A 72,089-nucleotide genomic window follows, 5' to 3' on the forward strand; every position below is an offset into this window, starting at 1 on the left:
TATTTCCAGTATCCTATGTCTATGCTGTACTCTTCTCACAATTGCTGGTTAGAAGCATTTACTGTACGTTTGCCTTTGTATGCATGAATGAGCTTTTCCGTTCATAATTTCTGTGTTTTTAGTTGTGGCCTTTTCTTTTCCATCTAGAGCAGTTCCTGTAGCATTTGTTGCAAAGTTGGTCTGAAAGTGAAAAAAGATGTTAGTTGCTCAATCGTGTCTGACGCTGTGACCAAATGGACTGTAGCCCACCAGTGTCCTCTGTTCATGGAATTCTCCAGGCAAGAACACTGAAGTGGGTAGCCATCCTTTCTCCAAGATATCTTCCTGACCCTGGGTCTCCTGTATTGCAGGCAGATTCTTTACCGTCTGAGCCACCAAGAATTCCCTGGTGGTTCAGATAGTAATGCTTTTCAGTCTCTGATGAAATGCTTTTCATTTCTCTGTAGAATCTGCATGAGAGCCTTGCTGGATATTCTCAGTTGTAAGTCCTTCCCTTTCATCACTTTAAATATATCATGTCACTCCCCTCTGACTTGCACAATTTCTGCTGAGAAACCAGCTAACTTTATGGGGATTCCTTTGCACATTATTTATTGCCTTTTCCCTTAATATTTTTAATATTTCAATATTCCCTTTAATATTTTTTCTTTAATTTTTGTCAATTTGAGTACTGTGCCTCTCAGTGTGTTCCTATCTGGGTTTATCCTGCCTAGGGCTCTCTGAACCTTCTGACAACTCTTAATTTTAGGTTAGCTTGAAGTAACCATAGTGATTCTCACCAGGGCTCAATGCTCCAGCTCATTCAGATGCTGAGAAAATAATAGCCATGATGGAGACATTTATATATATATAAGGAAGGTGGGAATAACACTGACATAAGTGTCCTAATTCCTCAAAGAACCTGATAACTTTATAAGGACTAGATCATGGAACGTAGGTAAAGTTTTCTACAGCAACAGAAAACAGATACTGGCCTAATGACATCCTATTCTTGTACATATTATGTGTACATGCACAGAAACATCAAAAAGGCTGGCTGATGCATGCTGAGGCTGAGACAGCCAGCAACTTTAACTTTATTGCTTATTCTTCCTGGATTGTTTGAAAACATTTAGATCAGCATATATTTAATAATCAGATGAGGGAAATAAAGATCATAAAGGTGAGAAAGAAATCATTAAAAAGTATATTCTAAGTACCTGAAAGGAGTGTAGTAGCCAGAAATCCTATAACTGGTATGAATACATTTTTGAAGTAGTGTAGTATAAAAATACAATTTAGTCAATTTTTCTATGTCCTGGATCTCTCCTCCTCATTTAGAATTAGCAAGCAGACCTTTAGGTATGTTTAGTTTTAGAATTTTATTTTAAAGAGATTCCTATGCCATAATATAATGTCTGTGTTTCTCTTACTGAGAATTATGCCCAATGGTCAAATTCTAACAACTTTTGCAATACATTTTTATTAAATTTAATTAAAAATAGAGTTTACATGATATACCATTTTGAATTTCATTATATTCTTACAAATAATTTACTGTAAAATGTTAGTTTCAAAGAAAATTTATGGGAAATTATAAAGCGACTATCAGCTCAGTTCAGTCACTTAGTTTTGTCCAACTGTTTGCGACCCGTGAACTGCAGCATGCAGGGCTTCCCTGTCCATCACTAACTTCCAGAGCTTGCTCAGACTCATGTCTATTGAGTTGGTGATGCCATCCAACCATCTCATCCTCTGTAGTTCCCTTCTTCTTCTGCCTTCAATCTTTCCCAGCATCAGGGTCTTTTCAAATGAGTCAGCTCTTCGCATCAGGAGGCCAAAGTATTGGAGTTTCAGCTTCAGCATCAGTCCTTCCAATGAATATTCAGGACTGATTTCCTTTAGGATGGACTGATTGGATCTCCTTGCAGTCCTTCTCCGATACCACAGTTCAGAAGCATCAATTCTTTGGCGCTCAGCTTTCTTTATAGTCCAACTCTCACATCCATACATGGCTACTGGAAAAACCATAGCTTTGACTAGACAGACCTTTGTTGGCAAAGTAATGTCTTTGCTTTTTTGTATGCTGTTTAGGTTTGTCATAACTTTTCTTCCAAGGAGCAAACGTCTTTTAATTTCATGGCTGCAGTCACCATCTGCAGTGATTTTGGAGCTCGAGAAAATAAAGACTGTCACTGTTTCCACTGTTTCCCCATCTGTTTGCCATGAAGTGATGGGACTGGATGCCATGATCCTAGTTCTTTGAATGTTGAGTTTTAAGCCAGTTTTTTCACTCTCCTCTTTCATTTTCATCAAGAGGCTCTTTAATTCCTATTCACTTTCTGCCATAAGGGTGGTGTCATCTGCATATCTGAGGTTATTGATGTCTCCCGACAATCTTGATTCTAGCTTGTGCTTCATCCAGCCTGGCATTTTATTATAGTAAGTGTGAAAAGGCAGAAAGCGACTATAAAACCCATGATAAGGATATCATTTGATAAATTGAAAATTTATCAAAAGGATTATAAATATATTTTGGTATTCTGATGGTTTCAAGGGCACTTTAAAAGTTTTGTAGTTAAATTTTTACAAATGTGACATATTTGTTGAAACCCAATCTGTAAGTCTTACACCAATGATCATTTCTTCTTGCTAAAACATAGAAATAATTTATCTGAAATCCATGAGTGCTATAAAGAGTTTGATTTCTTCATAGAGATTCTTCTATAAGTTGGGCTAATCTCTGAAAGGCCTAAAATAAGACAGAGAGGAGGATTACTGAAATTAACATGCTTTTTGGGCCTCCTTTGTGGCTTAGCTGGTAAAGAATCCACCTGCAACGCAGGAGACCTGGGTTCTACTCATGCATTGGAAAGATTCCCTGGAGAAGGAAAAGGCTACCCACTCCAGTATTCTGGCCTGGAGAATTCCATGGACTACATAGTTCATGGGGTCACAAAGAGTTGGACATGACTGAGCAACTTTCACTTTCAAGAGGCTTTAGGAGAATTCTGCCATAACATTAAAAATTTTAAAAAGGAGTCTTATCTTATGTTGAGATCAGATAATGAAAGCTCAGGGTTAACCTCAGGTTTATCTGGGTTGTATGCCATCATGTCCACTAGTATATGGAAACATGTCAGAATCCCAGACATTAAAAAGACATTTTTTTACCCTCAAGTTCATCATTTTCTCCCAGAACACCAATTACTTTATTTTTTCAAATATTCTTTCATCTGCATATGCCTTATATGTAGTTTCAGTTGTCCAACTCTACTCATATATAACTTATGAAGAGCATATTTAATGATGTGAGAAAGCAAGTAAATCAAGAACACACCCAGAAACACCCCATCTCCAAGGATAAGTATTACAATCTTCTTGCAGTTACTGGATTTCAGTGTATGGCTCTTCTGTGAGTTCCTGACATGGTAGTAGTTAGCAACTTGCTTCTTTTCTTCATATTATCTTGATTAAAGCTGGACTTTTTGATTAATCAATAAGTTAATTCTAATCATCAATATTAGTCTATTTGACCCTTGTTGATATTCTTCCTTCAGAGAAAGAGTCCGATGGCTTCGTGAATTTGTACTCTGACTCATGTTAATTTTATGCAGGAGGGAAAGAGGTTCTCTTTATAACATGTTGATGATCTGTCAACACTGTTGAGTTAGGTCTGAAATCTATTCACAGAATCAATAAAATTCAACTCCAAGTTGGTCTCATTACCTTTCCATAGAAGTCTGGCAACTTCTTTGAGTTATACTTCACGACTTTCCAACTATTCCCATTTTTCAGAAACCAAAGGAGACATCAAATAATGTTGTAACTCACAAAATGAACACAAAAAATAAATTGACAACTCACCATGTCCATCTGTTCTGGAGAAGCTGAAGAGAAGGATGCTCTGAAGTAGGGGCAAGGAGCTGAACTATCAATGTAGAAACCATATCCTGGAAGCATGAATATCTGAGAGAGTTTTGGAAAATAGGTAATTAAAAGAAAAATAAAAATAGAGGTAAATCTAATCTCAGAGTGTCAGAGGACTTTCTGAGTTTAAAAGCAATGAAAGAAATTTGAAGAGAAAAAACAACTTACAGAAGAATTCCGCATGTCATACAATAAACAAAACTAAAAGCACAGAAACAGGAAAAGTATTTAGGATAAATATGACAGTCCTATCTCTTCTCTGTATACTAAAATAAAAAAGCACAGAAACAGAAGAAAAACACTAAATTTTAGCTTTAATGGACAAAGGACAGATCCTACAGGCAACAGAAATTGTAATAAACATAATAACCATTTAATGTAACTAGAAAAGTAAAATAAATTCTAACAATGAAACATTCTTTATGAGATATCAAGTTTGGAAGTGACCTTTAAGTTGGGACTTCAAAGATAAGTAGGTATTGACCAAACAAAATGTAAGGAAAGAGTCCTTTGGGGAGAAGATACAGAGTGTAGAGGCCTGAAAATGCAAAGAAAATGGGTCACTCAAAGAGGTGGAAACAATACTTAGACTGGAGGAATAAAATGGCGAGTAATTCTGTCAGAACTCTGGGACACCGTCTCCTTCGGTGACTTCTGTGGCTGCCAGCTTGCTGCCCCCACACAAGTGTCCTCTGCTTCCTAGGCATGCAAACACACTGTTTCCAGCCTCTTTCTAGATGCTCATGGCCAAGTGATTGAATCCCAACTAGGGAGGGGAAGTCTTGGTGTTACTTCCTGGCCTGGCCTGTGAACATCTCCCCATGTGACCCGCCATACCCTCTGCATGCTGTTTTCATTGTGGCCCATGAATTGAAATGCCGTGCAAGACGGTGGCAGGAGCCCAGGTCTCTGACTCAAGGAGGGAGCAGAAGAGCCTGTAGACCATGCCTCTGAAAATTGTGCCAGAGAAAGAAAGAAACTTGCCTTGTGTTAAGTCTTTGAAATTGTTGTCTAGTAAAATCATGATATTCAAACTTCAAGTAACCATTGTTATTACTTGTTGTAAATCTGGACTCTGGTCACTGAAGTTTGATGAACTGGGAATGAAATGATTTGGGGAACTCAGGGAAGAAGATTTCAAGGTGGAAGAAGTGTTTTTTGTCCTCATTAACAATGAAAATGTCATTTCTCCCAATATCGTGGAATAGTTTTGGGATGTGCCAGAAGCAAGTTTCTGTAGAGAAGGAGGAAGTGGTAATAATCTCCTTGAATGATGACACAAATCTGGTCTAAGGCAGAAGTGATAAAGTTGCAGATTATTTAGAAAAGTTAAAGTACATGCCACAGGGTATATGGAATAAGTGAAGGGGACTGGAAAAAACTACTATAAAATAGGAAGTATCTATCCTTAGGTCTTAGTTCAGGGAGCTGTTTCCTTACACACAAATAGCCACTTATCAAATATTCTGGATAATGACATTGATAAGAAAGCAAACAAAATGTAATAAAATTGACTTATTATAAGTTCAATTGCTCAGTCGTGTCCGACTTTTTGCAACCTCATGGACTGCAGCACACAGGGCTTCCCTGTCCATCACCAGCTCCCACAGCTCGCTCAAACTCATGTCCATTGAGTCGGTGATGCTATCCAACCATCTCATCCTCTGTCATCTCTTTTTCTCCTCCCACCTTCAATCTTTCCCAACATCAGGGTCTTTTCCATTCAGTCAGTTCTCCACATCAGGTGCCCAAAGTATTGGACCTTCAGCTTCAGCATCAGTCCTTCCAAAGAATATTCAAGACTGATTGCTTGAGGATTGACTGGTTCGGTCTCCTTGCAGTCCAAGGGACTCTCAAGAGTCTTCCCAAACACCACAGTTCAAAAGCATCAATTCTTTGGTGCTCAGCTTTCTTCACAGTCCAACTCTCACATCCATACATGATCACTGAAAAAACCATAACCTTGACTAGACGGACTTTTGTTGGCAAAGTAATGTCTCTTCTTTTTAATATGCTGTCTAGGTTGGTCATAACTTTCCTTCCAAGGAGTAAGCATCTTTTAATTTCATGGCTGCAATCACCATCTGCAGTGATTTGGGAGCCCCAAAAATAAAATCTGACACTGTTTCCACTGTTTCTCCATCTATTTCCCATGAAGTGATGGGACCAGATGCCATGATCTTCGTTTCTGAATGTTGAGCTTTAAGCCAACTTTTTCACTCTCCTCTTTCACTTTCATCAAGAGGCTCTTTAGTTTTTCACTTTCTGCCATAAGGTGGTGTCATCTGCATATCTGAGCTTACTGATATTTCTCCCAGCAATCTTGATTCCAGCTTGTGCTTCATCCAGCCCAGCATTTTGCATGATGTACTCTACATATAAGTTAAATGAGGAGGGTGACAATATACAGCCTGATGTACTCCTTTCCCAATTTGGAACTAGTCTGTTGTTCCATGTCCTGTTCTAACTGTTGCTTCTTCACCTGCATACGGATTTCTCAGGAGACAGGTAAGGTGGTCTGGTATTCCCATTTCTTTAAGAATTTTCCACAGTTTGCTGTGATCCACACAGTCAAAGGCTTTTGCGTAGTCAATAAAGCAGAAGTAGATGCTTTTCTGGAACTCTGTTGCTTTTTCAATGATCCAATGGATGTTGGCAATTTGATTTCTGGTTCCTCTGCCTTTTCTAAATCCAGCTTGAACATCTGGAAGTTCACGGTTCACATACTGTTGAAGCCTGGCTTGGAGAATTTTGAGCATTACTTTGCTAGCATGTGAGATGAGTGCAATTGTACAATAGTTTGAACATTCTTTGGCATTGCCTTTCTTTGGGATTGGAATGAAAACTGACATTTTCCGGTCCTGTGGCCACTGCTGAGTTTTCCCAATTTGCTGGCATATTGAGTGCAACACTTTCACAGCATCACCTTTAGGGTTTGAAGTAGCTCAACTGGAATTCCATCACCTCCACTAGCTTTGTTTGTAGTGATGCTTCCTAAGGCCCACTTTACTTTGCATTCCAGGATGTCTGGCTCTAGGTGAGTGATCACACATCGTGGTTATCTGGGTCATGAAGATTGTTTTGTATAGTTTTTCTGTGTATTCTTGCCACCTCTTCTTAATATCTTCTGCTTCTGTTAGGTTCAAACCAATTTTTTTCCTTTATTGTGCCCATCTTTGCATGAAATGTCCCTTTGGTATCTCTAATTTTCTTGAAGAGAGTCTTTCGCATTCTATTGTTTTCCTCTATTTCTTTGCATTGATCACCGAGGAAGGCTTTCTTATCTCTCCTTGCTATCTTTCCTTTTCTCCTTTGCCTTTAGCTTCTCTTCTTTTCTCAGCTATTTGTAAGGCCTCCTCAGACAGTCATTTTGCCTTTTTGGATTTGTTTTTCTTGGGATGCTCTTGATCACTGCCTCTTGTACAATGTCATGAACCTCTGCCCATAGTTCTTCAAGCACTCTGTCTGTCAGATCTAATCCCTTGAATATATATGTCACTTCTACTGTATAATTGTAAGGGATTTGATTTAGGTTATACCTGAGTGGTCTAGTGATTTTCCCTACTGTCTTCAGTTTGATACAATGAGATGGTGGAGTAGAAGGACATGCACTCATCTTCTCCTGTGAGAGCTCCAAAATGACTTATTAAACTAAAATGCAATTCTTTAAGTCATGTAAGTATTTATTAAACAATTACTATGTGCTATCATTAGCATTATAAGAATTGATAAAGCATGAGCCCTGAACTCAAGGATGATGGTTAGAGAGGGTGAATGACTTTCTCAGGAGAGTGCATTTGCTCTTGCTTCCAGACAGCCATTTTCCTGCTCTGACTGCTAACCTGCCTTGTCTCTTATGTTCTAGCACAGGACTTTGCTAGCATCAACATGGTTTTTCTTTTGTACTTAGTACCTCAAGACAAACATGATACTAGAAACAGATCTTAGTGTTTACATAAGACTGATGAATATGTTAAAAAAATTAATGTTGAAAGGATGATTTATTTGATAAGTTCGGAAGCTGCACAAAAAATTATTTAGATTTTTTAGCTTTATCAATGCCCCTAAATTAAATCTCAATAGACTTATGGTTTAAGCACAAAATGTGCAGACATCCTTGTAGATTAATTAAGTGAAAAAAGGTGGATGTAATTTTATGTAAAATTACATGTAAATTTCCATGTAATTTTAATCATGTAAAATAAATGTATAGCTATATCAAACAAATTAAAAGTCCTGTTAAAAAACAGCAGAAGACCCAAATAGCCATTTTCCAAAGAAGATATGCAGATTGCCAATAGGCACATGAAAAGATGCTGAACATCATTAGTCATCCAGGAAAGGCAAATCAAAGCACAATGAAATATCATATCATACCTCTCAGAATGGCTCTCATCAAAAAGACCACAAACAAAAAATGTTGTTGAGGATGTGGAGAAAAGGAAACTGTCATATACTATTGGTAGGAATTTCAACTGGAGTAGCCATTTTGGAAACCTGTATGAGATTTCTCAAAAAACTAAAATAGAACTATACTATGATCCTGAAATTCTATTCCTGTGTATACATAAAATAATTTAAATATTAATTTAAAAGATACATGCACCCCTATATTTATAGCATTATTTACAATTGCCAAGATATGAAAGCAACATAAATATCCATTTGCAGATGAATGGATAAAGAATTTGTAGTATGTGCCTATGATGGACTACTACTCAGCCATACAAGGGAATTAAACCCTGCCATTTGTGACAACATGGACAGATTTGGAGAGTATTATGCTTAGTGAAATGAGTCAGGGATAGAAAAATGCCATATGCTATTGCTTCTATGCAGAACCTATGAATAAATGAATAAATATAACAAAAAGAAATAAGCTCATAGGTATAGAAAACAAACTTGTGGTTACTGGTGGTGAGAGGGATGGGAGGAGGGGCCGGATAGGAGTAGAGGATTAATAGGTACAAACTATTATGTATAAAATAAATAACACGTAAGGATATATTATACAGTGTAGGGAATATAGCTAGTGTTTTATATTAACTTTATGAAGAGTATAATTTTAGAAGTATTGAGTCACCGTGTTGTATACCTGAAACTAATGTAATATTGTCAATGAACTATACTTTAGTAAAAAAAAAAAAAATTTCATTTCATTAAAAAAAATTAGATACATACAAGCTCTTCAAGAAAATGTAGCATGAATGGTCAAAAAACCTGGGTGGTAAAATTATGGGCTATTTAAAAAAATTCAGAAGTAATACAGAACACGGTGGAGTAAAAGGACTTGAGTTTACTTCCTCTCGTGAAAACACGAAAGTCACAACTAACTGCTAAACAACCGTCAACAAAACGGACTGGAACCCACGAAGAAAGACAGTTCCATATTCAAAGAAGAAACCACAACACGATGCTGGGAGGGGTGCATTTGTGAGATTAGCAAATCTCAAACCTGCCAGGTGGGTGACCCACAAGCTGGAAAATAATTACAGCTCAACGGTTCTCCCACAGGAGTGAGAGTTCTGAGACCCCCACCAGGTTCTCCTCGGCATCAGGGGGAGGAGCTCCACTAGAGCATTTTGTCTTTGAAGGCCAGCAGGGCATGATTGCGGGAGTTTCACAGGTTTGAAGGAGAGAGAAACTCCACCCTTGAGTGGCACAAAGGAGGTTTCATGCGCACTAGCACCCAGGGGGTAAAAGCAGTGACTTCACAGGAGCCTGGAATGCACCTATCTGTGTGTCTTTGTGGGTCTACTGGGTGGGAGGTGTGGTGAGTGGGAGGCAGAAGTGGCTTAATGTGGGGGCAAAGACACTGGTGGCAGTGGTACTGGGGAGTCCTCATTGGCATGGTCTGTCCTGGAGGTTGTCACCCTGACACCAAGACCTGGCCCCACCCAACAGTGGCTGCAGTGCTGGGACACCTCAGGTCACAGAACCAATAGGATGGAGACACAGCCCCACCCATCAGCAGACAGACTGCCTAAAATCTTGCTGAGCTCACAACTACCTCTGAACACACCCCTTTACATGGCCCTGTCTGCTAGTGGGCAGGAAACATCCCCTCCCACCAGGAAGCCTGGATAAGTATCTTATACCTGCCTCATCTGCCAGAGGGCTAACACCAGAAGCAAAGAAGCACTATAACCCTGCAACCCGCTGAATGAAAACTGCAAACACAGAAAGTTAGAAAAAATGAGATGGCGGAGGAATATGTTCCAGATGAAGGAACAAGATGAAATCTCAGAACAACCAAGTGAGGTGGGGATAGGCAATCTACCCCACTAAAATTCACAGGAATGATACTAAAGATGATTCTAGATCTCAGAAAAGGAATAGAGGCACAGAACAAGAAGATACGAAAACGTTTAACAAAGATCTAGAAGACATAAAGAAGTGAGTTAAACAATACAATAACTGAAAAGAAAAATACACTAGAAGGAATCAATAGCAGAATAAATGAGGCAGAAGAATGAATAAGTGAGCTAGGAGAGAGGATAGTGAAAACCACTGTCACACAACAGATTAAAGAAAAAAAATGAAAAGACGTGAGGACAATTTGACACCTCTGGGACAACTTTAAATGCACCAGCATTAGCGTTATAGGGGTCCCAGAAGGAGAAGAGAGAGAGCAAGGGCCTGAGAAAGTATTTGAAGAGAAAATAGCAGAAAATTTCCCTAATGTGGGAAAGAAAACATTTACCCAAGTCCAGAAAGTGCAGAGTCCCATACAGGATAAACCTAAGGAGGAACACACTGAGATACATAGTAATCAAATTGAAGACAAAGAAATGAATCCTAATTGGAGAGGAAAAAGTAAAACTAAAATTGTTTGCAGATGACATGGTACTATATATAGAAAATCCTAAAGATGCTACTAGAAAACTACTAGAGTTCATCAATGAATTTGGTATAGTTGTAGGGTAAAAATTAATGCATAGAAATCTGTTAACTTCTATAACACTGAAAGATCAGAAAGAGAAATTAAGGATTAATCACATTTACCATCTCATCAAAAAGAATAAAATACATAGGAATATAACTAACCACGGGAAGAGGGAATGGCAAATCACTCCAGTATTTTTGCCTAGAGAATTCCCATGAACAGTGGAGCCTGGCGGGCTGTAGTCCATGAGGTTGCAAAGAGTCAGATATGACTGGGTGACTAAGCACAGCATAGCACATACCTAACCAAGGCCTCAAAAGACCTGAATTCTAAAAGTATGAGATGCTAATGAAAGAAATCAAAGATGACACAAACAAATGAAAAGATACACCACCATGTTCTTGGACTATAAGAATCAATATTGTTGAAATGACTCTACTACCGAAGACAATCTACAAGTTTAATGTAATACCTATCAAATTGCCAATGGCATTTTTTTTTTTTTTTTGCAGACATAGAGTAAATAAATCTTAAGATATATATGGGAACACAAAAGACCCCAAATAGCCAAAGCAATCCTGAGAAAGAAAAAGGGAGGTCAAGGACTTGGGGTCCCTGACTTCAGACTATAATGCAAAGCTACAGTAATTAAGACAGTGTGGTACTGGTGAAAAAAAAACAAAAACAAAAACAGAAATATAGATGAATGGAACAGTATGGAAAGCCCTGAAATAAACTCATGCACCTATGATCCATTAATCTATGACAAAAGGGGCAAGACTGTAAAATGGAGAGAAGACAGTCTCCTCAATAAATAATACTGGGAAAGCCAGAGAGATACATATAAAGAAACAAAATCAGGACATTCTGTAACACTATACACAATCATAAACTCAAAATTTATTAAAGACCTAAATGTAAGACCTGAAATTATAAAACTCTGAGAGGAAAACATAGGTAGAACACTCTCTGACATAAATTTCAATAATATCTTTTTGGATTCACCTCTTACAGTAAGGGAAATAAAAGCAAAATAAACAAATAGAAGCTAATTAAACTTAAAAGGTATTCAGCAAAGGAAACCATTAACAAAATAAAAGGTCAGTCTATGGGATGAAAGAAAATATTTTCAAACAATGTGACTGACAGGGGGTTAATCTCCAAAATATATAAACAACACATGAGCTCATTATCAGAAGGATCAAACAACCCAATAAAAAAATGGACCAAAGATCTAAATAGACATTTCTCCAAAGAATACATACAAATGGCCAAAAAGTACATGTAGAGATGCTTAACATCACTAATTAATAGAGAAATGAAAAATGAGAACTACAATAAGGAATGACCTCACACAGGTCAGAACGGCCATCATCAAAAATTTTACTAACAATAGATGGTGGAGAGGGTGTGGAGAAAAAGGAACACTCCTACACAGTTGGTGGGAAAGTAAATTGGTATAGTCACTATGGAGGACAGTATTGAGATTCCTTAAAAAACTGAAAATAGAGCTACTGTATGATTCAGGAGTCCCACTTCAGGGAAAATGTCTGGAGAAAACCAAAATTCAAAAAGTTATATGTGCCTCACTGTTCACTGAAGCACTTTAGACAGTAGTCAAGATGTGGGAGCAACCTAGATATCCATCAACAGAGGCATGGATAAAGAAGATGTGGTACTATTGAGTTCAGTTCAGTTCAGTTGCTCAGTCATGTCCGACTCTTCACGACCCCATGAATCAGAGCACGCCAGGCCTCCCTGTCCAGCACCAACTCCCAGAGTTCACTCAGACTCACGTCCATCAAGTCAGTGATGCCATCCAGCCATCTCATCCTCTGTCGTCCCCTTCTCCTCCTGCCCCCAAACCCTCCCAGCATCAGAGTCTTTTCCAATGAGTCAACTCTTCGCATGAGGTGGCCAAAGTACTGGAGTTTCAGCTTTAGCATCATTCCTTCCAAAGAAATCCCAGGACTGATTTCCTTCAGAATGGACTGGTTGGATCTCCTTGCAGTCCAAGGGACTCTCAAGAGTCTTCTCCAACACCACAGTTCAAAAGCATCAATTCTTCGGGGCTTAGCCTTGTTCACAGTCCAACTCTCACATCCATACATGACCACAGGAAAAACCATAGCCTTGACTAGACAGACCTTTGTTGGCAAGGTAATGTCTCTGCTTTTGAATATGCTATCTAGGTTGGTCATAACTTTCCTTCCAAGGAGTAAGCATCTTTTAATTTCATGGCTGCAGTCACCATCTGCAGTGATTTTGGAGTCCCCCAAAATAAAGTCTGACACTGTTTCCACTGTTTCCCCATCTATTTCCCATTAAGTGATGGGACCGGATGCCATGATCTTCGTTTTCTGAATGTTGAGCTTTGAGCCAACTTTTTTGCTCTCCACTTTCACTTTCATCAAGAGGCTTTTGAGTTCCTCTTCACTTTCTGCCATAAGGGTAGTGTCATCTGCATATCTGAGCTTATTGATATTTCTTCCAACAGTCTTGATTCCAGCTTGTGCTTCTTCCAGTCCAGCGTTTCTCATGATGTACTCTGCATATAAGTTAAATAAGCAGGGTGACAATATATAGTCTTGACGTACTCTTTTCCCATTTGGAACCAGTCTGTTGTTCCATGTCCAGTTCTAACTGTTGCTTCCTGACCTGCATACAGATTTCTCAAGAGGCATGTCAGGTGGTCTGGTATTCCCATCTCTTTCAGAATTTTCCACAGTTTATTGTGATCCACACAGTCAAAGGCTTTGGCATAGTCAATAAAGCAGAAATAGATGCTTTTCTGGAACTCTCTTGCTTTTTCCATGATACAGGGGATGTTGGCAATTTGATCTCTGGATCCTCTGCCTTTTCTAAAACCAGCTGGAACATCAGGAAGTTCACGGTTCACATATTGCTGAAGCCTGGCTTGGAGAATTTTGAGCATTACTTTACTAGTGTGTGAAATGAGTGCAATTGTGTAGTAGTTTGAGCATTCTTTGGCATTGCCTTTCTTTGGGATTGGAATGAAAACTGACCTTTTCCAGTTCTGTGGCCACTGCTGAGTTTTCCAAATTTGCTGGCATATTGAGTGCAGCACTTTCACATCATCATCTTTCAGGATTTGAAATAGCTCAACTGGAATTCCATCACCTCCACTAGCTTTGTTCGTAGTGATGCTTTCTAAGGCCCACTTGACTTCACATTTCAGGATGTCTGGCTCTAGGTGAGTGATCACACCATCGTGATTTTCTGGGTCGTGACGATCTTTTTTATACAGTTCTTCTGTGTATTCTTGCCACCTCGTCTTAATATCTTCTGCTTCTGTTAGGTCCATACCATTTCTGTCCTTTTTCGAGCCCATCTTTACATGAAATATTCCCTTGGTATCTCTAATTTTCTTGAAGAGATCTCTAGTCTTTCCCATTCTGTTGTTTTCCTCTATTTCTTTGCATTAATTGCTGAGGAAGGCTTTCTTATCTCTTTTTGCTATTCTTTGGAACTCTGCATTCAGATGCTTATATCTTTCCTTTTCTCCTTTGCTTTTCGCTTCTCTTCTTTTCACAGCTATTTGTAAGGCCTCCCCAGACAGCCATTTTGCTTTTTTGCATTTCTTTTCCATGAGGATGGTCTTGATCCCTGTCTCTTGTACAATGTCACGAACCTCATTCCATAGTTCATCAGGCACTCTATCTATCAGATCTGGGCCCTTAAATCTATTTCTCATGTCCACTGTATAATCATAAGGGGTTTGATCTAGGTCATACCTGAATGGTCTAGTATAATGCCATTTGCAGCATGGATATACCTGGAGATTATCACACTAAGTGAAATCACACAGAGAAAAACAAATATGTGATTAAACTGTATATGGAATCTAAAAAAAAATGATACATAGGAACTTATTTCTAAAACGGAAACAGACTCAGAGATTTAGAAAAGTTTACCAAAGGGGAAATGGTGGTGGTGTGTGTGGAAAGGATAAATCAGGAGTTTGGAATTAACATATACACACTACCATATGTAAAATAATCAATAAGAACCTACTTGTATAGCACAGGGAATTGACTCAGTATCTTATAATAACCCGTTCTAATATGGGAAAAGAATCTGAAAGGCATAAATATATGCCTATGTATAACTGAATCAATTTTCTGTATACCTGAAACTAACACAGCACTGTAAATCAACTATAACTCAATATCAAATAAAAATTAAAAAGTGACATTATGCTTTAATGAAGTACAATGCCACCCTGAGTGTGCTTTACTTTCATAAGGGAAAAACCCTTCTATTTTAAATACTAATGGCTAACACTTATCAAGCATTTACTATGTGCCAGGCATTAGTCTAGGAGTTTTTTCCATGTTGATTCCTTTCATGATAGCGAGAGATTCCTATTATCTCCTTTTTTCAGATGAGACTCAACACCACATATCATGAAGGACTGGAGCTGGGATTCACACCCAAGGACTGTGGCTCCCAAAACTGTGCTCTGGCCACTAAGATAACCAGTAGCTGAGCTGAATGACTGTATTTCCCCTACTTAGGAGACTAAATCTGGAACCCAAAATCTATCATGATCTTAATAATGAGATAGTGTATCTGATAGGCAAATGTAATGCCTTGTGCTAGTTGGCAACGATAAACATCTCACAATTTTTATTAAGAAATTACAGAAAAAGTTTAGCTTTTCCTCCTGTCTTACCTCATTCTTAACGGCTTTTTCTTCAATCAGTTTTCTTACATCATGAATGCCCTTAATTTTCACCCACAGAAACATTCCAGCAGTAGGAACTTGCCATTCTGCCAAACCTACAAAGAAAAGAAGAGAAGAAATATTTTCTGAGTCCAGTTTTCATGATGTCAGTTATATCACTTAAATGACAAATGACAGTAATTGTAAACTAGCATTTCCAATGGAGAAGGCGATGGCACCCCACTCCAGTACTCTTGCCTGGAAAATCCCATGGACGGAGGAGCCTGGTAGGCTGCAGTCCATGGGGTGGCTGAGGGTCGGACACGACCGAGCGACTTTCCTTTCACTTTTCACTTTCATGCGTTGGAGAAGGAAATGGCAACCCACTCCAGTGTTCTTGCCTGGAGAATCCCAGGGATGGGGGAGCCTAGCAGGCTGCGGGAGCCTAGCGGGCTGCCATCTATGGGGTCGCACAGAGTCGGACATGACTGAAGCGACTTAGCAGCAGCAGCAGCAGCAGCAGCATTTCCAAAAAAGTTCCTTCAGTGACAGAATTTTAAAAAATATATTTTTATGAGTCCTGAAATTGGATGTTCTGAGTTTTATTTCAAAAAGTGAGGGGAAGTTTTGAAAGGGAGAAAGGGGACTCATGTGTATGTATAGGATTTTAGTGGGTTTTAGGGCCATGCAGAAACTCCTGTGTCATGCCCATCTCTCTTCCTTAGAGCTGTCCCTAAGGCATACATGTCTCTTTCAAACTGTAGGAGAGGATTCCTCAACTCCTTCTAGAATCTTATTAGTGTTTCAGTAAATTGTTCAGAAGTGTAATGAATTGACATTTTTATCAGAATGTAATTAGTTATAAAAGTCATACTTAAAACTAAGGAATTCTGGGTGCATTTGTAGGCTTTATGTTTCATTGAATTGGATAGAGAAACCAAGAAGGAAGAAAATTATTTTGATTTTAATTATTACCATTTTAAAAAAAGAACTTGCTGTTGATTAAAACCTTTTTTCAACTTTACAGTGTGGTAAAATAGTACTCTTATAAAAAATACTAATTGTATTTTTACCAGGACTTCATAGGGAAGAAGGTATGATGGAAATAAGGAATTGATACCTTGTATTAGGGCTTCCCAGGTGGCTGAGTCCTAAAGAGTCCACCAGCAATGCAGGAGACCTGGGTTTGATCCCTGGGTCGGAAAGATCCCTGGAGAAGGGAATGGCAACCCGTTCCAGTATTCTTGCCTGGAGAATCCCATGGACGGAGGAGCCTGGTGGGCTACAGTCCCCGGGGTCACATAGAGTCGGACTGAGCCATGTTCACTTCACTGTGTATTCACCATTATTTTTGCCAAAGGCATTTTTAGTGGTGTAATTAAAGCCATGAAATTCATTTTACTTTCTTCCTTAATAGAAAATTAAATCTAAACCATCCTGAAATCAAATTAGCAATATAAAAGATTAGATAGTAGATAAATGAAGTTAATGATTAAAAGGCCAATCATCTGTAATGAAAAACCTGCCAAAGATTGCAGTATTTTGTTTTTATAGAGTCAGAAAGAATTATGTTGTTGATTTCACAATTCCTCTTCTCTTTGGAGCAACATTTTGAAAACCTTTTTGGTTCAGAGATTATTTGGCTCTCAGTAGCTTATTGCTGGTTGATTGTTAGATTACTTGGTCTTTTCTTCTTTAAACCACAGATTCTGTGCAGCAGTCAGGTATGGTAGAAATGCTGTAATTGTGACAGGGTTATTGCTGGTTGGTTGTTAGACTGATTGGTCTTTTCTTCTTTAAACCACACACTCTGTGCAGCAGTTAGGTGTAGTAGAAATGCTGTAATTGCAGCAGGGTTACTGCTGTTGCTTCTCACATTATTTATTGGGTACCACTTTCGTTTTTGAAAAGTACTTATTTCTGACTGCGTTGCATCTTTGCTGCTGCGTGTGGGCTTTCTCTGGTTGTGGTAAGCAGGGGCTATTCTAGTTGCCGTGCACAGGCTTCTCACTGTGGCTTCTCATGCTGCAGAGCATGGGCTCTAGAGTGCCAGTCTGATAGTCGTGGTGCCTGGGCTTAGTTGCCTGGGGCATATGGGATCTTCCTAGAACAGGGATTGAACAGGTGTCCCCTGCATTGCAAGGCATATTCTTAACCATTGCATACCAGAGAAGCCCTAGAGTAACATTTTCTTGACCAGAATAGGCCTGGACCCTATTTCCTTCCCTAGGGTTATTAACAATACTCTATAGTATCACTCACTCATAGAAGGACTGCTGCTCGTTCATCCCAGGACAGGATGTATGTTCTACTCACCACTTAACCACTTGTCTGCTGCCGCCAGTAATGCATCCCTCTGCTTCCGGTAGAAATCAGTAACCCTAGAGGAAGAAAACAATGAAAAATATGTGTTTGCTACACTGATTGTAGAAACCAAAAGGCTCTGGAGTCCAGTCTATAAGAATGTATTTTGTATCTTGATGAAAATGTTGAAACTCATTGAGGGAATAGAGCATATTTGTTTGACCTGTCAGGTAGTAAACTTTGTATCATTGTGATTTTTCCATTGTTTTGGAATAATTCAAAACAGAAAATTAATCAAGTGAAGTCCATTTCTATATAAACTATGGAACCTAAAATACAGTACCTGTCGATGTGAGTCAGAAAGCCCTCTTCTCCCCACTGATGCAGAAGTTGTGATACCAGGAGCTAAAAGGCATGAGACAGTAACAAGGTTCATCCTCTAAAATGTACTTTTTGTCAAATGTAACAGCAAATCACTCTTGATTATGTACAAACCACACTAAGAAGATGCAATAAGCTGCACCAAGCTTTATAGGGCCGGTGACTTATAACAATGTTGCTTAATAACAATGACAACAATAATAACAAATATTTATATGGTCCTTGGTATATCCAAGAAACTGCTGTACCATACATTTCAGCAAAGTTGGTCTTTGCAATACCCTTATTAGACAGGCCGTTATTTCTCTGTACTCATATTGAGACTGAGGCATTGCTGCTGCTGCTGCTGCTAAGTCACTTCAGTTGTGTCCAACTCTGTGCAACCCCATAGACGGAAGCCCACAAGGCTCCCCCATCCCTGGGATTCTCCAGGCAAGAGCACTGGAGTGGGTTGCCATTTCCTTCTCCAATGCATGAAAGTGAAAAGTGAAAGGGGAGTCGCTCAGTCGTGTTCGACTCTTAGCAACCCCATGGACTGCAGCCTACCAGGTTCCTCCATCCATGGGATTTTCCAGGCAAGAGTACTGGAGTGGGGTGCCATTGCCTTCTCAGACTGAGGCATTAGGTGAAGTTAAATTTCCTGTGATCACTGTTGGTCACAAATCCTGGACTCAAGTCAGAACGTCCAGGCCCAGATCCATTCAATAACTGCCACCCTGCACAGCCTCTCGAAATAATGGTGTGTTACTTCACCAAACCTCTTCCGTCCTGATGAGTTTTTATGGGGTTCCTGAACTAGATGCCAGGACACAAGATGAATAAGATCTCTGACTCTAGGAGCTTGGTCTACACCTTGAAACAGCTCAGGTATATTTAAATCCCTTTGCCTTTTGGAGCAAACATCTATGGTATATCTGATCTTCTAATTCAGCCCATAGGGAAATAGAGAAGCAGTCAAATGACTTCACTCCCTGACACCTTCACATTGTCTTATTTGCCCGCATCCATTTTATGATCTGATTTCAGACATTCCTGTTTCCTAAATTGTCCTAAATTCCTAAATTTCCTAAATTGTCTTCAGTGATCAATGCAAAGAAATAGAGGAAAACAACAGAATAGGAAAGACTGGAGATCTCTTCAAGAAAATTAGAGATACCAAGGGAACATTTCGTGCAAAGATGGGCTCGATAAAGGACAGAAATGGTATGGACCTAACAGAAGCAGAAGATATTAAGAAGAGATGGCAAGAATACACAGAAGAACTGTACAAAAAAGATCTTCACGACCCAGATAATCACAATGGTGTGATCACTGACATAGAGCCAGACATCCTGAAATGTGAAGTCAAGTGGGCCTTAGAAAGCATCACTACGAACAAAGCTAGTGGAGGTGATGGAATTCCAGTGGAGCTATTTCAAATCCTGAAAGATGATGATGTGAAAGTGCTGCACTCAATATGCCAGCAAATTTGGAAAACTCAGCAGTGGCCACAGGACTGGAAAAGGTCAGTTTTCATTCCAATCCCAAAGGACGGCAATGCCAAAGAATGCTCAAACTACCACACAATTGCACTCATCTCACACGCTAGTAAAGTAATGCTCAAAATTCTCCAAGCCAGGCTTCAGCAATATGTGAACCATGAAATTCCTGATGTTCAAGCTGGTTTTAGAAAAGGCAGAGGAACCAGAGATCAAATTGCCAACATCCCCTGTATCATGGAAAAAGCAAGAGAGTTCCAGAAAAACATATATTTCTGCTTTATTGACTATGCCAAAGCCTTTGACTGTGTGGATCACAATAAACTGTGGAAATTCTGAAAGAGATGGGAATACCAGACCACCTGACATGCCTCTTGAGAAATCTGTATGCAGGTCAGGAAGCAACAGTTAGAACTGGACATGGAACAATAGACTGGTTCCAAATAGGAAAAGGAGTACGTCAAGGCTGTATATTGTCACCCTGTTTATTTAACTTATATGCAGAGTACATTATGAGAAACGCTGGACTGGAAGAAACACAAGCTAGAATCAAGATTGCCAGGAGAAATATCAATAACCTCAGATATGCAGATGACACCACCCTTATGGCAGAAAGTGAAGAGGAACTCAAAAGCTTCTTGATGAAAGTGAAAGAGGAGAGTGAAAAAGTTGGCTTAAAGCTCAACATTCAGAAAACGAAGATCATGGCATCTGGTCCCATCACTTAATGGGAAATAGATGGGGAAACAGTGGAAACAGTGTCAGACTTTATTTTTTTGGGCTCCGAAATCACTGCAGATGGTGATTGCAGCCATGAAATTAAAAGACGCTTACTCCTTGGAAGGAAAGTTATGACCAATCTAGATAGCATATTCAAAAGCAGAGACATTACTTTGCCAACAAAGGTCTGTCTAGTCAAGGCTATGGTTTTTCCTGTGGTCATGTATGGATGTGAGAGTTGGACTGTGGAGAAGGCTGAGTACCAAAGAATTGATGCTTTTGAACTGTGGTGTTTGGGAAGACTCTTGAGAGTCCCTTGGACTGCAAGGAGATCCAACCAGTCCATTCTGAAGGAGATTAGCCCTGGGATTTCTTTGGAAGGAATGATGCTAAAACTGAAACTCCAGTACTTTGGCCACCTCATGCGAAGAGTTGACTCATTGGAAAAGACTCTGATGCTGGGAGGGATTGGGGGCAGGAGGAGAAGGGGACGACAGAGGATGAGATGGCTGGATGGCATCACCGACTCGATGGACGTGAGTCTGTGTGAACTCCGGGAGTTGGTGATGGACAGGGAGGCCTGGCGTGCTCTGATTCATGGGGTCACAAAGAGTCGGACATGACTGAGCGACTGGACTGAACTGAACTGAACTGAAATTGTCCTTACCTGAGTAAAAGTGCTGGTGTGCAATGTTGAAACTTGTATGCGTAAAACAATTCTCTCGATCAAGGGCTTTGGACCAGTTATAAACCCTACTCTCAACCTGCACAAAGACAGAAAAGGCATATTATCAACCCTGCTACATCAGTTAACATCATGTTACTGAGTTCATGGGGAAGGAGGTTGTAACCTGGGGACAAAGGAATCTAGACAGTTAACACCTTCTAGTGACACTACTTCTTATTTAAAATACAGATTTAAATTTAATTGTACACTTAGAATGCATATCTGACCATATATTTCTAAATGTGTTTTTTCATACATGCAACCAAAAACCTGGGCAGTCCCCCTACACCTATAACTTAATCTGACCACTGAGGATGGATTGGGAGAAAATCTGTTAGTAATAATAATAATCTAACAGATGTGTTAAGGTGAATGTGTACAAGCATCTTAAGTGAGAAGAACTGTCTGCACTAAAGATGCTGAGGGGCAGCCCTGTCACCTTTATCTGCAGCCTGAAGGCAGAGCCAGGACCTTACCCCGAGGACAGGACTTTGGAAAAAGAGTCAGCTCGGATCACACGCCCATCCACGTCCATGGAGAGAAATGTCGGTGCCCAGGGCTTGAGATGGAAGATACATACAATATTTATATGTTAGAGTCTGTATCCCTACTTTGTGCAGAGTGGGGAAACTTCACCTAGGACCTCCTTGTCCCAAGGCTTGAGATCCAGGATGAACAGTTCCCCAGGAAGGATTCCAGGAAAACTAGTTTGGAAAAGACCACAACGAAGAGGGTCATCAGCATGCAGGGCTGTTTAGAAAGGGAATGCTGACCCTTAGAACAACCAGAAACCCTGAAAAAGTATAAATGAAGATGAGCCATGTAGTCAGCGTGCAATGCCGAACCTTCCACATTTATTTCAAAGTAAATGCCCACAGGGAAGGGGGTCATGGTCGTGTTTAGGGTGGGTGGCAGGCAGACATGATAGGCAAATAGATAAAAAGCCAAGAATTATGTTTCTTTTCAGTAGATTTGTAGTGGGGACTGAATCCATGTGTCTGTTCTCTGCAGCCCTGAGAGCAATTCTAGTGTTAGATTTTGAGGAACCGGGCGCTGGAGTCTGGGCCATTACTGCTGTCTCCTAGGGAAGAGTGCTCGGGGACAGTGGTGCACGTGGACACTGGGGAAGGATCTAGAAGTCCTTTATTGTGCAGGTGCATTCCCATCCCTACGCGACAGGGATGGCAGGCAGGGAGCATGATGCTAGGAGAGCCCTCCTCTGCTCACAATACATCACTGACTGAGCACAGCCCTCTGCCTTTTCTCGGAACACAGCTCCCAAGTCCTCCAGCCCATCAGCCTCCCCTGAGAGACTGAGGTTGACACCCCAGGAGACACCCACTCCACATCCCTGGTACCATCTATGGAACTACGATCAGGATGTGGAGTCAAGACGACCCTCACCTTGACTCACATGTTCCTTCATGTGCCTGACACAGAGAGCCAGCCACTCTTCTAAAAGTAGGGAATTTCTAGAAAAAAAGTAAGCCTCCAGAGATGAAAACACTCAGGATCCAGGTTAAAATCAAAGCAGTGCAGTAACTTACAACCACTTGTCTACTGATTGTGTGTGGAGTTGATACCATCACTTACCTTGTTGAATTGCATAAAATAGTAAGGATCATCTTCTATGATGAGGAAGTCATATTTTCTTGCGAGCTACAAAAAGGTTGAAGGAGCATATTTATTTCTTAAGAGTTATCTAAGATGAAAATCACTTGGTATCAAAGTTCTTTGTACTCACTCATTCATTCATCCCAGCAACTACTGAGGCCCCGCTGTCCTAGGAGGGGGAACCAGCCCTAAAGGCTCTGTCCTCACAGAACTTTCATTCTGGTGGTAAAGACAGAACCTGAGCTCCTAGATAGTGACCAGAGGAGGATCAGGTGGGAGGTTCTGAGGGCCCGGCAGATGGTTGAAGAGGCTGATGTTTGAGAGAGAGACAGGGAAGCTGCAGGAGAGCTCAGGCTGACCGGAAGGATCAGTTGTGCAGATGCTGGGGGAGATGTTTAGACTGAGAGCAGGGAGCAATGGCCCTGGAGGCAGAAAATACTTGGCATGTTTTAGGGACAGAAGTTTCTAGAAGGCATAGATGTTTAAGGGACAGAAGGAAGGATATGAGAGACCCTAGCCTTACACAGAGGCCCAGGTTCCATCATTGCATGTGGCAGGTGAAGGACTTTGATACTGTTTGCAGTGTGGGGTGAAGCGGCTGGAGGAGGAACTGTAGGTCCACACTAGAGCAGGAAGGATGTCAAGGGCTGGTGTGGGGGTCGGGGTGGGTAACTCCAAAGTGCTCACAGGTCAGGGAGGGAGTGTGGCCAAGGAGATGGTGGGTTTGAGTAACGTGGGTGGTAGGAGCCACTGTATGGGGTGGAGGTGGGGGATGAAGAGAAGACAGAAAGAAGAGATGGGTGTAAGAGGTGAGTGTAACATCCCACCAAGAGTAGCATCTCTTTCAGTGAAAATATCAATTAAAGGGAAAGAAACATCATAGTCAACCAGACTGTAGTAAATTCTTGTGTTTAAATTTGTGGCAACACTGGTATAGATGATTTTGTTTTATTAAAAACCATCTTCATTGTGAGCAAGGGGCTAATAAGAGAAGGAACTTGAGAGTACTCTTCTAAAGAGTCAGAAAGAAACAAGAACACAAGTACGTAACACCTTCTTTGAAAATACCTCATAGATTTCCCTTTTGCGCTCAGCTGTTAATGAGTTCCCAGAGGGGTTGTTGCCATTTGGGACAGTGTAAAGACATTTGGGGCTGTTTTTCTCAGGGTCCTTTGAATCTTCTGGTTTCCATTTGGAAAGTATTTCTCTGAGGGAGTCTGGAATAATCCCGTGCTCATCACTGGAAACATTAATCATGTTGCAGCCCAGGGGTTGCAGCTGTCAAGTACACAGAGAAAAGCAAATCCAAGATTGAGACATGATTACAAAATATCAGTGCCAAGGGTTCTTACATTAAGGAGAATGTTATCATTTACCCTTCGCAAACCTGCCCTCAGCTTTATGCCCACGCTGCATCATCTTCACAATTATGATTAGAACTGGTTCATAAAATAGGTGTTTATTAAGGAATGTTTTTTTGACCCAGTAAATCAATCATAGAAAGCATCTGTGATGCTAATACATGAAATAGTTATAAGCAGAGGTGATACTCAAAATATTGGACAAGTGGTGTAGCATGGGAGCAACAGACACGGAGCAGGGTGGAATGGGGTCCTGGAGACTCCCCGCCAATCAGCATTAGCTCTGCACTGTGGGGGTTCAGGGTGGTCTCAGGAGAGGGGTCGGGGGGGGCAGGGTGGGGCTAGGGCACCAAGGAGCATCAGGGCTGTGGCTCTGCAAGGGATGTGCAAGTGTTTCAGTACTGTACCAACTACAGAGGCTGAAGTCGAAAGTGGTGGCCTTACTTATAGATAGAGTTTTGTGAAAGACTTGCATTTTCATATTTTATGTTTATGGATGAACAAAAGAAAAAACATGAGACTTAGTAAATAAGAAGGAAAGGAAACCATACACAAAATGAAAAGACAACCTATGGATTGGGAGAAAATATTTAGAACAATGTATTTGACAAGGGATGAATTTCCAAATTATACAAACAACTCGCACAATTCAATATCAAACAAACAAAAACAAAAACAACCCAGTCAAAAAGTGGACAGAAGTCCTAAAGAGATATTTCTCCAAAGAAGACCTACAGATGGCCAACGTGCACTTGACAAGGCACTCAACATGGCTGACTATAGAGAAAAGCTAATGCAAACTACAGTGAGGCGTATCTCATACCAGTCAGAACGACTATGACCAAAAAGTCTGTAAACAGTAAATGCTGGAGAGGTCCCATTTGTTTATTTTTGCTTTTATTTCCAATATTCTGGGAGGTGGGTCATAGAGGATCCTGCTGTGATGTATGTCGGAGAGTGTTTTGCCCATGTTCTCCTCTAGGAGTTTTATAGTTTCTGGTCTTAGGTTTAGATCTTTAATCCATTTTGAGTTTATTTTTGTGTATGGTGTTAGAAAGTGTTCTAGTTTCATTGTTTTACAAGTGGTTGACCAGTTTTCCCAGCACCACTTGTTAAAGAGATTGTCTTTAATCCATTGTATATTCTTGCCTCCTTTGTCAAAGATAAGGTGTCCATGTGTGCATGGATTTATCTCTGGGCTTTCTATATTGTTCCATTGATCTATATTTCTGTATTTGTGCCAGTACCATACTGTCTTGATGACTGTGGCTTTGTAGTAGAACCTGAAGTCAGGTAGGTTGATTCCTCCAGTTCCATTCTTCTTTCTCAAGATAGCTTTGGCTATTCGAGGTTTTTTGTAATTCCATACAAATTGTGAAATTATTTGTTCTAGCTCTGTGAAGAATACCATTGGTAGCTTGATAGGGATTGCATTGAATCTATAAATTGCTTTGGGAAATAAATGCAAAAATAAACAAATGGGACCTAATTAAACTTAAAAGCTTCTGCACAACAAAGGAAACTATAAGCAAGGTGAAAAGACAGCCTTCAGAATGGGAGAAAATAATAGCAAATGAAGCAACTGACAAACAACTAATCTCAAAAATATACAAGCAACTCCTACAGCTCAATTCCAGAAAAATAAATGACCTAGTCAAAAAATGGGCCAAAGAACTAAATAGACATTTCTCCAAAGAAGACATACAGATGGCTAACAAACACATGAAAAGATGCTCAACATCACTCATTATCAGAGAAATGCAAATCAAAACCACAATGAGGTACCATTTCACGCCAGTCAGAATGGCTGCGATCCAAAAGTCTACAAGCAATAAATGCTGGAGAAGGTGTGGAGAAAAGGGAACCCTCTTACACTGTTGGTGGGAATGCAAACTAGTCCAGCCACTATGGAGAACAGTGTGGAGATTCCTTAAAAAACTGGAACTAGAACTGCCTTATGATCCAGCAATCCCACTGCTGGGCATACATACTGAGGAAACCAGAACTGAAAGAGACACGTGTACCCCAATGTTCATCGCAGCACTGTTTATAATAGCCAGGACATGGAAGCAACCTAGATGTCCATCAACAGATGAATGGATAAGAAAGCAGTGGTACATATACACAATGGAGTATTACTCAGCCATTAAAAAGAACACATTTGAATCAGTTCTAATGAGGTGGATGAAACTGGAGCCTATTATACAGAGTGAGTAAGCCAGAAAGAAAAACACCAATACAGTATACTAACGCATATATATGGAATTTAGAAAGACAGTAACAATAACCCTGTATACGAGACAGCAAAAGAGACACTGATGTATAGAACAGTCTTTTGGACTCTGTGGAAGAGGGAGAGGGTGGGATGATTTGGGAGAATGGCATTGAAATATGTATAATATCATATATGGAACGAGTTGCCAGTCCAGGTTCGATGCACAATACTGGATGCTTGGGGCTGGTGCACTGGGACGACCCAGAGGGATGGTATGGGGAGGGAGGAGGGAGGAGGGTTCAGGATGGGGAACACAGCTATACCTGTGGAGGATTCATTTCGATATTTGGCAAAACCAATACAATATTGTAAAGTTTAAAAATAAAATTAAAAAAAAAAATGCTGGAGAGGGTTTGGAGAGAATGGAACCTTCCTACCCTGTTGATGGAAATGTAAATCATATAGATCCTATGGAGAAGTGCGTGGAGGTTCACTAACAGACTAAAAATAGAGTTACATATATGATCCAGTGATCCCACTCTGGGACAATTAAAAAATATATATCCACACCAATGTTCAGCACTATTTACAATAGTCAGGACATGGAAGCAACCTAATGTCCACTGAGGGATGAATGCATAAAGAAAATGTGGTACATACATAGAGTGGAATATTGTTGTTTAATCACCAGGTTGTGTCCGACTTTTTGAGACCCCATGGCCTGCAGCACACCAGGCTTCTCTGTCCCTCACCATCTTTTGGAGTTTGCCCAAGTTCATGTTCATAGCATCAGTGATACCATCCACCCAACTTATCCTCTGTTACCTTTTTTGCCTTCTGCCTTCAATCTTTCCAAGCATCAGGGTCTTTTCCAGTGAGTTGGCTCTTCACATTAGGTGGCCAAAGTATTAGAGCTTCAGCTTCTGTTATCAGTCCTTCCAATGAGTATTCAGGGTTGATTTACTTTAAGATTGACTGGTTTGATCTCCTTGCAGTCCAAGGGACTCTCCAGCACCACAGTTCAAAAGCATCACTTCTTCAGCACTCAGCGTTCTCAACCATACACGACTACTGGAAGGACCATAGCCTTGACTATATGGACTTTCATCGACAAAGTGATGTCTTTGCTTTTAAACACACTGTCTAGGTTTTTTCATTGCTTTCCTGCCAAGAAGCAATTGTCTTTAATTTCATGGCTGCAGTCACCATCTGCAGTGATTTTAGAGCCCAAGAAGAGGAAATCTGTCAGTACTTCCACCTTTTCCCCTTCTATTTGCTATGAAGTGATAGGGCCAGATGCCATGATCTTGGTTATTTAATATTTAGCTTTAAGCCAGCTTTTTCACTCTTGTCCTTCACCCTCATCAAGAGGATTTTTAGTTGCTCTTCGCTTTCTGCCATTGGAGTGGTGTCATCCACATATCTGAGATTGTTGATACTTCTCCTGGCAATCTCAATTCCAGTTTGTAACTCATCTAGGCTGGTATTTCTTCACGATGGGCTCTGTGTATAAGTTAAATAAACAAGATGACAATAAACAGCCTTGTCGTACTCCTTTCTCCATCCTGAACCAGTCAGTTGTTATATACAAGGTTCTGTCGCTTCTTGACCAGCATACAGATTTCTCAGGAGACAGGTGAGATGGTCTGGTATTCCCATCTCTTTAAGAGTTTTCCACAGGTGGTTATGATCCACAGTCAAAGGCTTTAGCGTAGTCAATGAAACAGAGGTAGATGTTTTTCTGGAATTCCTTTGCTTTCTCTATGATCCAGGCAATATTGGCAGTTTGATCTCTGGTCCCTCTGCCTTTTCTAAACTCAGTTTGAAAATCTTGAAGTTCTTGATTCACATAATGATGAAGCCTAGCTTGCAGGATTTTGAGCCTAACCTTACTAGCATCGGAGATGAGTGCAGTTGTCTGATGGTTTGAATCTTGTTTAATATGCCCTTCTTCGGAATTGGGATGGAGATTGAGCTTTTCCAGTCCTGTGGCCATGGCTAGGTCTTCCAAATTTGCGGACATATTGAGTGCATAACTTTAATAGCATCATCTTTTAGGATTTTAAGTAACTCTGCTGGAATTCCATCACTTCCACTAGCTTTATTGATAGCAGTGCTTTCCTAAGGCCCACTTGATTTCAAATGCCAGAATGTCTGGCTCTGGGTGAGTGCCCATACCATCATAGTTATCTGGGTCATTAAGATCTTTATGCACAGTTCTTCTGTTTATTCTTTCCATCTCTTCTGCTTCTACAATGTCTTTAGTCTGTCCTTTATTGTGCCCTTCTTTGGATTAGATATTCCTTTGATATCTCGAATTTTCTTTAAGATATCTCTAATCATTCCCCTTCTGTTGTTTTCCTCTATTTCTTTGCATTGTTCACTGAACAAGGCCTACTTCTATATTCATTTCAGTTCAGTCGCTCAGTCATGTCTGACTCTTTGCGACCCCATGAATCACAGCACACCAGGCCTCCCTGTCCATCACCAACTCCCAGAGTTCACTCAAACTCATGTTCATCGAGTTGGTGATGCCATCCAGCCATCTCATCCTCTGTTGTCCCCTTCTCCTCCTGCTCCAATCCCTCCCAGCATCAGGGGCTTTTCCAATGAGTCAACTCTTCACATGAGGTGGCCAAAGTATTGGAGTTTCAGCTTCAGCATCAGTCCATCCAATGAACATCCAGGACTGATCTCTTTTAGGATGGACTGGTTGGATCTCCTTGCAGTCCAAGGGACTCTAAAGAGTCTTCCCAAACACCACAGTTCAAAAGCATCAATTCTTTGGCGCTCAGCTTTCTTCACAGCTCAACTCTCACATCCATATATGATCTCTGGAAAAACCATAGCCTTGACTAGACGGAACTTTGTTGGCAAAGTAATGTCTCTGCCTTTCAATATACTATCTAGGTTGGTCATAAGTTTCCTTATAAGGAGTAAGTGTCTTTTAATTTCATGGCTGCAATCACCATCTGCAGTGATCTTGGAGCCCAGAAAAAGAAAGTCTGACACTGTTTCCACTGTTTCCCCATCTATTTCCCATTAAGTGATGGGACCGGATGCCATGATCTTAGTTTTCTGAATGTTGAGCTTTAAGCCAACTTTTTCACTCTCCTCTTTCACTTTCATCAAGAGGCTTTTGAGTTCCTCTTCACTTTCTGCCATAAGAGTGGTGTCATCTGCATATCTGAGGTTATTGATATTTCTCCCGGCAATCTTGATTCCAGCTTGTGCTTCTTCCAGCCCAGCGTTTCTCATGATGTACTCTGCATATAAGTTAAATAAACAGGGTGACAATATACAGCCTTGATGTACTCCTTTTCCTATTTGGAACCAGTCTGTTGTTCCATGTCCAGTTCTAACTTTTGCTTCCTGACCTGCATATAGGTTTCTCAAGAGGCAGGTCAGGTGCTCTGGTATTCCCATCTCAGAATTTTCCACATTTTATTGTGATCTACACAGTCAAAGGTTTTGGCATAGTCAATAAAGCAGGAATAGATGTTTTTCTGGAACTCTCTTGCTTTTTCCATGATACAGGGGATGTTGGCAATTTGATCTCTGATTCCTCTGCCTTTTCTAAAACCAGCTTGAACATCTGGAAGTTCATGGTTCACGTACTACTGAAGCTTGGCTTGGAGAATTTTGGGCATTATTTTGCTAGCGTGTGAGATGAGTGCAATTGTGCAGTAGTTTGAACATTCTTTGGCATTGCCTTTCTTTGGGATTGGAATGAAAACTGACCTTTTCCAGTCCTGTGGCTACTGCTGAGTTTTCCAAATGTGCTGGCATATTGAGTGCAGCACTTTCACAGCATCATCTTTCAGGATTTGAAATAGTTCAACTGGAATTCCATCACCTCCACTAGCATTGTTCACAGTGATGCTTTCTAAGACCCACTTGACTTCACATTCCAGGATGTCTGGCTCTAGGCGAGTGATCACATCATTGTGATTATCTGGGTCATGAAGCTCTTTTTTGTACAGTTCTTCTGTGTATTCTTGCCATCTCTTCTTAATATCTTCTGCTTCTGTTAGGTCCATACCATTTCTGTCCTTTATCGAGCCCATCTTTGCATGAAATATTCCCTTGGTATCTCTAATTTTCTTGATGAGATCTCTAGTCTTTCCCATTGGGTTGTTTTCCTCTATTTCTTTGCATTGATCACTGAGGAAGGCTTTCTTATCTCTTTTTCCTGTTCTTTGGACTCTGCATTCAGATGCTCATATCTTTCCTTTTCTCCTTTGCTTTTTGCTTCTCTTCTTTTTACAGCTATTTGTAAGGCCTCCCCAGACAGCCATTTTGCTTTTTTGCATTTCTTTTCCATGGGGATGGTCTTGATCCCTGTCTCCTGTACAATGTCACCAATCTCAGTCCATAGTTCATTAGGCACTCTATCTGATCGAGTCCCTTAAATCTGTTTCTCACTTCCACTGTATAATCATAAGGGATTTGATTTAGGTCATACCTGAATGGTTTAGTGGTTTTCCCCCACTTTCTTCAATTTAAGTCTGAATTTGGTAATAAGGAGTTCATGATCTGAGCCACAGTCAGCTCCCAGTCTTGTTTTTGCTGACTGTATAGAGCTTCTCCACCTTTGGCTGCAAAGAATATAATCAATCTGATTTTGGTGTTGACCATCTGGTGATGTCCATGTGTAGAGTCTTCTCTTCTGTTGTTGGAAGAGTGTTTGTTATGATCAGTGCGTTCTCTTGGCAAAACTCTATTAGTCTTTGCCCTGCTTCATTCTGTATTCCAAGGCCAAATTTGCCTGTTACTCCAGGTGTTTCTTGACTTCCTACTTTTGCATTCCAGTCCCGTATAATGAAAAGGACATCTTTTTTGGGTGTTAGTTCTAAAAGGTCTTGTAGGTCTTCATAGAACTGTTCAACTTCAGCTTCTTCAGCGTTACTGGTTTGGTCATAGGCTTGGATTACCATGATATTGAATGGTTTGCCTTGGAATAGAAGAGAGATCATTCTGTCGTTTTTGAGATTGCATCCAAGTAGTGCATTTTGGACTCTTTTGTTGACCATGATGACTACTTCATTTCTTCTAAGGGATTCCTGCCCACAGTAGTAGATATAATGGTCATCTGAGTTAAATTCACCCATTCCAATCCATTTTAGTTTGCTGATTCCTAGAATGTCGACATTCACTCTTACCGTCTCCTGTTTTACCACTTCTGTATTACTCAGCCATAAAAAAGAATGAAATGATGCCATTTGTAGTCACATGGGGTCTAGAGATTATCATACTAAGTGAAGTAAATCAAAGAAAGACAAATATTATATGATATCACATATATGTAATCTAAAAAATGATACAAATAAACTATTTTGAACTATTTTACACAACAAATAGACTTACAGACATATTATAACAACTTGTGATTATTAAAGGGGAAATGTGGGGAGGGATATAGTAGGAATTTGGGTTTGACATATACATACTACAATATATAAAATCAACAGCAGTTTCCTACTATATAGCATAAGTAACTATATTCAATGTCTTATAATAACCTATAATGGAAAAGAATCTGAAAAGAACAGATATATATTGTAATATATATATATGTATGCACATATATATATATATATCTGAATCAGTTTCCTGTATACTTAAAACTAAAATGACATTGTTAATAAAGTATATTTCAATAAAATTAAAAATAATAATAATTAAGATTAGCTTCTCAGAAAAATAGTTTTCAAGGGATAAGCAAACATAGTTAGTAGAGGTCAAATGTATACTTATGCACTGAGAATAGTCTAGACCATATTTGCAGCAAATTTAAAAGATCTTAGACTTTCCAAGCACGTCTACATGAATACAAGAAGTTGATGTTGGGCGATGAGATAAATGTGCATGGAACTTCAGCCTCTTCCCTCAGAGGCTCGTACGATTTGTGTTTTGGCATGTGACAATGTATGTGCATCCAGCTATTTACATAGACGCGATTTTACATATATGCTGCTGCTGCTGCTAAGTCGCTTCAGTCGTGTCTGACTCTGTGCGACCCCATAGACGGCAGCCCACCAGGCCCCGCTGTCCCTGGGATTCTCCAGGCAAGAACACTGGAGTGGGTTGCCATTTCCTCCTCTAATGCATGAAAGTGAAAAGTGAAAGTGACCTTATGAGTTTAGGAAGGTAGTTAATTAGTCTCCAATCACAAAGAAAAGGCAATTATTTTACTTTGGTTTTAAAAGGGCTTCTCTGCTAACTCAGATAGTAAAAAATCCATCTGCAATGCAGAAGACCCCGGTTTGATCCCTGGGTTAGGAAGATCCCCTGGAAGAGTGCATGGCAACCCACTCCAGTATTCTTGCCTGGAGAGTCTCCATTGACAGAGGAGCCTGGTGGGCTACAGTCCATGGTGTCTCAAAGAGTCGGACATGAAGCACAGCACACCTGGTGGCTTGGCCAGTAAAGAATCTGCCTACAATGCCGGAGACACAGGTTTAATCCCTGGGTCAAGAAGGTCCCCTGGAGGAGGGAATGGCAACCAACTCCAGTATTCTTGCCTGGAGAATCCCATAAACAGAGGAGCCTGGGGAGCTACAGTCTATAGGGTCACAAAGAGGCGGACATGACTGAGCAACTAACACTTTCACTTAAAAGTTTTGGTAAAATATATATTACTAAAAAACGTGCCATTTTAAAGCATGTGATTCAGTGGGAATAATTATGTTCACAGTTTGTGCAACTCTCATCGTTATTAATTCCAGAATCTTTTCATTACTCCAAATAGAAACCCTGTGCCCACTAAGCAAGAAATCCCCATTTCCCCCTCCACAGTCCTTGGTCACCTCCAATCAACTTCTGGTCTCTATGAATTTGCTTGTTTTATATATTTTGTATAAGCGGAATCATACAGTATTTGTTCCTTTGTGTCTGGCTGCTTTCTCTGAGCACCTGCAGTGATGGGCCTGCCTTATTCCTCAGACAGTGGGTAAGACTGATGGTTAGAAAGTTGTTCCATTGAGTTGAAATTGCTTCCCTGTAGTTTCCACACTTTGGTTCCAGTTCTGTCAACCTAAGGACACACACAGACAAATCTAACTCCTCTGTGACACGGCTAACTTTTATGTAGTTGAGGACAATCCTCATGTCTCCTCTTTCTGCAGGAAAGAGCATGGTTCCTAAAAGCATTCAACATATGGTCTCATTTCTAATTCTTTGTGACTGTGGTGCTTCTCTGACTGTGTTCACATCAACCCCAGAGTACTGTGCCCCAGACAGTGCTGAGTTCTGAGCAGGGCCCAGCAGAGCAGGTGATCTGCCTCCTTATTCTGGGTCTAGAGTCTTCTAATAAACACTAGATATGAAAGTCCTGATCATACTGATAGGTTTAGTTATATTACATTGACATATGATTTGTCTTAGACATGTGGTAATATAGACAGTAATGAAAAATGTCTGTGTAAATTAAGAGGCATTTCAAATGAAATACTAAGAAAATGGGACATGATTTTCCTGACTGAATTTTAGCGCATCTACATTTAGATTTTGTCAAAAGAAATGTATAAACCAGAGGGTATGTTTAGCATATTTTCCTTATACTAAAACTTCTCTTCTTTACAAAAGAAAGATGCTATTTTATTTTTCAGTGGGCAAATAATTTTAAAAGTGTGGTGATTTCTTCTTCTTTATTATAAGAAAGAGACTTGACTTTTGTAAGATTATGTACTCACAGCATGAATTGTTCCTGAATAAACAGGTTCATTTACAAGGATATTATCTCCAGGATTAACGATCATTTCAAACACCTAACGAAAGAAACACAGGTTAGCTTGGAAAATATAGTTTCAAGTCTTAGAACACCCCCTCCAACTTTTTTTTTTTTTTGAGCTCACTAGGGTTCTAGAGTGGGTGTCTCTGATAGCTCAGTTGATAAAGAATCCGCTGCAATGCAGGAGACTCTGATTTGATTCCTGAGTCAGGAAGATCTGCTGGAGAAAGGATAGGCTGCCCACTCCAGTATTCTTTGGCTTCCCTTGTTACTCAGCTGGTAAAGAATCTGCCTGCAATGCAGGAGACCTGGGTTTGATCCATGGGTTGGGAAGATCCCCTGGAGAAGGGAAAGGCTACCCACTCCAGTATTCTTGCCTGGAGAATTCCAAGGACTGTATAGTCCATGGGGTCACAAAGAGTTGGACACGACTGAGCGACTTTCACTTTTACTTTCAGGGTTCCAGAGCAGGAGTTGGCAAGTGTTCCATAAACGCCAGATAGGGCGTGTTCTGTGGGCCCCGGTGTCCGTGTTGCCACCACTCATCTCCGCCTCTGTGGTGAGAACGCAGCCATAGACAGCGCGTAAGCTGAGATACACTAAAGCTCTACTTACAGAATCAGACAAGGGTTGGTTTTGTTCTCAAGCCATAGTTTGCCAACCTCTGTTCTAGGTTGAAAAAAAATAACTAGTTTGGCTCCTAAAGTGTATTTATGCATTCTTTGAAAAAATTTTAAATCTTTGATATAAGCCAGGCCTGTGTAATGTATGGAGAGAAAGTAAAGATTATATAGTATGGTTTTACCCTCATGAAGGTGCTAGAGCACTGAGCTAGACACTACTCAGATAAATATGCGTGTAAAATCAGTGATAAGCACTGCTGTGTAGATGCCAGTGTTCTAGTGCTCATTGTAGGAGGGCTTGGGCACTCGGCAGACTTGGGGTACTCAGGGAAGGCTTCTTTGAGGAAGTGAAGAGTTGGGGAAGAGGTGAGGATGGGTACACATCTGAGAAACTGAAAGAATCCTGTGGCTTGGAGGTGGAGTGTGAAGAGGAGAGTGGAGGGAGGTCAGAAGGAAGTGGGCAGAGAGCATCCCATGGAGGCCTTTGGACAAGTGAGCCAGGGAGAGTTTTAAGTAGAGGGCGGGACCCAGGAGTCATGAGATCAGACAGGCATTTGAGAAGGTCATTCTGGCTGCAAGATCAAAGTATCAGAGAGGAGTGAGAATACAGGTGGAGTCTGGGAAGATTTTAGGCTCATTTGGGAGGTTTTTGCTGCAGTCCCAGGGAAAGGCAAGGGTGGTCTGGGTGGGGTGGTGGTGGTGGAGCTGAAGAGAGCTGAGGGGCATTGAGGAAACCAGTAGCAAGGGACACAAGTGTGGGCTGAGGGGAAGCAGAGAAGGAGGGGTAAGGAGGGGCCTCTAGATTCCTGGCTGTACAGCAAGGAGGTGATGGGAGGGGTGTCATTCACTGGAAAACACCCCCGATGTTGTCTGTTCTGAGGGAGAAGCAGCTGAGTGTGTTTTGGCGTGAGGTGCCCCTGAGACAGCCTGGGGTGAGGTCACTGGGGGCGGTGGACACGTGGATGTGGAGGGCGCCTGGCGATGGAGGCGTGGGCAGGGGCACCTGGCGTGATGCCCAGGGGAGGTGTGTGCGGGAAGGGAAGAGGTCCGAGGCCCAGTCTTGCGGGGCTCCTGTGGACCATGGACACTGCAGGGTGGGCAGGGCAAGGACGGGGGAGTTTCCAGAAAGGACGGTTTCAGCAAGGGCTCAGGAGACGCGGAGGTCAAGGGAGACCAGGCCTGCAAATCAGAGCAGATCTTGAGGACCCTGTGATGCCTCAGGACATCAGCAGAGCCAGACAGAGATTTTCCTTGCCTGAATCAGAGGGGTCCGTTCCAACGAATCTTACACAAGGCACAGAACCATCCTTGCCTACCCTGTGATGTTTCATCAGCCCCAGGTCAAGCCTCTCCTCGGTGTCACTGAACAACCTAGAGCTCTTGACAAGCATCACGGCCAGTATCCATTGAGACAGAAGATCTGACTTTTCTTTCCTGATTTGGCCTAGGATATTCCATTTACTATTCCTTATGAGCTTTAGGCATTTTATGACAAACACAGGCCTCCTCTGACAAGTTAGTTGATTTACATTTTACACGACCTCCTAGGACCAAGCAAATCCATGTATAATTTATGGATCAGATGAAAACCTCATGACCAACATTTCCTGTGTTGGTAAGGGGACATGACAAAGTCCAATATCCTAAATGAGGAGTGAGTGCTGTTTATTATCTGAGACTTGTGCACCTAAAATAATATTTATTCTGGAGGGAAAAATGGAAGAAATGTGAAACCATATTCCCAGGAGGCCTCTGTAAGCGCATGGCTGTGACCAGTGAGTAACTGATGTTTTTGGGCACGTGTGCTGTGTTCCTCTTCGATAGGACTAATGTTGAGATGGACAAAGAAGGAACTTTCCAGAGCATCTTTTGTAGGGGAAAAAAAAGGCTCATGGTGTACCTTTCTAGGAAAGGTATTTCACTGAAAAGAACTTTTTTCCTACTGGTCTGGGGCATCACAAATATTTCTCTTCAAAAACAAAACAAAACAAAACAAAAACAAAACACCTCAAACAGCAGCTTATCCTTGTCTTTGTCCTAATTAAGTCATAAAACAGGGAGGAAGTTTTAAAGTGTTATTGCTTCAATACATTATTCTGGAATAATAATTGAATTAAAATTCATTAAAAGTAACCAGATTATAGGTTTCCTCTTATACATAAGAGGAACAAGAAAACTACTCTGGCTTAATATAAACAAGAGTCATACTTTAAGCTAGATGTGCAGATGAATACAGAATCTCCTTATCCAGGACTACTTATTCAAGAAAAAGAAAAGAAAAAGATATATGAAACTGAGAACTATATACACAGTCTCTTTATCAGGGGAACCCCCAGTGGTGGTTACCTCGGTGGACTTCCTGGAATCCAGGAGAGAGGCAGACAGAGGGACAGACAAACAGAGAGAGAGAGAGAGAAGACGCTAACGCAGAGGAGAGGTCAGCCACAGACCAGACGTACCCTTAGATCTGGAGAAGTACAGCCAAGAGGGAGAGGGGGCACAAGAGGCAGCTGGTACAGACGATGGCAGCAGCAGACACACAAAGGGATGAGGCCTCAGCTCAGGAGGGTCAGGACGCACCCTCAAGGAATTAAACAGTCATACAGACATAACCACGGCCTAACTCAATGTGGCCTGAATCTCTGAGCCACATGAAAGTGATCCGTGCTCACTAAGCTGCAGGGAATCTTATCCGAAGGACTCAGAGCTCTGGGCTCTCTGTTTAAGAGAAATCAGGCTGGTGCATGTCTTCAAGTTCTACTTATGATTCAGGTGAAGACCTGGTGTCCCACAAAACATGCTGCTCTGTGGTTAAGGGAGAGATGGCTGTATGGGTGCACATGTTAGATTCTTGCCATGGGTGCCCTTCCCCTCCAGTCTTACCTTATAGAGACCTTCTAGGCTGCCACATGTGACACATATGTCCATCTGTCCTTGGCTGGGTGCATAATGGATGGTGGGCGGATTATGCAATTTTACTTGTAACTGTTTTAGCCAGGATAACAGCTCTGGGAGTCTAAAGCATAAATGCATTTAAAAATTGACAGTGAAAATCAGAATGGTAGTAGACAGCAACTAAATGGTGACTTCATACCAGGCAATTTTACACATTTGAGTTAAAAATCTTCAAATGCTTTTTGACGATATTAATATCTTTACTTAAAAGACAAGGTAACACACTTAGAGATTAAGAAATCCACATAAAGTTAATTGGTTGGTGTAAAAGAGCTGAGATTTGAATCCACAGCTTTCTTAGTCCAAAGCCTGTACTTTTTCTTTTATATTAAGCACTTCCTGTATAATTTATTTTTCTTTTCTTTTTGTTTTGTTTTCCTTAGGGAGATTTTCTTAGGATACTCAGAAGCCCAGGTTAAGTTCTTTGCATCATGAAAAAAAAAAAACCAAAAAACAAAACGTAGGTGTACATTGTATACAATTCAATTCTTATTCACCCAACATGCATTGTTCTTTAATCACAGAGGAAACAGGCTTTAATAAGGTATAATTGATACTCATAGGTTACCCTTCATCACTGGAAGTAGATCAGCTAAGTAAAGCCTTTGAATGTTCGTTCCGTTTGCCTTTATGAATCTAAATACATCTGAACTTCAGGCAACATATTTGCACAGCTGCCTGTTTACAATGGGAATATAATTAGTGAAAAATTCCCCCAGGAAATAAAATGGCTGCTTCCTGGATCATCTTTTTCCTCTTTTCTCCTACGCTGCTTCTTCAGTTAGCTTATCTTCTTTTTTTATCCCGTTTCACTTTTTTTCCCCCAGTCTCAGCTCAAATGATAATCGCCTTCAAAAGCCTTCTCTCCTTCTCCTAGTTATGTATGGTTTAGAAGCAATCAGTAGTGGTGTTAAGCTGTCAGTGTCCTTGCTGCTTTTAACTCTTCCTCAAACCTTCCTACCTACTGACTATCCAATTAAAAAGACACAAGTAACATTGTCAGCTGGCTGTAGAACATTGCTTATGAAAATGAATCGAGTAAGTTAAATTATCTACTGAACAGGACCCAGCACTCTGAGAATACTGCAGTGCTTTCTTCATCAACTCTTCGTCAAACTGGATAGCTTTCCCGTTTTCTATGGTGATAACTGCAGTCTTGAAAGGGAACATATTGGGGTTTGGTACTCCAGTCGCCAAGGAGATGACAGATTTCGGGGCCTTGTCCAATTTCTCATCTTAAACAACGTGGAAGAGAAGAAGAAACACTTTCAGTGAAGACTTTCATAAACAGAGATGGTCAGTATGTTGCTTTAAAGTCAATAAAACTTTACAGTGTAATAATGTCTAGTGATAGAATGCTAGTCTGAAAGAAACATAGAAGATGAATTTTTCTGGGCTGACCTCACTGGTGGAGGAAATAAGGAATCAACAGGTGAAGCTAAGAAGGCCGGCTGATCAGGCAGTAAGCCAGGGGCCACAGAAACAGAAAACCCTCCTCCACTCGGCCCCTCCCGGCTCGCCAGGCTCCCTGTGCCGCTTTTCTGTCCTGTGTACCCACCTTCCCTGCTCTGCACACGTCTGCAGGCTGTGCTGAACCCCACCTCCTGTGCCCAGAAGAGCCTCCTGGACCCTAACCAGGACATGCCCACTGCGGCCTGGTCTCTCTCTGTTGCTGATTTACTGCCCTCCTGCCTATTTCAGCCTGACTTCTGTGTCAAGTCTCCACAGAGCCAGGTTCACCCAGCCTGGAGCTGCTTTGTGGGACCCCCCTCCCCTCCACTTTCGGTCTGGAGGAGAGGGGCGCAGCTTGGACTCACACATGACTCTGATGGAATAAGGTTTTCTGGCCGCACTCTTGGCTGTGATGAACCGTGTGTAATTCATTCTGGATTCCAAGTACCAAGCCCGTCCTTTGGTGGTTGAAGACTAGGAAAACAAAACAAGGATCCACATCAGTCCTGCCACCTAATTCTTGCCCAGGAAAGACTTCTTCTGCTGCTGGTCAGTCCCACTCACATGGTCAGGCTTCATGTCCCCTCCTGCCCATCAGAGCAGCTACTGGAATGCAGGGGACCTGAGGTTGTGCTTGGAAAATCAAGGCAAAGAATGGCCAGTGTGGTGGGAAAGGGTAGGTGAGGGCTAATCTAGGGACAGCTCACCTGAGGATCAGAAGCTGAAAACTGAAGAGATGATTGATTGCTAGAAAATCAAAGAGACCAGACTTTGAAATTGTCAGGAGCAACCGCAGGAGGAATGAGTGATCAAGGTTTGCAGCTCAGGCTGCCTTTTAAAGGCTTGGCTTAGGACTCTTGGGTACAGAATGAATTATAAGGCCAGGTGTTCTGGACTCCGTCATTCTCTAAACATTTGTTGAGTGCTTCCTCTGTGCTGGAAGCTGTATGTTGTTTAAAGTGATGATAGAGACAAAGGACAGGTCTGGAGGCTGGCAGTACAGGATGAAGACATCGGCAGGCATGGTTCTCTCTGAGACCTGTGACCCAGAATCTGTTCCAGGCCTCTCCCCTAGATGCTGGTGGTGTGTGGTAATTTTCAACGTTCCTTGGCTTGTGGCTGCATCACCGTGATGTCGGCCTTGGTCTTCACGTGGCGTCTCCCTGTTGTGTGCACGCCCCTGTTGTCAAACTTCTTATAAGGACACCAGTCTCATTAGACCAGGGCTCACCTTCATCACCTCGTGTTAACTTGGTTACCTCCATAGAGACTCTGTTCAAAGAAGGTCACACTCCTAAGTACTAGGGGATAAGACTCCAAAATGTCTTTTGTTTTTAAATTTGAAAATAGTTAATTTACGGTGTTGTGTAGTTTCAGGTGTATAACAAAGTGACTCAGTTAAACATATATATTCTTTTTCAGATTGTTTTTCATTATATGTTGTTTTTTAAATATTATTTTATTTATTTTAAATTTATTTATTTTAACTGGAGGCTAATTGCTTTACAATATTGTCCTGGTTTTGCCATACATTGACATGAATCAGCCATGGGTGTACATGTGTTCCCCATCCTGAACCCCCTCCTACCTCCCTCCCCATCCGATCTCTCAGCATCATCCCAGTGCACCAGCCCTGAGTGCCCTGTCTCATGCATCGAACCTGGACTGGCGATCTGTTTCACATATGATAATATACATGTTTCAATGCTATTCTCTCAAATCATCCCACCCTCGCCTTCTCCCACAGAGTCCAAAAGACTGTTCTATACATCTGTGTGTCTTTTGCTGTCTCGCATATAGGGTTATCATTACCATCTTTCTAAATTCCATATATATGTGTTAATATACTGTATTGGTGTTTTTCTTTCTGACTTACTTCACTCTGTATAATAGGCTCCAGTTCCATCCACTTCATTAGTACTGATTCAAATGTATTGTTTTTAATGGCTAAGTAATATTCCATTGTGTATATGTATCACAGCTTTCATTATATGTTATTAAAAAATTTTGAGTTTAGATCCCTGTGCTATACAGTTGGAACTTTATTTATCTTATATATAATAGTGTGTATATTTTAATCCAAACTCCTAATTTATCCCCGTGCTATCTGCTTTAGTAACCATAAGTTTCTTTACTATGTCTGTGAATCTACTTCTGTTTTGTAAATAAATTTATCTGTATAATTTTTTAAGACTCCACATATAAGCAGTATTAAATGATATTTGTCTTTTGCTGTCTCACTTATTTCACTTAGTATGATAATCCTCTGTCCAACCATGTTACTGCAAGTGGAATTTTTTCATTCTTCTTTATTGCTGAGTAGTATTCCATTGAATGTGTGTGTATACACACACACACACACACACACACACGTTCTTCATCCATTCATCTGTCAATGCACATTTATGTTGCTTCAGTGTTTTGGTCATTGTAAACTTTGCTGCTGTGAGTATTAGGGTACACATATCTTTTAAGATTAGTTTTTCACTGGATATATATCCAGGAGTGGATTTTGTAGATCATCTGGTGGGTCTGTTTTTAGTTTCTTAAGAAATTCCCATATTGTTCATCACCAATTTACATTCCTAACATCAGTGTAGAAGGGTTCCCTTTTCTCTAAATACTCTCAAGCGTTTATTATTTGTAGCCTTTTTTTTTATGGTGGCCATTCTGACTGCTGTGAGGTGATAACTCATTGTAGTTTTGGTTTGCCTTTATCTAATAATCAGCATTGTTGAGCATATTTTCATATGCCTTTGAATTGACTTTTGTGTATGGTGTTAGAGAGCACTCTATTGTCATTCTTTTAAATGTAGCTGTCCAGGCTTGCCGCATCACTTACGGAAGAGACTGTTCTCTGTTGTATTCTCTCGCCTCCTTTGCCATAGACCAGGTGACCGCAAGTTTGTGCGCCTGTTTCTGAGCTTTCTATCCTGTTCCGTGGATCTCTGTCTTTTTTCTGCCAGTTCCGTACCTTTCTTTGATGACTATTGCTTTGCAGTATAATGTCAGGGAGGCTGAGTCCTCCAGCTCAGTTCTTTCCTGTGATTCTTTTGTCTATTCAGAGTCTTTTGTGTTTGCACATAAATTTAAATTTTTAAAATCTAGTTCTGTGACTATGCCATTGGTATTTTGATAGCGAGTGCCTTGAATCTGTAGATTATCCTGGGTGGTATGATCATTTTAACAACATTAATGCTTCCAATTCAAGAATCTGGTATATCTTTCTGTTTGTCACGTCTTTAGTTTCCTTCATCAGTGTCTATAGTTTTTTGGAATAGAGCTCTTTTGCTTCTTTAGCAGGTTTATTCCTCAGTATCTTATTCTTTCTGATGATAGTGGTAAATGAGATTGTTTCCTTAATTGCTCTTTCCAGTGTTTTGCTATCAGTGTATAGTAATGCAACAGATTTTTGCATATTAATTTTGTATACATCAACCCTGCCAAATTCATGGATGAGCTCTAGGAGTTTTCTGGTAACATCTTTAGGATTTTCTATGTATAGTATCATGTGTGTGTGCATCCATGCTAAATCACTTCAGTTGTGTCCAACTCTCTGTGACCCTGTGGAGTGCAGCCCACCAGGCTTTTCTGTCCATGGAATTCTCCAGGCAAGACTACTGGAGGAGGTTGCTGTGCCCTCCTCCAGGGGATCTTCCTGACTCATGTATTGAAGATGTGTCTCTTAAGTCTCCTGCATTGACAGGCATGTTCTTTACCACTAGCGCCATCTGGGAAGCCCCGTATAGTATCATACAAGTGCTAAATGTTGATAAAGAAGAATCTAATTCATAGTGTAGATTGGTCCCAACCTGTGCTTACCAAGCTCAAGTGGTTCTGTGTTACTCCCTGGGGACGCTGCACGACTGCTTGGTTCTTGATAGTAAACCTTCAAATCCAGGCATCTGCAAACAGTGGCAGTTTTACTTTTTCTTTTCCAATTTGGATTCCTTTTATTTCTTTTTCCTCTCAAATGATCATTGCTAGGACTTCCAAAAGTGTGTTGAATAATTGTGGCAAGAGTGGGCATCCTTGTTTTTTTCCTGATCTTAGAGGAAATGATTTTAAAATTTCAATGTTCAGTATGGTGTTAGTTATTACTGATTTCTTTCTGGATGATCCATGCATTGATAAGTGAGGTGTTAAAGTTCCCCGCTATTATTGTGTCACTGTTGATTTCTCCTTTTATAGCTTTAGCATTTGCTTTATATATGGAGGTGCTCCTAAGTGGGGTGCATATATGTTTACAATTGTTATATCTTTTATTGGATTGATCCATTGATTATAATTTACTGTCCTCTTTTTCTCTTGTAACAGTCTTTATTTTTAAAGTCTATTTTGTCTGATATGAATACTGCTACTCCAACTTTCTTTTGATTTCTGTTTGCATGGAATACCATTTTCCTTCTTCTCACTTTCAGACTGTATGTGTCTCTTGATTGGAAGTGGGTCTCTTATAGGTAACACATGTATGGTTCTTATTTATAGGTTGTTATGAATTTGTTTTTTCTCACACAGCATGTGGGATCTTTGATCCCTGACTAGGAATCAAACAGGCACTCCTTGCTTTGGAAGCATGGAATCTTAACCACTGGACCACCAGTGAGGTTCCTATGGGTCTTGTTTTTGTACCATTTATCCAGTCTATGTCTTTTGGCTGGAGCATTTAATACGTTTAGAGTAATTATAGATATATTGCATTTTGTTAATTGTTTTGGGTTTGCTTTTGTAGGTCTTTTTTCTTCTCTTCCTCTTTTGTTCTTTTCTCCTGTGATTTGACAGTTAACTTTAGTGTTGTGTATGGATGCCTTTCTCTTGCGTGTGTTTGTATCTATTGTAGGGGCTTTCCAGGTGGCACTAGTCATAAAGAACCTGCCTGCCAATGCGGAAGACATAACAGACGTGGGGTCAACCCCTGGGTCAGGAAGACCCCCTGGAGGAGGGCCTGGCAACCATTCCAGTATTCCTGCCTGGAGAACCTCATGGACAGAGGAGCCTGGCAGGCCACAGTCCATAGAGTCACAGTCAGACATGACTGAAGCGACTTGGCATGCACGCACACAGCTATCATAGATGTTCCCTGAAGCACTGTTTCTCAGATCCTGTTCCAAGGATTATTTGCATCAGAATCACTTTAAGGGCTTATTAAAAATTCAAATTCCTGGGCTCTGCCTCTTACCAAGTAAATTAGAATCTGCCAGGAGGAGTGGGGTGAGAGGGTTGGAGGATGGGTGGTATGACAGGAAAGAGCTCTGAATCCTTTACAAATGAAGTAAGAAAGCCAAGGCTCAGGTTTGTGGTAACCATGAGGTTTTGATATAGCAGTCTATATATAAGCAAGATTGTTTTATTTTTTATGTATTGATTTTTTGTTTCCCTTTATTTAAACTAATTTTTAATTGGAGGATAAGTGCTTTATTTTCAATGTTATGTTGGTTTCATAACAGTGTGAATCAACTATAAGTATAAATATATCCCTATACTTTTTAACCTCTCTCCCACCCACACCATCCCACCCCAAGATTGTTTTAAGTTTCTGGTCTTTTAACCTTGGCTGTACCACCTGCCACCCAGTGTACAGACATATGTGTGGAAATAGGAAATCTTGTTGCAGGTATAGGAGGGCTTATCTATTTATTTTTCTAGAGAATTAGGAGGTCCAGTGCTGAAGGAGAAGGGGGATGTGGAGGACTGGGCATTTGATGTGAAAGAACAGGATCTGAATGTTTAATATGCAAGCAGAGCAGTGGCATAGCATCCCTGAACAGTAACACAGGCCCATTTGAGGCTGGCAACTACAGGTTGGGACCAGGCTACACTATGAATTCGATTCTTCTTTATCAATATTTAGCACTTGGGTGCAAACACAGATGACAAGGGGTAGCTGTATCTATCCAGGATCAGGGTTTTGCATGTGGAGGCAATGAGCGGTCTGTGGCAAACATTAGGAAGAGAGGAGTTGAGATTGTATCTAAAAGGGTGCAGGTGACGGGACACAATGAAACAGCTGATGGATAATGTGAGGGTAGGGGCTTCTGTGGGCTTCCCTGGTAGCTCAGCTGGTAAAGAATCCGCCTGCAATACAGGAGACCCTGGTTCAATTCCTGGGTTGGGAAAATCCCCCTGTAGAAGGGATAGGCTACCCACTCCAGTATTCTTGGGCTTCACTGATGGCTCAGATGGTAAAGAATCCACTGCAATGTGGGATACCTGGGTTTGATCCCTGGGTTGGGAAGATCCCCTGGAGGAGAGCATGGAAACCCATTTCGGTATTCTTTCCTGGGAAATCCCATGGACATAGGAGCCTGGCAGCCTACAGTCCATGGGGTCACTGAGTTGGACCTGACTGAGCAACTAAGCACAGCACAACACAGAGGCTCTTCTGTAGATGGGAGGTTCCCTGGAACTTGGTATGGGAAAAATACTCTGCGCTGGGCGCCCTGGCGGTGAGGGAAGCTGGCCCATAATAGTGGCAGCATAGGCAGATGCGGAGTGTGCCCGAAGGCAGGGTCTAGAGGGGTCAGATTGCCTGAGTCTCCAGGGAGTAGGGCCTGCTGAAGAAAGTGTGTGAGCGATGGTGTGGACGTGGTTTTGGGAGAAATGAAGATGCCAACCTCATTTCTCAAGTGCAAGGTAAGGGGGGTGTAGGAGGATGGGCAATTGTTGCCTAAGGAAGCTACAGGAGTAGGCATCCACAGTGCTTTGCAGGCTGAAGTAAAGCCAGAGCCTGGTAAGGCCAGGGAGCGTGGAACAGAGTTTAAAGGTCAGAAGGAATTATGATGATCCAGCCATTCCAGAGGCTTGAGAGGTGGAAAAGAAGTGAGTTGCTCAAGGAAGTAGTCACACAGGTTATTTGTGTGATGAGAGTGTGTAAATAACCAAAAGCCTTTATGTTAGAATAGGAACCAAGGAAAACAGGGATGTGTATCCTGGTTGATATGCCAGCTGTTCCCTGAAGCACTGTTTCTCAGATCCTGTTCCATGGATTGTTTGTGTCAGAATCACTTTAAGGGCTTATTAAAAATTCAGATTCCTGGGCTCTGCCTCTTACCAAGTAAATTAGAATCTGCCAGGAGGAGTGGGGTGAGAGGGTTGGAGGCATGGGTGGTATGACAGGAAAAAGCTCAGAACCCTTTACAAATGAAGTAAGAAAGCCAAGGCTCAGGAGGAGAGTGGACACATACTTCACTAGAGGATGCCTGCAGTGCTGGATGGGAGCCCAGAGCAGGATGCTCAGAGGTGGTGAGCCCAACAGGGAATCGTTCATCCTGGTGTTCAACGGCTGTGGACTGGCCTGCCGTAGTGGATTGATTGGACGAGACTAGGGTTTTAAGTCATACGAGGCTGAACTTCCTATAGATGAGAATGAGGCTGTCCTTAAAGCTAAAAATGACCCCAAAACTTTGAGATCTGCCCCAGGTCTTGTCAAGGGGCAGGGAAAGGGGAGCCCACAGAGTCTGTTTGTTGGCAGTAAAGAGAAAATTTACCTGTTTCCAGGGTTTCCCTGGCAGTCCTGTGGTTGGAACTGCACTTCCACTGTGAGGAGCATGGGTTCAGTCCCTGGTTTGGAAACTGGGATCCTGCATGCTGGGTGGCATGGCCAAAAAATAGGGGAAAAAAATCTGCCTCATAAATATAATTCCATCAGATCTGGCCTTTCCATGAACTAGTTACACTTTCAGGGTTCCCTCCCTACCACAATTCAGTTTTGACTGGTAGTTCTCTTACCACTTGGAAGATTTCATCTCATTTGTGACCTTCCCAGAAAATCAGATCCCAACCGTCTACATTCTATCCAATTTCTCAAAGTTAGACTGATGTCATTGCAGCTGCTTAGACTGGCTCTTGTCTGGTAGAGGCTGACTTTGTGGGTTCTGGCAGCCTCCCATTACCTGAATCCCCATTACCAAAGCCAACAATCAGGGGATATTCCAGTTGAAGATCTGGAGGGCTTTTGCTTCACCTGCACCATTATCTCAGCTATTGACAGGCCAGTGTGACACCTTTCCGTCTTGTGTGTGGAAACTTGTTCCAGGATATTTGTAAGTCCAAAAGTTGCAGGCTTCCCTGGTGGCTTAGACAGCAAAGAATCCACCTGCAATGCAGGAGACCTGAGTTCGATCCCTGAGTCAGAGAGATCCCCTTGAGAAGGGAATAGCTACCCACTCCAGTATTCTTGCCTGGAGAATTCCATGGAGAGATGAGCCTGGCAGGCTAAAGTCCATGGGGTTGCAAAGAGTCAGACACGGTTGAGCAATTAATACTTTCATAGTTCAAAGGCTGTGGGAGTAGGACTCCTAGAGGGTGGTGGGTAGGAAAAAAAATCCAGCTGTATTTGGGGTGCTAAAGCAGAGATTACTGCGTGGGAACACACGATCCCATGGGTCACTAGCTTGTATGTAGCAGTTTTAACTGTTATATCTGAGGGCTTATCTAGGACGTGAAAATCTGTCAACCTTCATAGCTTTAACATTGCATTGTGTGTATAGTATATTCTTAGACTAGAGCCAAGAATCTTTAGCTTCTCTCTGGATGGATGTGGTTGTTAGAAGATGGACACATAGAGGTGGAGAGAATTTCACCTCACATAGTTGTGGTCTTCTAGCTGGGAGAATGGAAGAGATATTATTAAGGCAAAACTAGAGCTAGGGAGCTATAGAATTCAGGCGATGGGTCTCAGGCAACTTTATAGGAAGTACATCAGGCTGGTGACCCTAACAGTGCTCTTAGGAAGTCATCTTGGGAGTGAGTGGGGACAGCTGATTATCAGATATTCTTCTGGCCTCCCGAGCACATGGACACCCAGCTTTATCTTTGTTTTCCAGTGTCCTTTGTGACCAGGGGCCATGTGACCCAGTTCTAGCCAATGGAAAGTGATGTTCTCTGCTGGCATAACCGGATCTGACGCCTGCATCAGACATAACAGCTTGCGCTCATGCTTTTCCATAGCAGTTTTGCTCTTCCGTCTGTGGCCTTACAACCAGAGCACTGGCTTTGCACCCGTGTTCTTCTCTTGACCCTGTGAAATCTATTAGCTCAGCTTGTCCTTTGTGGCTTCAGTGGAGTGGGCTGGGGCAGTGGTCCCATGCCAAGGGCATCTGCTGTCCCAGCTGCATGTGTTCATTCAAAATAAATTTGGGTTGATTGCCTCCAAAGGTACACAGCTTTTCTGATTTGATGGGATGAAGGAGGGTGCACATATTCAACTACAGAGGTGCTGTCCAGGGAGTGTGGAGCCTCTTCTCGGGCAGGGACTTTCATTCAGGGCTGGAAGGGATGGACCAGTTAGAAATGTGGCTCAGATGTGCCCTCAAGTTACTGACTGTGTTTGATGAAGCGAAGTAGGTGTACCAGCTGGACTGGAAAATCTTCCCACACGAGGAAGGAGGAAGTGTAACCCAGGAGGCAGACCTGTGCTCGTTATGTAAGAAAATTATGTTATGTAAGAAAATTACGTTATGTAAGAAAACAGGTGCAGATAAGGCCTACCCTGGATGATGGCTCAGCTGAGAGGTGAGGATGCAGTCACGGGGAACAGATCTGTGTCATCACCACTTAGGTCAAGAAGTGGGCTCTTCCCAGGACCCCAGAAGCACTCCCCACTCCTTCCTCAGTGACCACTTCCTCTTCTCTAAAATTGATTTCTGTCTTGACTTCCAATACCGCAGGTCGCTTATGCCTGCTTTTGAACTTGATATAAAATGGAACCAGGCAGTTTGCCTCACTTTGTTTTCTTTTCGACAACATCGTGTTTGGGAGATTTACTTACATTGTTAGTAGTAGTACTTTATTCACTCCTGTTGCTGCATTCCAGTGTATGACTGTAGCATCTTGTATGTGACCGTGTATCCCTTGTACTGTTCATGGACATGCGGAAAGTTTCTACTATTTGGCAGCTAAGAGTGTTGCATTCATGAACATTATTGTACACATCTTTTGGTGAAAATACCTATGTATTTTGGATATACACCTAGAGATGAAATTGCTAGGGCTTCCCAGGTGGTGCTCGTGGTAAAGAACTGTCTGCCAATGCAGGAGACGTAAGAAATGTGGGCTAGATCCCTGGGTTGGGAAGATCCCCTGGAGGAGTACATGGCAGCCCACTCCAGTATTCTTGTCAGGAGAATCCTGTGGACAGAGGAACCTGGCAGGGTACAGTCCCTAGGGTCACAAACAGTCAGACACGACTGAAGTGACTTAGCATGCAGGCGGGATATATACATATTTTGTGTTGATAGAAACAAACAATTTTCCTAAGTGGTTATTTGCTACTTTACCTTTTCGTTAGCAGTGCATGAGAATTCCAGATGCTCCACCTTATCAACTTTGGGCATTGTCTCCTTCTAAAATTTTAACTATTCTGGCAAGTGCATAGTGATAGTTCATTGTGTGCTAAAGACTGAATGTCTGTGTCTGCTTCCCCTCCCCTTCTCCCCCCATTTCACGTGCTGAAATGCTAGTCTCCAAAGTGATGGTAGGAGATGGGGCCTTTGGAAGGTGCTTAGGTCATGGGGATAGAAGCCTCATGAATGAGATTAGTGTCCTGATAAAAGAGACTCCAGAGTGTTCCCTAGCCCTTCCACCATGGAGAACACAATGAAATATCTGGCCCCTGGCTGAGGATGTCACCCAGCCATGCTGGCACCCTGATCTGAGACTTTCAGCCTCTGTTAGATATACGTTTCTATTTATTATCAACAACAAAAATATTGCTTGCTTTGAAGTCCCTCTTTTCCTGTCACATGAGCTTGGTCCTTGCCATGCCCATGACCCAGCTTCAACCATGCAGAGGAGGACAACCCAGTCATATAGGGGTCAGCAAACTACAACCCTTGGCCCTTTATGGAATTATTTTCATATTTTTAAATGGTTGGAAAAACTCAGAAGAAGAATTATATTTTAACACATGAAAATTATATTAAATTTAGATTTCAGTGTCTATAAATAAAATTTTATTGGAACTCATTATTTTAGCCATACCCATTAGCCATACTCATTATTTTTTTTCACTTACTGTGGTTGCCTTTGCAGCAGGGTTGAATAGATGTAACAAAGATGCTATGGCCTGCAAAGTGTGAAATACTTACTATCTAGCCCTTTCCAGGAAAAAACTTGCCCACATCTACTTAGAATATTGCTAAACAAAAAATAAAATGAATTTGTGACCTTAAGTGTCCATGAGAGCAAAGCTACTGACCACATGAGGGGCTAGACCATTATCTTACTTAAGTGACTCCAGTAAAAACAATTATGGCAGCCTTTTTACCCTAATACAGAAATTAATTCTGCAGGCAGAGTGTTGCTGTAACAAGAAGCTAAAGCCATATGGCATTGGCTTAATGGTTGGGCAGTGGATGGTGAGGAACATTATTTCTGGAAAACTGGAATCAGGTGACTCAAGTCAGTTGGTGAGTGTGGCTCCCACCCCTGATAATTTAGAAGTCAGATCATGAGTTTTTGGTGCCTATTGCTTAGCGGAAGGGGTTGCCAGGACTCTTTCCTAGTTGCATTTAACAAGGTATAATAAAAATGGGATGAGCTGGCAAGAACTGGTTCATTTTGAAGCATATTTGGAAGCAAATGGGCTTTAGGTTTGAAATCCAAATGTTTCCAAATTCAAACTCTGGAGACAAAACTTACTCAGCGTCTTTATCAGCTTAACAAAACATTCCTGCTTTATAGCAAAATCAGGCTAAAAGATTGTTATCCAGCTCAAGCCTATTATTTCAGATAATATTGTGGGCATCAAGGTAGTCTTCAAAAAATGGGGAAGAAATGCTTGACACAAGCAATGAACCCGTAAACACAAGACAGGTATAAATATTTGCTCTGGAATACAACTTCAGTTAAGGCTCCAAGTACATAATGCTGATTCAAAGTCAATACACAGAAAAGATGCTTGGAATGATTTCTATTTTTTTTTGAATTTACCAAGGCTAGATTTATGGCCCAGGACGTGATCTATCCTGGAGAAGGTTCCATGTGCGCTTGAGAAAAAGGTGAAATTCATTGTTTTGGGATGAAATGTCCTATAGATATCAATTAGGTCTAACTGGTCTATTGTATCATTTAAAGTTTGTGTTTCCTTGTTAATTTTCTGTTTAGTTGATCTATCCATAGGTGTGAGTGGGGTATTAAAGTCTCCCACTATTATTGTGTTATTGTTAATTTCTCCTTTCATACTTGTTAGCATTTGTCTTACATATTGCGGTGCTCCTGTGTTGGGTGCATATATATTTATAATTGTTATATCTTCTTCTTGGATTGATCCTTTGATCATTATGTAGTGACCGTCTTTGTCTCTTTTCACAGCCTTTGTTTTAAAGTCTATTTTATCTGATATGAGTATTGCTACTCCTGCTTTTTTTTGGGTCCCTATTTGCATGGAAAATCTTTTTCCAGCCCTTCACTTTCTCTGTATGTGTCCCCTGTTTTGAGGTGGGTCTCTTGTAGACAGCATATGTAGGGGTCTTGTTTTTATACCCATTCAGCCAGTCTTTGTCTTTTGGTTGGGGCATTCAACCCATTTACGTTTTAGGTAATTACTGATAAGTATGATCCCGTTGCCATTTACTTTATTGTTTTGGGTTTGAGTTTATACACCGTTTTTGTGTTTCCTGTCTAGAGAATATCCTTTAGTATTTGTTGGAGAGCTGGTTTGGTGGTGCTGAATTCTCTCAGCTTTTGCTTGTCGGTAAAGCTTTTGATTTCTCCTTCATATTTGAATGAGATCCTTGCTGGGTACAATAATCTGGGCTGTAGGTTATTTTCTTTCATCACTTTAAGTATGTCTTGCCATTCCCTCCTGGCTTGAAGAGTTTCTATTGAAAGATCAGCTGTTATCCTTATGGGAATTCCCTTGTGTGTTATTTGTTGTTTTTCCCTTGCTGCTTTTAATATTTGTTCTTTGTGTTTGATCTTTGTTAATTTGATTAATATGTGTCTTGGGGTGTTTCGCCTTGGGTTTATCCTGTTTGGGACTCTCTGGGTTTCTTGGACTTGGGTGATTATTTCCTTCCCCATTTTAGGGAAGTTTTCAACTATTATCTCCTCAAGTATTTTCTTATGGTCTTTCTTTTTGTCTTCTTCTTCTGGAACCCCTATGATTCGAATGTTGTAGCGTTTAACATTGTCCTGGAGGTCTCTGAGATTGTCCTCATTTCTTTTAATTCGTTTTTCTTTTTTCCTCTCTGATTCATTTATTTCTACCATTCTATCTTCTAATTCACTAATCCTATCTTCTGCCTCTGTTATTCTACTATTTGTTGCCTCCAGAGTGTTTTTGATTTCATTTATTGCACTATTCATTATATATTGACTCTTTTTTATTTCTTCTAGGTCCTTGTTAAACCTTTCTTGCATCTTCTCAATCCTTGTCTCCAGGCTATTTATCTGTGATTCCATTTTGATTTCAAGATTTTGGATCAATTACACTATCATTATTTGGAGTTCTTTATCAGGTAGATTCCCTATCTCTTCCTCTTTTGTTTGGTTTGGTGGGCATTTATCCTGTTCCTTTATATGCTGGGTATTCCTCTGTCTCTTCATCTTGTTTAAATTGCTGAGTTTGGGGTGTCCTTTCTGTATTCTGGCAGTTTGTGGAGTTCTCTTTATTGTGGCATTTCCTCACTGTGTGTGGGTTTGTACAGGTGGCTTGTCAAGGTTTCTTGGTTAGGGAAGCTTGTGTCAGTGTTCTGGTGGGTGGAGCTGGATTTCTTCTCTCTGGAGTGCAATGAAGTGTCCAGTAATGAGTTATGATATGTCTATGGTTTTGGGGTGACTTTGGGCAGCCTGTATCTTGGAGCTCAGGGCTGTGTTCCTGTGTTGCTGGAGAATTTGCTTGGTATGTCTTGCCCTGGAACTTGTTGGCTCTTGTGTGATGCTTGGTTTCAGTGTAGGTATGGAGGCGTTTGATGAGCTCCTGTCAATGAATGTTCCTTGGAGTCAGGAGTTCCCTGGAGTCAGGGTTTGGACTTAAGCCTCCTGCTTCCAGTTATCGGTCTTATTATTACAGTAGTTTCAAAACTTCTCCTTCTATACAGCACCATTGATAAAACGTCTACTTTAAAGATGAAAAGTTTCTCCACCATGAGGGTCACCCAGAGAGGTTCACAGCATTACATGGAGAAGAGAAGAGGGAGGAGGGAGTTAGAGGTGACCCGAAAGAGATGAGGTGGAATCAATAGTGGAGAGAGTGGGCTAGCCAGTAATCACTAATTGCAGAGGAAGGTAAACTTCCAACTCATTTTATGAGGCCACCATCACCCTAATACCAAAACCTGACAAAGATCCCACAAAAAAAGAAAACTACAGGCCAATATCACTGATGATATAGATGCAAAAATCCTTAACAAAATTTTAGCAATCAGAATCCAACAACACATTAAAAAGATCATACACCATGACCAAGTGGGCTTTATCCCAGGGATGCAAGAATTCTTCAATATCCGCAAATCAATCAATGTAATACACCACATTAACAAATTGAAAAATAAAAGCCATATGATTATCTCAATAGATGAAGAGAAAGCCTTTGACAGAATTCAACATCCATGTATGATAAAAACTCTCCAGAAAGCAGGAATAGAAAGAACATACCTCAACATAATAAAAGCTATATATGACAAACCCACAGCAAACATTATCCTCAATGGTGAAAAATTGAAAGCATTTCCTCTAAAGTCAGGAACAAGACAAGGGTGCCCACTTTCACCATTACTATTCAACATAGTTTTGGAAGTTTTGGCCACAGCAATCAGAGCAGAAAAAGAAATAAAAGGAATCCAAATTGGAAAAGAAGTAAAACTCTCACAGTTTGCAGATGACATGATCCTCTACATAGAAAACCCTAAAGACTCCACCAGAAAATTACTAGAACTAATCAATGATTATAGTAAAGTTGCAGGATATAAAATCAACACACAGAAATCCCTTGCATTCCTATATGTTAATAATGAGAAAACAGAAAGAGAAATTAAGGAAACAATTCCATTCACCATTGCAACAGAAAGAATAAAATACTTAGGAATATATCTACCTAAAGAAACTAAAGACCTATATATAGAAAACTATAAAACACTGGTGAAAGAAATCAAAGAGAACACTAATAGATGGAGAAATATACCATGTTCATGGATTGGAAGAATCAATATAGTGAAAATGAGTATACTACCCAAAGCAATTTATAGATTCAATGCAATCCCTATCAAGCTACCAATGGTATTCTTCACAGAGCTAGAACAAATAATTTCACAATTTGTATGGAAATACAAAAACCTTGAATAGCCAAAGCTATCTTGAGAAAGAAGAATGAAACTGGAGGAATCAACCTACCTGACTTCAGGCTCTACCTCAAAGCCACAGTCATCAAGACAGTATGGTACTGGCACATAGACAGAAATATAGATCATTGGAACAAAATAGAAAGCCCAGAGATAAATCCACGCACATATGGACACCTTATCTTTGACAAAGGAGGCAAGAATATACAATGGAGGAAAGACAATCTCTTTAACAAGTGGTGCTGGGAATACTGGTCAACCACTTGTAAAAGAATGAAACTAGAACACTTTCTAACACCATACACAAAAATAAACTCAAAATGGATTAAAGATCTAAACATAAGACCAGAAACTATAAAACTCCTAGAGGAGAACATAGGCAAAACACTCTCCGACATACATCACAGCAGGATCCTCTATGACCCACCTCCCAGAATATTGGAAATAAAAGCAAAAATAAACAAATGGGACCTAATTAAACTTAAAAGCTTCTGCACAACAAAGGAAACTATAAGCAAGGTGAAAAGACAGCCTTCAGAATGGGAGAAAATAATAGCAAATGAAGCAACTGACAAACAACTAATCTCAAAAATATACAAGCAACTCCTACAGCTCAACTCCAGAAAAATAAACGACCCAATCAAAAAATGGGCCAAAGAACTAAATAGACATTTCTCCAAAGAAGACATACAGATGGCTAACAAACACATGAAAAGATGCTCAACATCACTCATTACCAGAGAAATGCAAATCAAAACCACAATGAGGTACCATTTCACGCCAGTCAGAATGGCTGCAATCCAAAAGTCTACAAGCAATAAATGCTGGAGAGGATGTGGAGAAAAGGGAACCCTCTTACACTGTTGGTGGGAATGCAAACTAGTACAGCCACTATGGAGAAGAGTGTGGAGAGTCCTTAAGAAACTGGACATAGAACTGCCCTATGATCCAGCAATCCCACTGCTGGGCATACACACTAAGGAAACCAGAATTGAAAGAGACACGTGTACCCCAATGTTCATCACAGCACTGTTTATAATAGCCAGGACATGGAAGCAACCTAGATGTCCATCAGCAGATGAATGGATAAGAAAGCTGTGGTATGTATACACAATGGAGTATTATTCGGCCATTAAAAAGAATACATTTGAATCAGTCCTAAGGAGGTAGATGAAACTGGAGCCTATTATACAGAGTGAAGTAAGCCAGAAAGAAAAACACCAATACAGTATACTAACGCATATATATGGAATTTAGAAAGACGGTAACAATAACCCTGTATACGAGACAGCAAAAGAGACACTGATGTATAGAACAGTCTTTTGGACTCTGTGGGAGAGGGAGAGGGTGGGATGATTTGGGAGAATGGCACTGAAAAACGTATAATATCATATATGGAATGAGTCGCCAGTCCAGGTTCAATGCACGAAACAGGATGCTTGGGGCTGGTGCACTGGCTAGACCCAGAGGGATGGTATGGGGAGGGAGGAGGGAGAAGGGTTCAGGATTGGGAACACATGTATACCTGTGGCAGATTCATTTCGATATTTGACAAAACCAATACAATATTGTAAAGTTTAAAAATAAAATAAAATTAAATTAAATTTAAAAAAAAAAAGGAAAAAAAAACCACAAAAAACCAAAGTCAATACACAAAACTTCCCAAGCTCCTGGGGGACTTTTATCATCAAAGAAACTGATACTGGCCTCAATAAGCCCTATTGTTGTTGTTGTTATTGTTTAGTCACTAAGTCATGTCCTATTGTTTACAAGCCCATGGACTGTAGCCTGCTAGGCTCCTCTGTCCATGGGATCTCCTAGGCAAGTATACTGGAGTGGGTTGCCATTTCTTCCTCCAGGGGATCTTTCCTACCCAGAGATAGAACCCATGTCTTCTGCATTGGCAGGTGGATTCTTTATTGCTGAGCCACCTGGAAAGCCCTCCAAAATGCCCTGAGGCTCCCCTGGCCTGAACAATGGTGGGGAGATGGAAAACCTACAGCACCAAAGAGAGCAGATACTCTAACGTCCACCTCAGGTGTGGATACTGAGTAGGGACAGGAAACAGGAGGCATCTCCACTGGCCACCTGCACAGTGGGCAGAGGTTCCTCCTGGCAGGTACTGCAGGGCAGAGCAAAGAACAGACTTCAGGCAGAGCCCAGATTCCATTATTTTTAAGATGTAAAATTCAAAAAGGTAAAAATCACAACACTCATACCCATATAAAATGAGCACATGTCAAAGATTTCATTTAACTCATTGTGAGGTAACCCATAAAACATTAAAATGAGTTGAATTGATAAGAGTGAACATCGACATTTTAGGAATCAGTGAACGGAAATGGACTGGAATGGGTGAATTTAACTCACATGACCATTATATCTACTACTGTGGGCAAGAATCCGTTAGAAGAAAAGGAGTAGCCCTCATAGTCAACAAAAGAGTCCAAAATGCACTACTTGGATGCAATCTCAAAAATGACAGAATGTTCTCTGTTCATTTCCAAGGTAAATCATTCAATATCACAGTAATCCAAGTCTATCACCTGACCAGTAATGATGAAGAAACTGAAGTTGAATGGTTCTAGAAATACCTACAAGACCTTTAGAACTAACACCCAAAAAAGATGTCCTTTTCATTATACGGGACTGGAATGCAAAAGTAGGAAGTCAAGAAATACCTGGAGTAACAGGCAAATTTGGCCTTGGAGTACAGAATGAAGCAGGGCAAAGGCTAATAGAGTTTTGCCAAGAGAACACACTGGTCATAGCAAACACACTCTTCCAACAACAGAAGAGAAGACTATACACATGGACATCACCAGATGGTCAACACCAAAATCAGATTGATTATATTCTTTGCAGCCAAAGCTGGAGAAGCTCTATACAGTCAGCAAAAACAAGACCAGGAGCTGACTGTGGCTCAGATCATGAGCTCCTTATTGCCAAAATCAGACTGAAATTGAAGAAAGTGGAGAAAACCACTAGACCATTCAGATATGACCTAATCAAATCCCTTATGATTATACAGTAGAAGTGACAAATAGATTAAAGGGATTAGATCTGATAGACAGAGTGCCTGAATAACTATGGACGGATGTTCATGACATTGTACAGGAAACAGTGATCAAGAGCATCCCCAAGAAAAACAGAGGCAAAAGGCAAAATGATTATCTGAGGAGGCCTTACAAATAGCTGTGAAAAGAAGAGATGCAATAGATAGAGCAGAAAAGGAAAGACATACCCATTTGAATGCAGAGTTCCAAAGAATAGCAAGGAGAGATAAGAAAACCTTCCTCAGGGATTAATGCAAAGAAATACAGGAAAACCATAGAATGGGAAAGACTGAAGATCTCTTCAAGAAAATTAGAGATACCAAAGGAACATTTCATGAAAAGATGGGCACAATAAAGGACAGAAATGGTGTGGACCTAACAGAAGCAATAGATATTTAGAAGAGGTGGCAACAATACACAGAAGAACTATACGAAAAAGATCTTCATGACCCAGATAGTCACGATGGTGTGATCACTCACCTAAAGCCAGACATCCTGGAAGGTGAAGTCAAGTGGGCCTTAGGAAGCATCACTACCGACAAAGCTAGTAGAGGTGATGGAATTCCAGTTGAACTATTTCAAATCCTAAAAGATGATGCTGTGAAAGTGTTGCACTCAATATGTCAGCAAATTGGGAAAACTCAGCAGTGCTCACAGGACTGGAAAAAGTCTGTTTTCATTCCAATCCCAAAGAAAGGCAATGCCAAAGAATATTCAAACTACTGCACAATTGCACTCATCTTACATGCTAGCAAAGTAATGCTCAAAATTCTCTAAGCCTGGCTTCAACACTATATGAACTGTGAACTTCCAGAAATTCAAGCTGGATTTAGAAAAGGCAGAGGAAACAGAGATCAAATTGCCAACATCTATTGGACCATCAAAAAGCGAGAGAGTTTCAGAAAAAAATCTACTTTTGTCTTTATTGACTATGCCAAAGCCTTTGACTGTGTGGGTCACAACAAGCTGTGGAATATTCTGAAAGAGATGGGAATACCAGACCACCTGACCTGCCTCATGAGAAATCTGTATGCAGGTCAAGAAGCAACAGTTAGAACTGGACATGAAACAACAGACTGGTTTCAAATTGGGAAAGGAGTACATCAAGGCTGTATATTGTCACCCTGATTATTTAACTTACATGCAGAGCACATCATGAGAGACGCTGGACTGGATGAAGCATAAGCTGGAATCAAGATTTCCGGGAGAAATATCAATAACCTCAGATATGAAGATGATACCACCCTTATGGCAGAAAGTGAAGAAGAACTAAAGAGCCTCTTGATGAATCTGAAAGAGGAGAGTGAAAAAGTTGGCTTAAAGCTCAACATTCAGAAAACTAAGATCATGGCATCTGGTCCCATCACTTCGTGGCAAATAATGGGGAAACAATGGAAACAGTGAGAGACTTTACTTTTGGGGGCTCCAAAACACTGCAGATGGTGACTGCAGCCATGAAATTAAAAGACATTTGCTCCTTGGAAAAAAAGTCAGGACCATCATAGAGAGCATATTAAAAAGCAGAGGCATCACTTTGCCTACAAGTTCCATCTAGGCAAAGCTATGGTTTTTCCAGTAGTCATGTATTGATGTGAGAGTTGTACTCTAAAGAAAGCTGAGCATGGAGGAATTCATGCTTTTGAACTGTGGTGTTGGAGAAGACTCTTGAGAGTCCCTTGGACAGCAAGGAGATCCAACCAGTCCATCCTAAAGGAAATCAGTCCTGAATATTCATTGGAAGGACTGATGCTGAAACTGAAACTCCAATACTTTGGCCACCTGATGCGAAGAACTGAGTCATTTGAGAAGACCCTGATGCTGGGAAAGAGTGAAGGTAGGAGGAGAGGGGGCTGACAGAGGATGAAATGGTTGGATGGCATCAGCAGCTCAATGGACATGAGTTTGAGTAAACTGTGGGAGTTGGTGATGGACAGGGAAGCCTGGTGTGCTGCAGTCCATGTGGTCACAAAGAGTTGGATGTGACTGAGTGACTGAACTGAACTGAGCTGAATTGACAATTTTTTTCAGATTTTTATTTTATAAAGGGACAAAATTCATTTGCTTTTTTATGAACAAGAATTATTTCTACTGATTTTGATAGCAAACATTACTTTTTAAATTCAAAGTATAGTTGATTTATAGTATTAACATTAATTTCATGTGTATGATATAGTGATTCAATATTTTTATGGATTATACTTAAAGCTGTTGCAGAATAATGGTTACATTTTCCTGTGCTGTGTAATGTATCCTTGTAGCTTGTTTATTTTATACACAGTAGTTCATATGTCTTAATTCCCTTCTTTATCTTATCCCATGACCTCTCTCCCCACTGATAATCTCCCCAGAGATAGTTTGTTCTCTGTATCTGTGAGTCTATTTCTGCCTTTTTTGGTATTGTTCATTTGTTTTATAGTTTAGATTCCACATGTAAGTGGAAATATATAGTGTTTGCTTTGCTCTGTCTTATTGCACTAAACATGATACCCACTAGGTCCATCCATGTTTTTGCAAATGGCAAAATTTCATGTTTTTTGTGGCTGAGTAATATATTTCATTGCGGAGCTATATTACATTTTCTTTATCCATTCATCTGTTGATGGATACCTATGCTGCTTCTATATCTTGGCAGTGTTAATAATGCTGCTATGAACACTCAGGTACTTATATCTTTTTGAATTAGTGTCTTCATTTTCTTCACATGTATACCAAGGAGTGGAATTGCCTGATCATATGGTAGTTCTATTTTCAGTCTTCTGAGGAACCTCCATACTGTTTTCTATAGTGGCTGCACTAATTTACACTCACACCAACAATGTATCAAGGTTCCATTTACTCTGTGTCCTCATCAACATTTATTTGTTGTCTTATTGACAATAGCCATTTTGACAATGAGTTGATATTTCATTGTGATTTTGATTTGTATTTACCTAAAAATTAGTGATGGTGACCATTTTTTTCATGTGCCTGTTGGCCATCTGTATGTATTCTTTAGAAAAAGGTCTATTCAGGTCTTCTGCCAATTTTAAAATTGAGTTGTTTTTATAATATTAATTTGTGTGAGATGTTTTTATATTTTGGATCTCATCCTCTTATTGGTTATATAATTTGCAAATATTTCCTTCCATCCTGTAGCTTGTCTTTTCATTTTTCCAATGGTTTCTTTTGCTGTGCAAAATCTTTGTTTAATTTGGTAAAATTTATTTATTTTTGCTTTTGTTTCCCTTTCCTGAGGAGATGGGTCTAAAAAACATTGCTATGACTTATATCAAAGAGTGCTGTATCTGTGCTCTGTTATAGAAATTTTATGGCTTTTGGCCCTACACTTATGTCTTTAAACATAAAGAATTTATTTTTGTATATGGTATGATGGAATGTTCTAATTTCATTCTTTTACAGGTAGCTGTCCAGGTTTCCCAGCACCACTTGTTAAAAGAAGAGACTGTCTTTTCTCCATTGTATATTCTTGCCTCCTTTATTATAGATTAATTAAGTGTAGATATGTGGGCTTATTTCTGGGCTCTCTATTTTTTGCATTGATCCATATATCTGTTTCTATGCCAATACTATGGTGTTTTGATTACTGTAGCTTTGTAGTATAGTCTGAAGTCAGGGACCATGATAACTCCAGCTTTGTTCTTTTTTCCTAAGATTGTTTTGGCAACTTGGGGTATTTGTGATTCCATATAAATTTTAGGATTATTTGTCCTAGTTCTGTGAAAACTATTATGGGTATTTTGATAGGGATTGCATTAAATATGTAGATTAGTTTGGGCAGTATGGATATTTTAACAAGGTTAATTCTTACACTTTATTAACACTGAATTTCTCTCCATTTATTTTTATCATCTTCAGTTTATTTTCTCAGTGTCTAATAGTTTTCAGAGTATAGGTCGTTCATCTCCTTGGTTAAATTTATTCCTAGGTGTTTTGTTCTTTTTGATGTGGTTGTAAATGGAGTTGTTTTCTTGTTTTCTCTTTCTAATAGTTCATTTTTAGTGTACAGAGATGCAATACATTTCTGTATATTAATCTTGTATCCTGCAACTTTACTGAATTCATTTATTAGTCTTTTGGTGGGGACTTTAGGATTTTATATATAATATCATGTCACTTGCAAATAGTAACAGTTTTACTTTTCCCCTTCTGATTTGGATGCCTTTTCTTAATATTTCTTTTTCCTGTTTGACTGCTGTGGCTAGGGCTTACAATACTTTATTAAATAGTATTGTATTTAAGAATGGGCATCCTTGTCTTGGGAGGAAAAGTGTTCAGCTTTTCACCATTGGGTGTAATATTAGCTGGGGTTTGTCATAAATGGCCTTTATTATGTTGATAATAATAGCTATATTCCCTCAGTTACAACTTTGATGAGAGTTTTTCTTTATCATAAATGGATGTTGAATTTTGTCAAATTGTTTTTCTGCATCTATTGAGATGATTATGTGATTTTTATCCTTTCTTTTGTTAATGTGATGTATCAAGTTGATTGATTTGTGGATATTGAACCATCCTTGCATCCCTGGAGTAACTCCTACTTCATCATGGTGCATGATCCTTTTTATATATTGTTGGGTTGTTTTGCTCATATTTTGTTGAGGACTTTTTTCTCTGTGCTCATCACCTGTACTTTTCTTACTTTTCTGTGTCTTTGTAACATTCGCGGGCTTCTCCAGGTGGCTCAGATGGTAAAGAATCTGCCTGCAATGCAAGAGACCTGGGTCCAATCCCTGCTTCAGGAAGATCTCCTGGATAAGGGAATGGCAACCAACTCCAGTATTCTTGCCTGGAGAATCCCATGGAAAGAGGAACCGGCTAGGCTACAGTCCATGGGGTCTCAAAGAGTTGGACACAACTGAGCAACTAACACTTTGACTTGTAACATTTGCATTGTTTAACTTATATTTTATCCTTACAGGGTTGTAAAAAGCTTAGTCAAAGACAGAACACAGACTTATAGAATCTGGTGACTGCAGGAGGGCCTGCTGGACTACTTAGATTGGAAGGATGCCCAGTAATCTTGCTGATTTCCATGTTTACACTATGGAACTGTGACTTCTGTGTACTTTCTAACCTTTCACTTCCTGAATGGCAGTTTTATCGTGGTGTTTCTGGTTCATGTATCTGTTGTGAGTATATGGAGAGCAGGTCACTTTCTTTTAGTCTGTTTATCCCTGGATAGTACATCACTTGAAGGGTCTGGGCTTTAAGCTGGATATACAGTGGGATCCTGGGTTGTGTCTGAGGGGAGTTGTCATTTGTAGAACAAGGGTACTGACAGAATTTAGATGGCCAGAGAAACAGACATGACTTTCATTCCAATTCTGTTCTTTCCTTCACCGTGGCTTCCCAGCTAGAAACTTTATCACCTGGCCTTATTTGCAGCTAGGTGTCACTTGGTGACTGAATTTTCACCGATGAAATCTTAACAAAGCTGTCTAAACCTCACTGTGCTTTCTTTTTAAAAACCACTTATGCACTCATTTTTGGCTGTGCGGGACCTCCGTTGGTGGGCTTTCTCCAGTGCAGTGAGTGGGGGCTGCCGTCTAGCTGTGGTGCACGGTCTTCTCATTGTGGAGGCTGCTCTCGTTACAGAGCACAGGCTGTAGGGCGCACGGGCTTCAGGAGCTGTGACACGTGGCTCTAGCTGCCCCATGCATGTGAAATATTCCTGGACTCGGGATCAAACCTGTGTTCCCTGCACTGGCAGGTGGATTTCTCACCATTGGACCCCCAGGGAAGTCCATACTGCATTTTCTTAAGAGAAAATGGCTGACTCTGGTGTTCTTTTTTCCCCTCTACTCTGACTTGGGAATGGAAGTAGCTGTGACCCAGCTTCAACCCTGCAGATGAGCATGACTCTTAGAGTGTGTTGGAGTGAAAATATGGGAGAACACAGATCCCATAAGGACCCATGGAGCAGAGCTACTGGTCCAGACTTTCTGGACTATTACCTGGGAGAAAGATGAATGCTTTTGTCTTTTTAAAAAAATTTCTTAAAGATATTATTGCTACATTTTAGCCTTTGCCCTGAATTATATAAGAGAGCTTAGAAAGGGGTACAATTATCTGACCCTTTCTGTGCAGCAGTCTTAAGAAGAATTATTTTTCTCTTTCAGGAAGAAAGCTATGCTGCTGCTACTGCTGCTGCTAAGTTGCTTCAGTCGTGTCTGACTCTGTGCGACTCCGGAGATGGCAGACCACCAGGCTCCCCTGTCCCTGGGATTCTCCAGGCAAGAACACTGGAGTGGGTTGCCATTTCCTTCTCCAATGCAGGAAGGTGAAAAGTGAAAGTGAAGTCGCTCAGTCATGTCCGACTCTTAGCGACCCCATGGACTTCAGCCTACCAGGCTTCTTGATCCATGGGGTTTTCCAGGCAAGAGTACTGGAGTGGGGTGCCATTGCCTTCTCCGAAGAAAGCTATATCCCATTTAAATGAGCAAGTTTATTCATTGAATTTATTTACTCTCTCATTGTGAGAAATATCCTCTGGCTTACTCCAGAAGGGGCCCTCAACAGCAGGATACTGTCAGATGAATCCTCAGGAGGTGATTCTCTGTAATGTTTTGCAGCTACTTATTATGAGGACATGTCCAAGCACTATAAATGCCTAATTCTGTTGTTCTTCTCTCACGTATCTAAGGGCCTATGAGATTTATTCCCACAGCCTTCTAACATTCTTTCCCTGGAAGATGGAAGAAGAGGGACATGAAGGCCAAGGCCTTTGGGGTCTGGGTAGAACTGATGCCATCTTGTTTGGCAGCAGATTAAGGGTCCAGAAGCAGAGGGTGAGATGTTGGAACTGAGGTCCAGAGAACAGCAGCTCTCAGATGCCTTCCTGAAGCTCCTTCTCTATTACCTACCAGAGTAATATTAGCAAGTGGAGCGTCAGATCTGAATGTGCTTAGACTCCTCAGCTGATCTCCAGCAGACATCTGAGCGGTTATGGTATCAACCTGGGGGAGCGTCAAGCCAATTTTCTCACACTCTTGAGAAAATTGTGTCCCTTATAAATGAAATGTCAAAAACAAACTAAACTTGTGATGAAGAACCATCTTCTGCCACTTTTGTTTCAACAGGGGTTCAAACATATTAGAATGGAGAAGAGTTTTATGTGATTAAAAGGGGAAATCTGAGAGAGTGTTAGTTGCTAAGCCTTCTGAGGTGAGGCTTGTGTGATCAAAATCTCCCTAATTATAACTGTAAATCTTTGGTACATTTGGTTGTCTTTGGTTGGCTTCCAGGGGACAAGTGAGCAGTTTCAGGACACTTCAAAAGAAGAGTTATTCAACATTAGGGGCAGAGGGTTTTTTGTGGCCAGTGATTCATGGAGTAAGTTAGGATTGGTGGCAGTGACACTTTTGCTGTACGAAGAATCTGACTGCCATGATAACAGTTCCCAGAAGGACCTGACTATGGAAAGTTAAGGCTCTTTTCTGAAATTCTTTAGCAAAGGCTGCCTTTGGACACTAGTTAGTAATGTTGTGCTTAGTTGCTGATTTGTGTCCGACTCTTTGTGAGCCCACCAGGCTCCTCTGTCCATGAGGATTCTCCAGGCAAGAATACTGGAGTGGGTTGCCATGCTTTCTCTAGGGGTCTTTCCAACCCAGGGATCAAACCTAGGTCTTCCACATTACAGACAGATTCTTTTACTGTCTGAGTCACCAGGGATGCCCAGTTAGCAATGGAGAGGTGTTTCTAGAATGGCAGGTGTCAGAGTGGGTTGTTGGGGTGTCAGGACATCCAGGTTTTGTGGATCACTCCCGTTCTCAGTGTGAACAGTCCTTGAGTAACAATGACCAGATGCCTACATCAGGGTGAGCACAGTGCTGGGGCAGCGCAACAAGGAGACGGGAGGTGTTGGTATAGAGGTCTTTGCACCAGGAGACTCTAGATTAAGAAAGCATGCATCAGTGCAGTTCACACCAACTATGGGCCAGGAAATTCTCCATCTCCTCTTGACCCAAGATTTAGTGTTATCCTAGTTATCAAAGCTGGTCTGGCAAAGGGAAGAGGGGGAAGCCGAGGCCAGTTTTGTGGTCTGCGGATGCACCTCTTGAGCAAAGACTTGATTGTGGAGCCTGCTGAGGCTCTGGTGTCTAGAAGACGGCCTCTCCAAAGTTCTGAGAGTCTTTTAGGCCTCTGGGATACAGAGTAGTGTGTTCTACTGGTAGCCTGAGCCAGGGATCAGTGAGGGAACCATAGAGCCTTGCAGAGCGGGGAAGTACATTCCGTGGTCAGAGCACATGCTGGAGACAAGGAAGTGGGTGTAAACCCAGGGCTGTGAGTGTCTGGGGCACGGGAGCAGACCTGTCCTCCTCTCACTATCTCTCACCCTTCACTCACTCTCACAGGTTTGCAGAGTCCAGGCTTCTTTCACTCTTTTCATTCTCCATCTTCTCGCTGGACAATCTCTTTAACATACAAACCTTCAAATACCTTCTCTGCTAACAAAACTAAAGATGTAAGCCCCGATTTCCCATGCTTACCCCAAACCCCACAAAGAAAAGTTGTCCTTATATCAAACCCTCAAACAACTACATAAGCTCATAACAGAAACTCCTCTTTCCATGAAGCAGTTCTGTTTTTAAAGATAGTCATCATGTACATTTTTTTGGAGAGAGTAGCATGGAAACATATATACTACCATATGTAAAATAGATAGCCAGTGGGAATTTGCTGTATGACTCGGGGATTTCAAACCAGTGCTCTGTGACAACAGAGAGGGGTGGGATGGGCTCGAAGGTGGAAGGGAGGTCCAATAGGGAGGAGACATTAGTATAGGTATGGCTGATTCATGTTGATGTATGGCAGAAATTAACACAATATTGTAAAGCAATTATCTTTCAATTAAAAATAAAAAAATTTAAAAAATAAAATTAATTTTTATTGGCATATAATTTATTTACAATGTTGTGTTAGTGTCTACTGTACAGCAAAGTGAGTCAGCTGTACATATACATATATCCTCTCTTTTTTGAATTTCCATCCCAGTTAGGTCATCGCAGAGCACTGAGTAGAGTTCCCTGAGCTATACAGTAGGTTCTCATTAGTCATCTATTTTATACAGAATATCAGTAGTGTATATATGTCAATCCCAATTTCCCAGTCCATCCCACCACCCCTCCTCCCTTGGTATCCATACGTTTGTTCTCTGTCTGTGTCTCTGTTTCTGTTTTGGAAATAAGATAATCTGCACTATTTTTCTAGATTCCACATGTATGTGTTAATACACAATATTTGTTTTTCTATTTCTCACTTCACTCTGTATGAAAGTCTTTAGGTCCATCCATGTCTCTACAAAGACCCAATTTCATTCCTTTTAATGGTTGAGTAATATTCCATTATGGATATGTAGCATATCTTCTGTATCTCAATCCTCTGTTGATGGACATTTGGATTGCTTCCATGTCCTGGCTGTTGTGAACAGTGCTGCATTGAATATTGGGGGTACATATATCATTTTGAATTATGGTTTTTCTCTAGGTATATGGACTTCCCTGATAGATTAGTTGGTAAAGAATCCACTTGCATGCAGGAGACCCTGGTTTGATTCCTGGGCCGGGAAGATCCACTGGAGAAGGGATAGGCTACCCACTCCAGTATTCTTGGGCTTCCCTGGTGGCTCAGCTGGTGAAGAATCTGCCTGCAAAGTGGGAGACCTAGGTTCGATCCCTGTGTTGGGAAGATCCCCTGGAGAAGGGAAAGGCTACCCACTCCAGTTTTCTGGCCTGGAGAATTCCATGGACTGTATAGTCCATGGAGTTGCAAAGAGTTGGACATTTCTGAGCCACTTTCAGTTTCACTTCTGGGTATATGCCTGATGTGAAGAATCGACTCATTGGAAAAGACTCTGATGCTGGGAAAGATTGAGGGCAAGAGGAGAAGAGGGTGACAGATGGTAAAATGATTGGATGGCATCACTGACTCAATGGACATGAGTCTGAGAAAACTCAGGGAGATAGTGAAGGACAGGGAAGACTAGGGTGCTGCAGTTCATGGAGTTGCAAAGAGACACGACTTAGCGACTGAACAGCAACAACTGGGTATATGCCCAGTAGTGGTATTTCTGGATCATATGGTAGTTCTATTTTTAGTTCTTTAAGGAACCTCCATACTGTTCTACATTATGGCTACTATTATATTACATAAATTTACATTCCCACCAATAGTGAGAAAGGGTTCCCTTTTCTCCACACTCTCACCAGAATTTATTGTTAGTAGATTTTTTAATGATGGCCATTCTATCTGGTGTGAGGTGCCACCTCATTGTAGTTTTGATTTGGATTTCTTTCATAATTTGTAAGGGATTATGCATTAAGAAAATGTATTATTTGCTTATGTTTTTATGACTCAACCTTATCATGAGAAGAAGTATTCTAATGTTTTTGAGAATTGCTAGGTGTAGAAATAACAATTACTTGTCTAGTCAAGCTCTTGTTTTTTTGTCTAGCCAGCTCTTGTCATCATTTGGTTCGTCAGCCAATTAACGTTGGAAATTTTAATCAAATCAAATTGTTTTTGTTACTATTGTTGCTGATGTTAATACAGACAACATTAGTGAGTAAAAGAGATTCAGGTACTTAGGACTTTCAAACAAGTAGCTGTATTTTGAATCAAGTGTCTAGGAAAGTCACAAAAAGTATTTATGCCTATCAGAATGGAAGATGGAGTCAGGTAGAGGAACAAAAAAATGGTGCTCACGTGGACATGGGGACTTGTTCTGGTTCCTGGTTCAGTATGTTAGTTGCTCAGTCGTGTCCAGCTCTTTCTGACTCCCTGAACTGTATTCTGCTAGGCTCCTCTGTCCATGAAATTCTCCAGGCAAGAACACTGGAGTGGGTTGCCATTCCCTTGTCCAGGGGATCTTCCCCACTCAGGAATTGAACCTGGGTCTCCCGCACTGCAGGCAGATTCTCTACCATCTGGTTATCTATTGCTATTTAACAAATACACTCAAAACCTAGCTGCTTAACAGTCAGTCATAGAAGAAGCTCTTCCCTGGGGTCCCTGGGATGTGGTCTCAAGGAGGCTGGGGATGAGTCATTGGAAGGTTTGACTGGGCAAGGCATCTTCAACAGTTCTCCACGGTGGTGGCGGTTGATGCTGACTATAGGCTGTGGATTGAAGGGCCTCTCCCCTCGGCCTCCCCATTCAGCCTCCCCACAGGGCTTAGGCTTTGATTTGTTACATCTGAAACAGGCACAGAGTTAGTCCTCCTGATTTTAGTCAAGGCAGTCATAGGACACAATTAGACCAAACACTGTGGAGAAATGAGCACTTCTAGATGGAGGAGAGAGAGTCACACACAGAAGAGTGGGTAGGATGGGAAATATGATGGAGGCAGTCTGTGGAAAATACAATCTTCTATGTCCTATGTTACTTATTTTTTTTTCCCACTGTGCTATCAAACTCTGTCACCATTAATTACATCTGAGGCTAAGGAAAGCAGGCAGATTTAAGCCCAAATTTTCCATGCTTTTCCAGATAGGTATAACTTTTTTTTCTGCCTAAAGGCAAGATTCTCTGCTGAGGACTATTTCTTTAAGGTCTGACTTTTCCTGTTTCCCGTAATGGATTTATGAAATCCATTATCTGACTTTTCTAATGTAATCAGCACAAATATTCAATTCTCGCAACAAGATGAACTTTGCTGCTTTGACAGGGAATTTGTGGTAGGATCTATATAAAAGTGATTTCATGATCCTCACTTATTCAGGGGCAGGTTTAAGGGAGAAAAGAATCCCTTCCAGACACTTCTTGTTACCCACTGCATTCATAACGTGAAAAACCACTCCTTTCGGCCTGAGGTTTGAGTCTGCAGCTCTTACTCGGCCTTGTAATGTAGTAACAGTAATTGCTGCTATTTTTTCAGTGCTTATACTGTGCCAGGCACTGTGCATGGAGCACTGGATACAGTTAATTTTATCACTTAGATACTCTTGTGGACAGGTGACAGGCAAATACACAAAGCTAGTAAGTCACGTGAGAACCTGAGAACCTCATATGGGGTCCGCTTCAGTTACGAATTTACATTAGGCCAGAATCCAGGCTGGGTTTAAATAACTTAATGCAAGGTTACTCTTACTTTATTTATAATAAGAATAGTGAACACTATGAAGGGTGTATATCATGTAACGTAAAGTAATGTAATATAAAGTAATGCCCCCACAAGTCAGTGATCAGAGCAGACCATGCTGAGGGGCTCAAAGGTACAGTTGTGTTGAGGGACCACACTGTCCCTCAAGAAAGGGTTCACCCTGTTGCCATCCTGGGCAGTTTCTCAGTGGCGGTCAGCCTCTGTGATACAGGAAGTCGGGCCATGGCCCACCACTGATCTTCTTTCATCTTTAAATAAGTTGAATCTTTCCTATTTGGGCTGCAAGTCCACTTACTTTGATTTCTAATTACTTCTGGATGAGAGTAACACATGTGGGAATAAAACCACACATGTACAAATAAATGCCGCTGACCAGCGTGTCCTCTTTCCGGTGCTTGGCATACACCTACACATCTACAAATGTCCCAAGAACTTGGCAGCTGCTCTGCATGGCTAAGTTGGCATGTCTGAGACAGATGGGACTCCAGGCCCTTTGCTGAAATGCTTATGCCTAAACCAACATCTCCTCAACAAAATACAAAGAAACTATAAGGTACTAAAAACAACTTCATGCATGCCCAGTTTGGGCAAATTATAGACAAAAAGATACAAAAAGGCCAGAAAGCCCAACTGCCACTTCTGAAGAGCTGGGAGCAAAAGCAGGGACTACACGTGCTCCCTGCAGTCACCACCACCGGGGGAGGGTGGTAGGCAAAACCCCTAAGCCGCGTCTCTGACTGGAGCCCAGGCACATTGCTACCCTCACCCTATGGAAAGAGCCAGCTCCCCACCTCCGGCCTTGGGGAGTGAGCGAGGGAAACTGTATTTGTTTTCACTCACCCCTGCTGCAGCAGGGACCCCAATAAAGCCTTGCCTGAATCTCTAGTCTGGTTTCTGATCAATTCTATTGATTGCAGAAGGCCAAGAACCCTGGTTGGTATCTTTGTGTTTATAACTGGGGAATGGTTCAGGTGCTTAACCCATGTTAAGGAAATGGGTGAGCATCACATTAAAAAAAAAAACAACAAAACTAGAATGGACTTTTCCACAAATTGCTTTGTATTTATATTTTAACTTGTATCTGTCATGTCCATTTGTCATTTGACTCAATGTTGCAGTCAGTAGCCAATGCTAGACCTTCCTTTCTTCCTAAAGCTCAGCCTAGAGTCACCTTCACTACCAACAAGAAGAGAATACTATCACAACTTGAGGTGAACAGTTGCAAAGGGACTAGTGACCATTATTGGCTTCAATTCACAGAGACTGGAGAACTGACTCAAATAAGGGAAGTGTAGCAGTTGCCTGGGTCACCTTTGCATCAGATCACCAGCTTCTGTTTTTTATTTCTTAGGTGAAGTCACATGATGTTGACGTGTAACATGGCAACAAAAGGATGTTCTAACAAGTGGAAGGGCATGTCAGTCTGTTGAGTTGGAGCCCGTCTTTGCTGAATTAGATAGGATTTTATCAGGAGGTAGATGAAACACTAAAATAGCAGCACTATTTGAGGTAGCTCAGTGCCCTAGGGCTGTACCACTCCTAGGTACAGGACCTGAGGAGAGAAGCTGCCCTGCAGGGGCTGCGATCTGGGCTGGAGGCAGTCGGCCAAGGCCACCTTGTAGGAAGCGAGCCCAGGTCAAGCACGCTGACCTCACCCTCTTCTCTTCGTCATCTTGGTAGAGATGAAACCTCTAATAAGGGTAGATTTTCAACTTTGATGAGTAGCCAAAGAGAGAGATTGTGTGGCCAGGAACCCAGATAACATCAAACACTCTACCATCATCACTAGGTTTCTGTGGTGGGATGATGAATGGGAACATATTAAAGCATTCCTACCAAAGTTTATAGTGGACACGTTAGTCTTTTCCCACTAACCAGTAAAAGTCAATCACAATTGCCATTCAGACAATGGCAATTTGAATTCTAAAGCTAGCCCATGTCTCATCTGGGAATAATCATGACACCACATACTTAGTATCTTGAAAAATTCCTATCTTTCAGTGACATCTGCTTCAGGAACAAGTCTTGAGTTATTGTGGACAGCCCTGCCTGTGGCCAGTAGATGCCAGAAGCATATATACTAGAGAGCTCAGGACTTAATTTGGGTGTAGTTTGGAGTCTTATAGGAGAGGCACAAAATAGCCTCTGATCTCTGGTAAAGACAGAAAGGGCCACAGAGTAGCCATCATCACAGGAGAATACTATACCTGGCAAAGCTGCCCTTCAGAAATGAAAGAGAGAGAGACTTACCTGTGCAAAAAAAGGCTGAGGGAGTTCCTTGCCTCTAGCCCTGCCTGACAGGAAATTCTAAGGCTGTTCTTCAAGTGGAAATAAAAATTAATTAACATGAAAAAATGTACAAATGTGTAAAGCTCACTGGTAATGATAAAATATAATCAAAATCAGATATCCTCTAATATTGTAACTGTGGTTCATAATTCACTTGCAACTCCAGCTTAAAAATTTAAAACAAATGTATTAAAAATGTAATGATAATTTGTTATTGGATACATAATGTAAAAAAGATGTAAAGTGTAACATTGATAACGTAAAATGTGAGTAAGGAGGAGAAGTAAAAGTATAAGGTTTCTGTATGCTGTTAAAGTTA

At 41.0% G+C, this 72,089-nt stretch overlaps 1 protein-coding gene across 1 annotated transcript; it reads right to left on the minus strand.

Moving 5' to 3' along the window:
* Positions 1-2,454: 2,454 nt before the first annotated feature.
* LOC113897878 (kynurenine/alpha-aminoadipate aminotransferase, mitochondrial-like) lies at positions 2,455-36,028 on the minus strand. Its single transcript, XM_027550819.1, has 11 exons — positions 35,954-36,028; positions 33,977-34,051; positions 23,775-23,984; positions 22,686-22,751; positions 21,569-21,651; positions 21,033-21,129; positions 18,130-18,191; positions 17,799-17,863; positions 15,492-15,598; positions 3,847-3,948; positions 2,455-2,731 (listed from the first exon to the last, which is right to left on the minus strand). Exons 1-11 carry the CDS (start codon positions 36,026-36,028, stop codon positions 2,690-2,692), a joined length of 984 nt encoding a protein of 327 aa, XP_027406620.1. The 3' UTR covers positions 2,455-2,689.
* Positions 36,029-72,089: the final 36,061 nt, after the last annotated feature.

This window comes from Bos indicus x Bos taurus, chromosome 8 (genome assembly GCF_003369695.1).
Source record: "Bos indicus x Bos taurus breed Angus x Brahman F1 hybrid chromosome 8, Bos_hybrid_MaternalHap_v2.0, whole genome shotgun sequence".
In the NCBI taxonomy this organism is placed as follows: Eukaryota; Metazoa; Chordata; class Mammalia; order Artiodactyla; family Bovidae; genus Bos; species Bos indicus x Bos taurus.

Excerpts from the sequence above, each read along its gene's own strand:
- LOC113897878 (XM_027550819.1), bottom strand. The coding sequence starts at position 36,028 with ATGCTTGTCAAGAGCTCTAGGTTGTTCAGTGACACCGAGGAGAGGCTT. Across the intron at positions 23,985-33,976 it reads ATTCAGGAACAATTCATGCT|CTGCAACCCCTGGGCTGCAA; the intron begins GTGAGTACATAA and ends TGTACTTGACAG. Across the intron at positions 17,864-18,129 it reads TTTCTGACTCACATCGACAG|GGTTACTGATTTCTACCGGA; the intron begins GTACTGTATTTT and ends TTCTTCCTCTAG.